Genomic DNA, 62,616 nt, shown 5'->3' with positions numbered 1-62,616 from the left:
CTGGACAATTAACCTCTGATATGCAAATAGAACAAACATGTATCTGTCTGAAAAACTTGTGATTGCTGTCCATTTTGGGTATAGTCTCTGCAAGACCCCTGCACTGCCCAAGGTGTACCTTGTGAAGGCCTTTAATAAATACCTGCCTTTATCCTTTAACTCTGTCTAGCCTCTGTTCTAGGTAGTATCTCCAGGCATCAGCAGGAGTGAAGAGGTCACCAAGGCAGCTGCTGAGGAACCTGTGAAAATGTTCCTACACTTCAACTGTTCTAGCTGAGTGGTGGCCAGATTCAGCTCAAGCTGAAGTAATCTAAAATATATATGGATTTTGGTACACATTACCTGATTTTCCACAGATTAAGAGTTGGAAAGTTATTTGACTTTCAGGTAAACTACCTTGAGGATGAAAAATGCTTCATAAATGATAGTGAGAATTATATGATTAGTGAATAAATAAAATTTAAGATTTTAAAGTTTAACCTCCTGAAACCTGTTTTCAAAGAGCAGAGATATTCACACCTTCAGTAGTAATAGTAGATGTAGTTCTTCAGTGTTCACAGTGTTCCATACATTACCATGTCTTACAGCTGCAAAGAAAACACAGCTCTGCACACCAGAATTTTTATGAGGATGCTATAAGAAACTTTATTTCAGATTCCATTATTACTAATCCCACTGTAAAGCTGCAAACCTACCTGGAGCTTCTTTACAGCTATAGTGAAGTCATTGATGGTAAAATTTTCTCTCTAAGCATTTGTGATGTCTGGTTTGCAATAATAGGTGATGTCTGTATCTTCTCTTTCGACATCTTTGGTTCTGCTCTGTACATGACTTGAATATTTTTTATCATATGTGTGTCAAATGAAATCCAAAGGATGTCTCAGTCTGTCTTATTCCAAATTTCACTCAGCATTGACCTCTTTATTTTACCCTTGCAGTGATTTCCACCTCTTGACTTTTATTTGATCCCGGTAGGTCTCTCCATGCAACCTGGGACAACCTGCAAACTCCAGTGTTGACTCCTCTGCTGTTTCTGTACTCATGGTGAATTGAAGTGCACTATTAGCACCAGGTGAAGTGTTTATGACTTGTTAAACACTGCATTGTGCAGAGAGGGTGAGAAAAATTTAACAAGGTGATGGAGTGATCTCAAAGTATTTGTAAAAAAATTAATAAGAGGAAATCTTTTCAGAACAGATAATTAAAATGTTCTGTTGCTGAGTGTGTGTGTGTGTGTGTGTGTGTGTGTGTGTGTGTGTTGAAAATGGATGCCCTATTTTTCTTATTTAAGAATTTTTACTAGATTTTTAAGTTGCATACAAACATTCAAAAGAATTGATATCTCCAGAAATGCGTAACGTAGTTTTATCATGTCATGTATTTAGTCATGTCTGATAAATATTGTTTGAAATTTGGTGAGTACATTTAAATGAGTAAACTTACATTTTCTCCTACCATATCTGACTTTTCAATTCAGATTAAAGTATATTTTTAGCATTTCTCTGGATATCTGCAGCATAGAACATAGCCCAGTCTAATGTAAAATGATTAACTGAATTCATACAAAAGAGTAAAGAACAGAGATACAGGTAAACATCATACAGCTTCTAGGAAAGTGCATTTCTGAAGTGAGAGAAATTCTAGTGGAGCCCATGTACAGTGATTATGAATCCTGCCACTGGAAACTTTTTCTTGGTTTCTTTATTTGTACACCACAAATTCTATTTCTTGAAAATGTTTCTAAAGAATGAATTTGTGATTATTTATTTCAGTCATCTCTCATGTTTTATATTTCTTTCTCCATCCTGCAGTCAAATGCCTATGTCCTAATAACCCAGAAATACATTTGAGGATACTTCAAATATTTTTATTTTGAGAGAAAATATGTACTGTAAGATATGAAGTGTTTTTCAACCCAGTCCTTTGATAGTCTGATGTACCATAAATCTAAGTGTGTTAGCTATAAATATAACATGCAGTTTGACAGCTATATTTTATTTCACTTCCCTAAATGATTCTGAAGGAATAAAGACAATCCATTTAGACAGGAGCAAGAAACTCCAGCCTTTTATCTATCTCACTTTTGAGAATGTATGAATGAGAATTTTTGTGTTTATTAATGAACAACTATAGGAAAATCAGCAGACAACAGGAACCTTTCAATTCCTTAACAAAATTTTAGACGTCATTACGAAAATCCTTTCCTACTCCATTAGTCACAAATAAAATCCCAGGCTAAAAGGGCTCATTGCTCCCTGAAGGGTAGTTCAATTCTGGCTGATTTTTATTCTCCTCAGGTTTAGCTGAAACACTGAAGCTCAGAAACATTGACAAGGTCAGTGGTGTGTTTTAGCTGGGTACAGCTCAGTCATGCAATTTTATGTATATTCTACCAAGACAACTCAGAAGCTACTTGCAGCACTTGTTCTCTTAAGACATTTCAGAGGCAGTCAGCCCACGGGGTGAAATATTCTCTGAAGTCACTTAAAATGTGATGATCATATTAAATTAAATAAAAAACAAGCATCAGTAATCTTATCATCTGTAAGAACACAGGCATCTGACATTCAGAAGCATGAAGTCTAAAAACCAACTTCAGTACTCAGCCTTAGTATGGCTCCAGCTGGAGTCAAAGCAAATTGAATGGAAGCAAGATCAGCTAGGGAGTTTATTTTATGTAAAATATAAACATGTTAACAGGAGAAAATACTGTTTTCTTATGTTACAACCTGAATAAACAACATGATTTTTATCTTACAGTTCTGCAGGTGGTTCAATTACATGTACATGATGATTAAAAAGAGCAGATATTCATCTGTACACATACACTGATTATTGTACACTGTACTAGAAATCCAGTATCTGTATGTGTTCCCAATTGTGTGCCTCATAATTTTGCTACCTCTTATTCCATTTAAAAAACTAGCACAAAATTTAAGTAGTTTTATTATGATTGCATCATTTCAACAGGGTAGAGAGGGACTATATATTTACAAATAGATACACATATTCAAAGCCTGAAAAAAACCAACCCTTTCCATATTTCATCCTCTTCTCTTTCTTCTTCCCCCTACCCTACATTCATATCCATACAGGATGTCGTGACTTTACTCCTAAAGCATCATGGTAAGTTATGAATCTTGTTTCTGCTCTGTTTCGGTGAAAGTCACTGAGACTAGAAAAGGGTCTCCAGGAAAAGCACTGGCACCTGTCACATGGCGGCCCTGATGTTGCTCTTGCTGTTAGAATGAGAGTTGAGAGAGGACTGGGGAACAATTTAGGATGTGGCCCGAGTCTGGTGTGGAACATTTCAAACATGAACACCATTGCAAATACAAAGATGAGGTTTAAGCTCAGCCCCTTCAAGGAATGTATACCTATTAACGAGATTCAGGGAGTGAGGACAGAGACATGGCAAATACTCATTAATTATCTACTGCAGCAAGCAACATGTTTTGGTGAACTGCAAGACGTCTTCACAAAGGGTTTAGTCTTGCCACTTTGGAACCCTATGAGAAGGGTCAGGATTATCTAGAGAATGGAGGTTAGGAAGTTGCATGTCAGTCCAGCTTCTCCTAGACACCTACTGTGCTATCACAGAAAAGTTACTTTTTCATATTCTTACATATAGGGAAGTTGCCACCTGCAACAGCCTTCATCAGAAGCATTAGGCTGTTAAATTGACTGCTGTGAATAGCACACACAAGTTAATTTATTTTACATAGTACAATAGTCCCAGCCTTGATAACCAAATGAAACAGAATTTATTAAAGAATTATAGCAACTCTGAGACCATGAATAAAGGGAGTTATTTGCAGTTTCATATTAAATCAGTCAGGCAAAGCCAGCAAGCAAACCTCCTAGAGGGTTAAGAATCATGAGTATGTAAAATAGTGTGGCTTTAGCCAGATGGTCCCATCAGGTGGGCACATACCTCCTGATAGGTGTTATTTGACCCTATATGCAAAAGAACTGTGTTATCTGAATAAATCTAGTAGGCAGGTCCAAGCAATCTCTTTGAAGTAATGCATATTATCTGGAAAGAAATTAAATGGGTGTCTATCAAGGCTTGCCAATGGCTATTTACATATTAAGGGCCACGTTAAATTGAGAAGAAACACCTCAGTATCAGAACAGATGCAACAGGAAAAAGTTCTGGTCTTTTCATCGATCAAAGAAAATACAATATCTGAAGCACTAGGAATAACCCTTGCATTAACAACACAGAAAGTCAGTGACTTTCTGATATGGACACCACAGATGCTGTCCTCTAAAACCATCATTTTACACAAGCATTCACCTTAACTCATTATCTCTTTTCTTTTGCTTTATGTTGGCCCAAGCAAAGAGAAGAAAGATGCAAAAGTTTGCTTTCCTTGCCAGCAAGCACACAGTAGCCAAGAATAATTGTGTCTTGTCAGATTATTCACAATTGAAACTGAACAGAGCGCTGATAAAATGGCAAAGAGAGCAATACCTGTATTATCAGCTGATTGACAGCTTACTCTGTGTCTGGTAAAAAAGAATTTTCCTGTAAGAATTGGAACTTTTCTAAATTCTAGTCATGGATAACTGTGTCACAGATTGAAGTATTACAGTCATCCTCAGATGGGTTAGCAGGCAGAGAGCAAAAGAGGCTGTGAAATGTGCAGAGTGCAGCTCGTCAGGTACACACTGATGTGTGTAGCAGACACATAGTAAACACTCCCTCCTTTTTATGCATGAACAAATATGTATGAAAATACTTGGGCTTTCCAATTTTACAACCCAGCTAGGACTACAAACCTTAAAATGGAAATTGAGTTGTAACTAGAGATATTGGATCACAAATAAGCAGCTGCAAAAGCAGTAAGACAAAGGCAAAACATTAAGCTGATTGGAATTTCACAAGATTGACATTGTTGCTTAAAGTGCTTGGGTTGATTACATTTTAAAAAAAACTAAGTACATAAAAAATAAAGCAAAGCAAATAGCATTAACCACATAAGTTATTATACAAATACAGTAACAGACCAACACAAGAAAAATAAATTAAAACAAATCCTTCTAAAAGATACTAACAAAGAACAGGTACACAGCCAAAATTTGTTTAAATTTCTAGTATTCATTCAGCTGTAAGACACTGCTCACAACTATCAGCCACATGCAGCAAAAAAAGAGATAAAACAAGAAGGGTCTGCTGTTGAGAGGCATCAAATCACTGGCAGCTGCAAGCTGTCAGCTCAGGTGCCAACTACATGATGTTGGAACAGATGAGTGACTGAAATGTAATGTCTGAAGATAAAAGGCAGGTTGCAGTTGCACTTTAGGACCCATTGTGTAAGGTGAATTTCAGTTTAATTTTGCTAGGTCTTTAATAATTTATTAAACCTGATATGAAGGAAATTACTGCTGCTTTGTTTTCTTTACTCCAACTGCTAAAGACTTTTCATACATAATCTAGTACTTTGAGGTAACTAAATTGTTAAAATAGAATTAACAGGAGTAATTTTGGGACCTAATTTCAAAAAGGTGCTGTTTCATTGGTATGGCTTTTCCATCAATCCACTCTTCTGCCTCCCTCTGCTATGTTCCCAAATTAGAAATTCCATAAAATCCCAACAGCCTGTTCTTGGAAATATAAAAGCTGAGTTCTGAGCTTATCCTCTAAGGTAACTGATCCATCAGCACTGCAGTGCTGTGGAAACAGAGCACAAGACGAAAATGGGTTTTTTTTGTAAATAGAGAACATTGTAGTAGTATTTATAAATGGACAATGCATCTCAGCAACAGCATGGGAAACAATTGGAAAACTTCAATTGTTGTTAGACCTAATATACCTAGAACCTGACACCATAAAATATAGTAATTTTAGGGAAACACTGAATAGTATTAGAGATCTGTGTTAGTGCTTTGTTTTCTCACTGCTAGCTGAAAATCTTTTATTATCTTAGGTATTTTTCCATTCTTTCATAAGGGACTGGAAATCTATGCATAAGCATAAGAGAAAAGGGATTATGCTTTATTTAGTCAACTAAAATACTTTATACCATATGATTGTTCCTGTGGGGATCCCAATCCTGCAAAACTTGAGTGAATGTGCTTAATTTGACAAAGAAGAATTCCTCTGCCTAGACTGGCACTATTCATACAGCTGTGACAGACAGCTTTTGGACTGAAGTCAAGACATTCAGCACACTGCAGACTGGATCCAATTTATAGAATTGTGACTGCAACTTTGTTAATCAAAAGAAAATGCTCCCTAGTTTAGCTAGCGTTAATACGAAGTGTGTATTCCACAAAGTTGCAGAGCTGCTGTCAGACCCCTAATTCTGGACTGCTGTGATACTAGTGCTGTGATCTTTTCGTGGGCTAGCATGAATTAAAAATGCTTTTTCATACTTTCTGAAGCAGCTTATTCTAGTAATTTTACTCTCAATAACTTACTGCAATTAACTGTATGTTTTACAATCTAAAGCTGTCTTGCAGTGGAGAAAATCAGAGATTATTGTCCTGTAGTTTAGCATTTAAATATTACTTCAAACTATTAACATTTTAAAAACCAATTTTCACATAAGTCTGTTGAAATAAAGAAAATGTTTCCTAAAATTGAACTGATTTAAAAATTATTTTTATGAAAAATTACTTTTCATATAAACATGAGCCCTGAAGATTCAAATGATACCTTAATAATATCTGTTTTGTTTAATCTTTTAAAACTAAAGAATGCTGTAAGAATGTTCAGCAGTAAACTGCAAAATACAGACCTTTGGACCAGCACTAATTAATGCTGATATAGAAAGTGAATTCATTCACAGTGAGGAAACCTTATCCATTTTAAAAGGCCAGTAATTTTTATATTTTTCTATACAGAAATTCTGGATGTTTATGAATAAATCAATTAAAGAGGGATTTGCAGGTTTAGGCTTTCAGTGGAAAAGCTCCTGGGTCTCAGTGGGAGTTGAAGTCTGCTGTAAGATGTCTATCTTCGGTATTAGACAGAACATTTCATTCTAACATCAATAAAAGAAGAAGAGCTGCATCCTAATTATGCTTGTCTTGAGCCTGCATACCAGCCTTCATTCATGTGAGTGATCTCTGTAGACCACTACTATCATTCACTTAAGTCCTCTGAGGTTACATTCTACGTCTGTTTTCTTGCATCAGTATAATAACATGATAAATCACAAATAATCTTAGCTGAAAAGTCTATTTCTGCTTCTCATTCAGTGTAAAGTGCTACATTGCCTTAGTTTACAAAATGGCCATTGTTAAATCCAACTGAAATTTAGATGATGTTACAGTAGAAGCTACTTCATTTTCACCAATATTTTACGAAAGATATTTCACATTCACAGTAGAGTACAGCGAAAAACATTATTATCTTTTCTACAGAAGACTAAAATATGAGATGTAGCTGCACTTCAAAAGCCATTTCTTGAAATGGAGTGTTGGCCACAAAGTGTCAGGCAGGCTTCTTAAAGGAAAGGACAAAAAGCAACACTGTCTGATAAATACATAATAAGTAAATAAAATGTAACAGGTAGAAATAAATTTTGTGAGATGAGAATATTTCCTTATAAATACTATAACCCACTGTCAGTCCCCATGAAGACAAGAAGAGTGTTTTTGTTGTTGATGTCATTGGAATAGGACTTTGGCTACAGAAGTTCAAGAATTGTGTAATGGAGAAAAAGTGTCAAACTGAACAAGGTAGCTACCCAGCACTACCACTGCCTCAAGCCACTATCAATCCTTTCTCAAACCCTATTGATACTTTCTTCTACATTTATTCCTTGCCAAATTCAGGTGAATTCAGAAATTTTATTAGCCAGTGCCTGACAAGCCCCAGCCAAATTCACCCAGGAAAATCACAAACTAAGCTTTTTGTACTGATTTTGAAATCAAGCACTCCAGATCCCTATCTGTTTCTGTGGTGACAAAACTCTGTCAAATATGACCAAAAATGTTAAGGATGATATATAAATGATAGTGTGTGCACTAGTGGTTGTTATGTATTTTGTTTCTAAGAAATGGACTCTGTCTTGAGAAATGAAAATGGGACTTACAGATATTTAGAAAATTGCAGGATCAAGCTGTGTTTTATGTACAAACAATGCTTATTTCAATGGACTGGATAATTTCAGTCCTGATGGATATGTCACATGTGAGCAGTGTTGCAATAGTTGCAAACTCAATCAAAGTAAACAATGTATGATATCATTTTAACAAAAAGATCAATCTTTATAAAAGCAATTTATCTCTGTATCATATATGTGATCTTCCTCCCTTTATTCCAGTGCTCTGTAAGTTCTGAAATCTCACCTCATCTGTACTATCTCATGACAAAGTGACTGAACATACAGAATTACTTCATTCCAGTGTAATTTAAATCCCTCTATGTGAATTTTAGGTCTGTGGTTACACACCGAAAGCTTTTACAACCAAAAATGAAAGAATTTTGGAAGAATATCTTTTCTGCAGCAGGGTAACCCGAGATCTTTTCTGCAGCAGAGTAACAGAGTAATGTAAAAAAATCCCCAATACAACCACAATTCAATTCATCATGAAATCCATTTTTTTCCTTACACTTAAAAGGGGTAAGTATATGTCAGGATGTATTTAAAGGAATGCTTTGTAAATCAACACACTCCAAAACCATCTAGAAAGTTTTAAATAATTTTTCCCTAAATGTAATGAACACTTTCATATAAAATACTACTTGAGTTGGATTGGGTTTAACAGTTGACATCCAAATCTTATTATCTGCAAATGTTAGTCCATATAAATTCCACTAAAATCTGACTTCAATAAGCTCTTCAATCAGTCTTAAAAACTACAAACAACCACCCCTCTCTAAAATAAAGTTCTGAATGCCAAAACTGGACTGCTATAGTCAACATCACGTAGACCATGGAACAGGAGACAGTGTATTGTTGTTCAACCATCCGAGATGTGGTCTGGGTAAAAGTCAGTTCAGGGGAGCCATCACCTTCTTTTGCTTGCAGCATTCTTGTGCGAAATTATCACAGTTTGCCAAGTCACTCTCTTGACTGATAGAATAAAATATAGCCAGACTCTGAATTTTTTGATATATCAGAGGTCAGACCATAGAATTCTTCAATAGCTTGAGCATCTATTTTCTGTAAAATAAAACATTTTTTAAATATGCTGTTAGGTAAAACAAATACCAAACACAGATGAAATGACTGTATGAACAGAAAAGACAAATTCAGTTATTTGTTTAGAGGTAGCAATTAGAAAATACTGCTTGCAACTGAAGCAGTTAAAGGGTAAAGACTGGGGGGCTGAGGCTTGCTGATCTCACTCATGAAAGTCATAGGCATGCTTCTGTCACTGAACCTAACTGAACTAGGCTTTTTCCAGTAACAGAGAGATTCCTTGGAATGCAGTAATAAGCATTTTTGTGTTAAGACACATAAATGTGACCATGTGATCCCATCTTTCTCAGATTTTCAGAAACCTTCTTCAAGACTTACCCTACCCACCATCCCAGTGCTCACTTTCCTTACCTCTTGGGAAATCAGACTTGAAACCTCAGTTTTGCCAGTGTGCCACAATGACATAAAGGGTTTGCATAAGAATGAGTTTCAGAATGCTTAGACAGAATCTGCTATAGCTGTGGGACAGATTCTACTCTAATCCACATTCAGACAATCCCAGAACAAGGTTCGGACTTTCTTGCAAGTTCCCTATTGAAAACTGAAAATTCTACAGCTGAGCTACCTAGTTCAGTTTTACCAAGTGAGAAGATTTTAATGAATTAAATTGATTTGATTAGATATAGAAAATATTGAAAATTAAATTCTTAAAGTCTGGTATTAAAAACATTTGATGGTGTTATGAAAAAAAAACCCCTCTGAAACTTACAGAGCACAAACTACAGGATTAATAATTTTGTTTACAATCTTTCTTCCTAATGGAGTTGAAATAAACATTACAACCAAACTGTGGTTTTGCAGACTGGCAATCTGAGTCTGGTAAACTGAGACTAACTAGTAAACCCAGTTCTGGATCAGAATTTTAACCCCAAGTAGGGAAGCAAACATTAAGACAAAAGTTGTGCTCATGACCTTCAGCATACTTACCTCTACAATGTCATCATCAAACAAGAGCCAAAATCCATGACTTTTCACAATAGTAATGTAATGGCCCCGATTCGGTCCACTAGAAAGCAAAACAAAACCCCAAAATATTAGAATATACTACTGAGTCTGCTCTGATAAGTTACATTTCTTTATGAATATAGAATTATATGTTATAATTAAAAGTTATGAAAAACATGGTAAATCCACCTGTGGTGGTACACTAGACATTTAGTCCTTTCACCTTTTTATTTTAACTTGTTGCAAAGCTAATCAACTGAAAGCTAAAGGTGTTGTTTTTATCTGTGCCAGGACCATTTAGGAAATTGTCCTAAGAGCACTAAACAAGTTTCTCTTGATAGGCATCAAATTATTTTAAAACTTTAAGAACTAAGCATAGGGGGGAAAATTGACCAAGGTGATCTGTTGTGGGGCCTACACGATGACAGCCTTTGGCCGTCACAGAGTCCTGGCTCCCAACTTCTTTAAGGAATCTTATGAGGAAGGAGGTAGTTTGATCAATTTAAACCAAACTTGTGACTTCAGGAGACCTGAGACATTATTTCTTAAATGAGTACTGGTTTACTATGAGGGAGGTTGGCCATATGATTCAGCCCAAGACCCATGCAGGTCTGTGCAGCAGCAGGCTGTGAGCCCTGTCTCCCATTCTCCCTGCATTTTGTCAGGGATAGCTCTGCCCTTGGCAAACACCTGGCAATAGCTTGTGATACACATGAAAGTACATCACCTTCCACAGTGGACAACAACAGCTACCAAGTCGTACATCCGATCTAAGTTGACAGCATCGCCAGATGTGTTGAAGAGACGCAACTCCAGAGGAAACACCACCCGGTAAGACAGCTTCGTATACCTGTGCAGTTGCTCCATGTACTTGAATCTCTTGAGGTGTAAGGCAAGAATCATTGGCAGTTTTTTAACTCTCATCCTGTGAAACCATAAAGAATGAATATGATAAACCCCTGGCCAGTTCAAAGCCATTCTCTCTTCCCCTAATAAGCAAATGTCTGCATTATAAAAGCACTTTGTAAGTAACAATAATCAACTAGAAGTAGCTTCTAGACTAAGACACATGCCTTTAAATCTGTCTGCAGGTTCTCTGGTCCACACAGAGAATGCATTTGGGATGTAAGAGAATAAATATCAAAGAGTAAGTTTGCCAGAGCCCAGGAGGGCCATGGTGAAACAGCCTGCTCTTTGCTTACCTCTTCTGTGCCTCTTGTTTACTGCAGCAAGTTTCACAGTAGTATTTCTGTTCACTACATAGTGTCTCTGTGTTACTGAAGTCTCTGCAAATAAATTCAACCATCAGTTATTTGGGGATATGAATACATTTGCCCCACTTGGGCTGATGACCTGAAGCAAATTCAAAAGACACGCAGGATGAAATCTTCACCCATTCCAGTTTTCTAAAGCATGTGAAGAGACTGTATTGGGGGCTGCAAATGGAATTAGGGTATCTGGCTGCTATGACAAATTATATTAGGAGCTGAGGCCCTCTATATGATACAAATGAAAGGTCAGGTGTCCCAAAATGGGACCTATATCTGGTCTCTCACATAAAGGGGCTGCCCAGACTTGGGTTTAATCATTCAATCCATTCTGTTTCTTTTTAAATTATTTGCAGATTGAAGCAACTTTAAGTGTACTTCTGCCATCCCCAAATATCTCACATTTTATGGTTTTCTTCCATAAGAGAGGTTTGAATCCTCTTACAAAGAAGAAATAAATTTAACTTAGTTTCCTGCATTCTCTAACCTTTTAAACAGTCATCTAGAAGTTTTTAGATTACACTTTTTCGTTTTCTAAAAAAGGAAAGAGGCAGCTGGTATAGAAAGTTTTGTAAATCTTGGTCAAGTAAATATACTTGGAGATATTTCTGGATTGAACTTTTAAAGAGATAAAGGCAGTGGAAGGCTGGTTTGATAACATCTTTCAGCTCACAGAAAAGATTTGCTGGAAGTCAGTGCTGATACGCTCTGGAGCAGAATTTTAGGTACCTAACACTACTTAACTGTAAAAAAAAAGTAACAGCAATTATTTTTGTCACCTCATGTGTTACATTGCAGCTGAGCAGATGTTTTGAGAACTGTGAATGCAGACATAAGCACCTATCTCCCATTTTAAACACATGGGTTTTCCTGTGACTTGGGGCCATAAGTAGATATATCAGAATTCCAGAACTGTCCTATTGAGTGCCCCTACCCTAACCTGACAGGCTTCTGAACTCCAGGCTAATTCAGACCCAAATAAATTCCCTTCTACCACTGCAATTCACCTTGATGGAAGCTGAATCCACACTGTCTCCAACTTCAGCTTGCTGTCACAGAAGGCAGCACCAGAACTCTCTTACAAGGCAAAGGGAGGATTCTGGATGATTATTTCTTCCTGACATCATCACTACAGGGGTAGGTGGAAGATATGAAGACTATATAGTTTGCTAGGGCATAGATCTTAGAAGTTAATTACATAACTTCATAAAAGTTTAAGGTTGACAGAGTGTGACAAGGAAGCACTTCATATGACTATATAATATTTTTAATAACTGAGAACACTTTCATTGATTTCTTTTCTTTATAAGGTCTTAACACCTTGGAGAAAGTGCTGAAATTTAGGAAAAAATACATATTTTGAAAGATAAGTTAGAGCTAAACTTTGATAATAAGTATTTTTTATCTAAAAGAAAATAAAGTATTATCACTGGGAAGGATTTGCTTCATTGTTAAACACTGATCTCAATACCTGATTTCACATTTGAATTTAAACACAAAATTAACTGAATTCAGCCAATTCCTCTGAAAAACATGGCAACCTTTCAGGGAACCACAAGCAAAGAGCTGAAAGAACATATTAAAGATGAGTTATATGTGCAGGGAACATAAGACTTCATAGAATGTGCCTGTGAAAGTTTCACGTTGTCTGTTATAGAAAGAGTCTGATGTTTATTTTCAAAGCCTACAGTCTGAAATTTTAAAAAAGCAAACAAATTTGGGGAATTTATTAGTTTTCTTCCTATCTCAAAGTGAGGCAAGGAAATAATGTTTTTCTAACATGAAGAAGCATGCAGATGGTAGAAATTTGATAGATACTGATTTGTTCTATGCCAATGCTCCCATGAAAGTTAATTAAACTCAAAGAGTTTCTGAATTCCTTTTAAAATGTACTAGTTATTCTGATGCTATTAATATCTATTATTAGTATTATTTATTATTAGTAGAAGTAGTATGTATTTATTTATTTATTAGCAGCATTATGGTATCTATTATTAGTAGTATTAGAAAAAAATGTTTCACTGAAAAAATGGTTAGGCATTGAGATAATTGCAACTTCAGTAACTCTTTCAGCAATTGAGAATTTTCAGCATGGCATTTCTAACAGGTGTTAAACAGTTCAAAACAACAGATCACTGACTGGAGATCACAAAGTCTGCATGTGCAAGAGCCACAGCCTTGCAGGACTCTTCTCTAGATCTGCAGAGCTAATTTCAAGATATGTCTAACTCTCTCCTATTCCATTAATAGTCCAATCTGCATTTTGCTTATATGTTATTTTAGAAAGAAAAGAAATTTTTAAATGCACCTGCTCAAGATGTACTAATTTATCACATTGACCTTGTGCTTCTACAGCCTCACTGCTACATTGTAAAAGATGCTTTCTATTGTTTATATGCATAAATAATATTAATTTTGTGTTTTAAGAGATAAAAGAATTATTAGTGTAATATTAATTACTATTACACAAGTCAGGATCAAACTGATGGGTAAACGTTGCAAATCCCAGTGGAAATAAAAACAATGGGTATATACTGTATTTGTTATTGTAATGGGTACATACTGTATTGTTATTTTTATTGCTTCAGACCCAGCTGTCTATCCTGTGGGCTTAGACTATGCCAGAGGCTTGTATTCTTTCTGTTCATTGGACATCTTCAGTACACAAAGACCTTTTACATTTTGAAAAACTACAGAAATAAAAGAATATTCATCTGTAGAAGATCCATTATACTTAAATGTTATCTTGGACAGCTTTTTTGTATTTTACCTTTTAAATGCAGCAGCCCTTAAAGCTATTAAGACACAGCAAAGTAGTCATTGAAAAGAAAACAGCAAAGATTCCAAAAAGAATAATAACTTGGATGTTCCTATTGAAAGAAACTACAAAAGCACTTTTATTTTGTGTAATAATGCACAATACCAGACAGCAATGAGAGGAAGTCCATATTCTAACTGAATATATGTTTTCTAAACATAGGTAGAAATGTTGCTAACAAAGCATAGTCAGAATAGATGAGAGGTGATAACTCTCCTCCTGTTCAATCTGTAAATAGTGGCCTATACCTCCCACACGAAGAAAAGGAAAATTGAGATTTTGCTTTCCTTTATTTCCAAAGGGAGCAATGGGTAAACTTCAAAATGCATGTTATGGTGTTGTAAAGTAAAGGCAGTGCCTGAGTAAAGGCACTACACTGGAATGCATAAAGAGACTTAGGGCATCCATTCTTCTCAGGATTGTATAGACCTCTGTTGGAATATTATGCCCTGCTCTAGACAGCAGCACTTCAAGAAAGAGTTCAAGAGAGAGGTCCAGTTGGAGAGAAGGTTGAAGAGTTATGAACATGTGTAGAGATCCAGAGAAGACAGCCTGAGAAGGAAAAGTTGAATGACCTCAGGCTGTTTAAATTAAAGTGATTACCTTCTTCTTGTAAGCAAAAGGCTACTGCTAAGGCAAATGAGGGTAACCCCTGGTTCATGTCTAGAGTACACAGGACGAGTAGGAATAAGCTTGAACTGAAACAACAAAGATTCATATTACACAGCAGGAAAAACTTATTGGTAGTGAAGGACAGGAAGGACTGGGATAGACAAGATAACACTGCTAAAAAGATCTTCTGGAACAGGTTGGATAAGCATCCTCTCTGACATAAAGGTAGGGGTTAACCTCTTTGGAGTCACTTTCAACTCCAGGATTCACTTGTTGGTTGCAATTGTGCAGATGCAGCTCTTCCATGTTTTAAGCTACAGCCAGGCTGTTCATCAGAGGAAATGCTATTGGTGTCTTTACTGAAATACTTACTCTGCCTTTAGATAAAACAGCCACTCCCAACAAAACATTTCCACAATAAAAATCAAGAGTGTAAATTAAAAACTGGAGAAAGCTGAAGAACAGATAGTAACTTCTATACAGCAGTGGTTTCTAACATGTTCACAAGACTCAGCTCTAAGAAAATCTCAGAGCTCAGTCTCCAGTACCACAGGACCAAATAACAGCTCGGATTAGAAAGGACCTCAGAAGGCACTGCAGCATCCTTACAGCTCACTGGGATTTCAAATTGACTTTGAACACCATAGGGAAAGGTAAGTAATACTGGCAAGTTCAGGGTAGTGGCTACAGTGAAAAACTGAAAAGTGTGCAAACAAAAGCCTATAGTACCAATAATGGTTCATCTACTGGTTACTATGAAGAGGCAAAGAGACTACAGGAAAAAGGAGAATACACCGCTTTCCAGAGCCTCCCTTAGGTTTGCTCACTTAGTAGAGAGAGGCTAGTTAATGCAGTGTGGACTACTTGAGGGCTAAGGACTACTATGGTATCCTATGGGAGACTGAATAGAAGCTGAGAGAGGAAAAAACTTTTTAATAGAAATTAGTACAGTTGTCATATTCACAGAGAAGTCACTGCTTTCTGATTCAGGAAATAGTTAATACCTCACATTCTTTCTGTAACTCTCACTTTGGGATGACACACCAGGAAGTCCCTCCTAGGTATTCCAGAATAACTGATAAATGCAATTTCAACCTAGATAGCAATTTTAGATTTTGAAGGAGTTTGACCGATTGAAAAATCATTACCTTGGAACAGCAACATATTGTCTTAGGTAGTTGTTTACTGTATCAATGTGAAAATTCTGGACATTTTAAATCTCTCAGAATAATCACCCATGTAAGACTGAAAATTTTTTGGATGTCTAGAGTTTTTAAGTTAAGAATATACTAGGAGGAGAACAGAAATTTAGAATAAAAGACTTCCCATAATTTTAGGATGAGACACAGAATAAGAATTTTCTGATAGTAAAATAGACTTTTGAAATATTTTGCCCTCTATGGACTCTAGCACTCATTGTGCAAAACACATACTTAACTTTTAATATGCATATAAATCGTAATCAACAAAGCACTTGTATAGAAGCTTAAAAATAAGCACATTTAAATCTCTTTGAAGCCAATTATTATTCTGCAGCAATTCTTCCAGACAACAATGCAATCAATTATATTCCCTGAAAGTTGATTTATTTTCCTCTTTCAAACACATACATTGAAAGAGAAGGTGAGTAAAGAAAAGTACATTAATGTGTATTTTTTCATTAGAGGAAATATCCAGTTTGAAGTATTTTTATCCTGCTTAGGGTAAGTCCAAATGTAAATGTTATTCTACTTTTCTATACCTCCTAGACCTGAAAAATCTAGCAGTTAGAACTGTCTGCCAAAAAGATGCATTTATTTACCTTAGACAGTGTGTAATGGATGTGTTCTGCTCCACATCAACAGAAAGGTCAAGAAAATCTTCATCTTTGCTACTAACCTGTTGCAAAAAACATACATGTAAAACAGAGATGCCATACATCTAAATGCTGTTTATATCTTTGGTAAATGCTAAAGATATTTATTTCTGTAGAAACTGCTCTTACATAAAAATAATTCATTTGAATGCTTTAATTTTTTTTTAGTTCAGTGTGACTAATGTTCAATGTGATATTTATTAGTAACTCTACCAATCCAGCGTTCATATAATTTAACTTCTGTCTATTCCACTTATCCAGTCCCACCAACCATGGGCCATTAATGACAGCCTACTGTTCAGTAAAGGTGAACCATCCTCCCCTATATTATCTGGGACTGATGCACCACATATGTTTCCTTGTTCTGTAACAGTCTACTTTCTTTTGTTATCAGAAATCTGTTTACCCTTTGTGTAACATATTACAATATGCATTCACATTTTATTCTTATGCAATTATTTCTACTGTTAAAGATGCAAAAAAGATAATTTCCAAATATATTTCTGTCAAAAAAGTCATATTTAACCATGTTATCCTTTCTCTCCGGTGAGTATTGAAAAGGATGGGTTTATACTTCTGGTTGACACAGCTACATTTCCTCATTGGATATTGTTCCTGGTCAATATTTTGATTAAAAAATTTAAAATATTAAAGGTAAAAATGGCTCAGTGATAATATTTTGCAAAATCATCTTGGTAATGCCAATGCTTTTTTTTTAGACAGAACAAGAGGAGAAAAATTATAATGAAGAGTTTTTATTAAAAAAATTTAACTCCAAATGTTTTCAGAATGACAGATCCTGATTTTTGCATTGAAAATTATTTTTCACTGAGTGTTTAATCTCAAAGGTGAAGTAATATTAACAAAAAAAATCATCCAAATGGCTAGTTCTTGTAATACATCAACTGAGTCAAAAGACAGCAAAATTACTTACTGTGTATGAATTCAGTCTTATTCATTACAAATTTTTAATGAAATATTTTGTGAACACCCCATGTTTTGCCTCCTATGACTGCATTTCCTTAAAACAACTAAATCAGATGGGAGAATAGTGAAGCCCAAATCAAGAACTTCTGTGAGGGGATGAATCCATTATTCAGGTAGAAGTTCCTCATGCTCAGATTTTTGCAATTCTGTGGATGTGATAGCTGTGTACCGCCTTGAGCTCATATTTGTGTTATGTCAGGGATCCTATAATCTTAGTGAATGCAGAGAAACACCTTTGGCTGGATTAATTTTGATATTATCAAAGATGTACAGAGGCATAATGCACGCCCAAATGAAATGAACAGTTCTTCAAACAAAAATCCTCTCTGAGACATGATTTGATCCACAGAGGACAGGAAATCACAAAATTGGCAGCAATCAGCTGCAGTATAAATATACAGCTAAAACTTGAGAGATAAAGCAACAAAGCTTCAGAGAACATTATGTCTCCACAGCTGGAACTAGAGTTCTGTCAGACACACTGAGTGCACTTGAAAAAGTCCTTGGTGAATACAGTGCTTCATCTGAATGCCTCAAAGAAGCTAGGAATGCTGTTCTTGATTTCTGCACATCAAATATTTACTGGAAGGGAAGATGAGCTAGAATTATTATTCTAGCTACTTAGAGCTAGAATAATACAGACTAAAACTAAAGTTAGCTGGAAAACCAGATTCAAACTACACTTTTTCGTAGGTGAGAATAAGAACTGCTGAAATCAGAATGATTCTTCATGTACTACTTATGAATATTTTAGCAAAGGAATAACTTTTAATCAGTTTTACTATTTTCTTAAGATTTTAAGTTACACTAGTCCAAGGAAAACATATTGGAAAAATATCCTGAATAGTATATGGTATTTCTGTATTCAGAGAAAGCTACAGACAAGCTAAATTTTCCATAAAGATTCATCACTTTGAATAAGAAGTAGGGAATTGTACAATTATCCTGTTACCCAAGGACACATCCTCACTTCACCACAGTTTTACTAAGTAAACACTAGATATTGATTTAGAATTAAGCCACAACTCTTAGGAGAAGCTTGTCAGTTAAAAAATAATTCTAACCTTTCACTTATTTTAACTTGCTATTACCTGAGGTTTATAATTGAAATAGATTAAATAATTAATTTTCAGTATGTCTCTCATACGTTCATTTATACAAGTGTGTTCCAAACTTGTTCCAACATCTTTTTTTGTGTTGGCTATCATTGTATCTCTTCTCCTCACCACGCTCCTCTGACCAAGTCCCTGGAAAAGCCATATATATTCTCTTGGAATACAGAGCTATTCTTTATGATTAGAAATATCAGACTATGTTCTTTTACAGATCTGGTAGGACCTGGGTAGAGTTTATCTCATCAAACTTCAGTTGTCTAAACCTCAGCTTGCTGTCTGAAGATACCTCCTCTGGGCACCTTCTCCTATCTTTACACAGCTAATCTAAAGCTGTGTTTTCTTTGGGGAAGCCCATAGTAGCAGCACTGATCTGAGTAAAAGTACATGGTTCTTAGATCAGTTTGTTGGCCCAGCTTTCAGCACTGCTGCACCAACAATGGCTTAGTAACACCATGCAGCCAGGACGAGCTGTAAGGAACAAAACACCAGATACTGCTAAAAAATTTGGTTCATGAAACAGCCTAGAAACAGATGGAGAGACTTTCCTGCAAAAGCTCCTTCATAATCTCCATCATCTGCAGGAGCTGAGAAAACTAGTTCATCCTTGACGCCTATCAACTTTGGTTTACCAAGCAAAGGTTAGGTAATGTTAATTCCAACCTTTATGGAAGGTCAGGGTCACTGTTCTCCCAAAAGGAGATTTTTTTTTTACTTTCTGTGTCACTCTTTCATGCAATGTCACAGGAGCAACTTGAAAAAAATATTTCTTTTCTCTTTCAATAGAAACATGTGCTTAAAAAAGACAGTAATCAATAGGAGACTTGCAATCAGGTTTCCCAACTAAAATTAATTTTTACTTATAGCTCAAATATAAAAGATTTTAAACTTTCCTCTAGAAAATATTAGGGAGATAAAAGAAAACGGTTTGTTAATGAACCCTCTGTATACCTGTCAGACTCCTAAGATGGAATTAACACAAACTCATCTCTATGTTTTACTTATTATATGAACATGATGTGAATACCTTCTCTCAAAGTTACAGTGATAAGGAAAGATATTGATTCACTAGCAAGGATTTTAACCGTAGAGATACATATTAGAACAGCAAAACCTGGCAGAGATTAGCCAAGTAATGCTTGGGAAAATAAACTTTTAGAAAAGAATATACTCACTTCAAGAAGTAAATTCTACAGGAATATCCACAATTCTCAGATGTCTGAAAAGATTAATGTATTTATATATACAAAATGTATCTATCTATTAACGGTCAACAACCAAAAAAAAAAAAAAATCTATCCCAATGCTTACGGTTTCACAGTTCAAACATCTAGTTTCGTTAGTCAGTGTTCCCTGAAAAATCTCATGCACCCAGGTGAGTTCCTGTTTATTGTTCTCTTCAGCTTCATTCATGTTGCCATTTTTCAGTTTCCCATTTTGCTTTTCCTGTTTCTTCTCCTCCTGCAAAATGTCTGCAATGGTGTTGAGCAGGTAATTTAAAAACTCATGTGCATCCTGCTGCATGTAGTTGTCAAAGAGATCTGTGAAGGAGAGAGTCAAGATTTGTACAGCTGAATATCCTTTCCTCCAAGAAAGAAAATTATTTTTTTCCCCGAAGACTTGTACTGGCCCTTGCTCAGCAAGGTATTTGGAATCATCCCAAAGAACAGTTTTGCAGCCAGTCACCATGGCTTCAATGAAGCCTCTTTGGGAGAAAGCTTCATCTCACCTAACTTTAGCTGTCTAGAGAGTTACACTCATTGGAGTTGGTTGTGTAGGTTCCCATTACAATCAATGAAGAAAGCAAGAGCATGACTCATCCTAAATTATTTCCTTACACTAGACACTTACTGCCTAACTTTAGTCAGCACTGACTTCCATCTATATATTCCAAGTCCCTCAGACATTTAGGAACATCAGAGTAAGCCACATGGCAGGGAAAATTGAAGCCATTGGATGCTGACACATACTTGTGTACAGTGTCTGGGGTGGAGTTCCCTTTCCTCACAGTGGCCAACACAGGATGCTGTGCTTTGTAGGTGTGGCTAAAATGGTGGTGATGATGTACCAGTGTTTCAGCTGATGCTGAGCAGCACTCACACAGCATCAAGGCCGTCCCTCCAACCCTCATCCTGCCCAAAGGCTGGTAGGCTGGACGTGAAAGAGGTTGGGAAGGGGACATAGGTGAGGCAGCTGACCCAAACTGGCCAGTCATACTCTATGCCATGTGACTTAATGTTCATCACTAAAATCTAAGAGAAAGATGGGCAGATTTTCTTTATTAAGATATATATCTTCCAAACAAACTTCTACATATGCCAAGACCCTTTGTCCCAGGTAGTAGCTAGCTGGAAATCATCTGTTGATGGGAGGTAGAGAATAAATCTCCTTTGGTTTTCCTTTGTTTCTGTATGTTATTTTCATTTATTTATTTATTTATTTATTTTTTCATTAAACTAATTTAATCTCAGCTCATGAGGTTTTTTCCTCTTCACCCCCTGCCCTGCTGAGATGAGGAGACAGGCTTGGTGGACACCTGGCAGCTAGTCAAGGTTAACTCATTTCAAGTAGTAACAGTGCCACCACCTAACAAAGCTCATTTTTCACACACAAGTCCGATGAGAAAAGACTTGTCCTGTTCAACACTAACTGCTTGCAGAAAGAGGGAAAAATATCCCAATGGTGATTTAGTACAGACTTCTCCAGTAAAGACTTAACTTGCCCATCATGTCAAAGAAAAAAGAATGTGTGTTCCCAGAAATGTGTATTTTTATCCCCCTGCTCCTGAAAAAGTTCACATGGATTTCCTCAGAAAATATTGTACAGAATCCTTGGCTTTGTAGTGTCTAGCCTGGACATAAAAGCAGGGTAATACACACTGACTCTGGCCCTAATTTAAAAAAGCTGAAAACATAAGGTCCAGTCTTTACAAATGATCCCAAACAGTGTGGGGGATTTATCACTAGATGACTCAGAGTTAACTTTTTCATGATTTCAAATGTTTGCCCTGAAATGAACAATCTGCCCATTTATATGCTGTCACCAGGAAGCAATTTCTTCCAGGTGTTTGGCTCATACTTGTCTTTTCATTCAAAGCCCCTCTGTTTCTAAGCATACCATCCACACTGATATGAATGCAGGCCAAAATATAGCTGTGACAGGCTTCTCTATCTCAAGATGTTCCTCATATCCCTTAGAAGATTAGGTATATTCTGTTGCCAACTTAATGGTCAAAAGGGGTCTGATGCTTTGCAAAGCAAGACTGTGTCCACCACTTCCATGAACCAGAACAGCAGCGGATGTGTAGTTGATTGACCACCCCCACATACCCAGCTCCTTATCCTCCAGGGTGTTCTGGAGTAGGTGGTGTCTGCAGCCTTCCTAGGGCACACATTTTCTATACTGTCAGCTGCCCTCAGTGTTTCTCTCTGCCATACTCCACAGAGAAAAACAATTAAAAAATTACAGCAGTGTAATTCCTATTCCCAGCCCTAGCTCACTCTACAGCAAGGTTTGCCCCACCGTGCAGTGAAAACATCACTAATTCACACACCTCTGGGAGCCTGTGAAATCTGCTATGGTTATTTCAAGCATAATAACATATACACAGATACTAAAATAATAATACACCCCACAAAGTACTAAAAGCAATTTACAAATCTGACCTGTATTTCTGATTAATATGATCACATTGTACAATATTTATTTATACTTTTTGGATCGATGCATGAATACCTTAGAGAACTTCAGTTTTACACTTACCATTCTCTTTTCGTAACCTTGATATGAACTTCTTTGGTGGAATAACTCCAACTTTTTTCTTCTGAGTAGCAATACTGTGGAAAAGATCTGCCAGGCATGTCAGGAGGTTTTCCTTCTTTTTCTGTTGGGCCTTGTATGATAATACATTTTCCCGAAATGGCCGGCAAAAATACAATGCCTGCAGCACGGAGTTACAGTAGCAGGTGTTCCCAAACTGCCATGCAAAATTAAAAACAAGCTTAATCTCTGTGCATCACAACAAAACTAGGTGTTCATTCAGATTCTGACTCCTGTCACTGTCACCCACCATAACACTTCATGGAAAAAACTATGGTGCTCTAAATTAACTAGGATACAAAGTAAAGGTTTCCACTTGTAAGAAAAATAATTATTATAGCGGATTTCATTAAGTTTATTTCCATATCAGGGCTCTATCTTACTGCTCAGTGGCAGAATGACTAATGTTTTCAATGGAAAAAATTAGTATATCTATATAATTTCTATGGTAACAAACAAGTGATTAAAACACTCCTCTCACTCATTTTCTCCTTGGTCAAATAAAAAAGCTCCTCCTAAGAGTCGCCAATGTAGAATGCTGTACCTAAACTTGTACATACTTTAATCACTTCCTCCCTCCTATTTCACAGCTAAAATAGACTTTTAATTTTATTTAAGTGTATGTTCTAATCCCTGGAAATATTAATATAAATGCTCTCTCTGGGGGTGTATGAAGCCATCTTCAAACATCTGATACAGTTTTGCAACCTACTTTGCCTAAAATTGCAACATGAGCAGCACTTAAGAAAAAAAAAAGACAATCCTGCATTAGAATAAAATTGATAAGAGTAGGGGAGAGAAAAGACAAAAAAAAAACCAAGGAGCAAAGCAAATTTCAAGTAACATCAAAATGGTACTTACATTGACCAATCCAAAGTAGTGTTCATTGATTGGAAACTGCTCTGGGCCAATATCTTTTTCCAGAGCAGAGGCATTGGTGCCCTATACAAACAAACAAACAAACAAACAAACAAACAAACAAACAAAAAGTCAAAACCCAACAAAAAAATAATAAAACAAACATACATTAAAAAGGAAGAAATTATTTAGAATATTTAGATTCTAAAGTAAAATTATGGACAGTGTCAAGACAGAAAAGAGTTCTTTCCTTCTAGTTACGATTAGCCAAGATAACCCTGTCTTACTGATAGGCAAAAACAACTATCTCATAAGCCACTAAAAATATTTGCAAATCCGGATAGTGGAGCTGGCCTGGCATGGAGCCTCTAGCAATAGATGACTAGAAGTGAATGGGTCAGAACAGTGGTTCTTCCCACACCCACCTCCCCCTATTTTTACTGTGTACATTGTAATCTGGATCCCATTACTCTCTTGTCTCATAAAGACAGTAGTTGATCTTAAGCACAACCCTAAAAACCAGTTCCTAGATGGAAGACAGGTTTTCTAAGCATTAAAGAAACTCCTCTGAATCCCTCCTAATTAGTCATCAGCCTGTAACAATACTTGGGCTTAAGATTGGCACCCAGTTCTAGTAACATCACTGATGCTAAAAGGAAGTGAAATATACCTGTTGTTTTACTATATTAAAATGCCCATTTTTGAACCAGCTAAAATTACTAAGCAAGTGAGGTAGATTGCTGCCAAAGCAAATGTCATCATTCCTATACACATTATAAGCTTGGCTCCATCCTCTGACACCCTTACTTCAGATACTTCTTCAGACACTTCAGATGAGTTCCCCTCTCAACTGTCTCTTCTCAATGCTGAACAGGCCCAGCTCCCTCAGCCTTTCCTCACAAGAGAGATGCTCCAATCCCTTAATCATCTTTGTCGCCCTCCATTGGATCTGCTCCAGGAGCTCCATGTCTCTCTTGCCCCGAGGAGCCCAGAACTGGACACTGCACTCCTGATGTGCCTCACCAGGGCTGAGTAGAGGACCAGGACCCCCTCCCTCAGCCTGCTGCCAGTGCCCTTCCCAATGCAGCCCAGGACACCACTGGCCTTCCCATCCACATGGGCACATCGCTGGCTCCTGTATGAGAGTTTGTTTTCAGCAGGACCCCGAGGTCCCTCCCTGTGCAGCTGCTTTCCAGCAGGTCAATCCCTGTGCTGGTGCCTGGGGTTACTCCTCCCCACGTGCAGAACCCTGCACTTGCCTTCACTGAATTTCCCTTCTGCCCATCTCTCCATCCTGTCAAGGCCCTTCTGAAGGGCTGCACATCACTCTGGGGTGTTGGCTGCTCCTCCCAGCTTTGTGTCATCAGCAAACTTGCTGAGGATGTCTCTGCCCCTTCATCCAAGTCATTGCTGAATAAGTTAAACAATTCCCAATATTGAATTGTGGGGGACACCACCAGTGTCAGGCCTCCAACCAGACCCCATGTCACTGACAGCGACTCTCTGGGGTCAGCCAGCTCCAAGTTCATCCCACCATCCACTTATCCAGACCACACTTCCCTATGAGGACATTGGGAGAGACAGTGTTGAAAGCCTTGGTGAAGTGAAGGTAGACATTTGCTCAGACTTCATCAGCTAAAATTTTCAAAGTAACTGGTAATCAGATTTAGAATTCTCATGTCCCTTCCCTATCTTCTCTCCAAGGCCTGATTTCTGTTTCCTCACTGCACTTACCATCACCACCGCTGGCCAAATTAGATTATTATGTCATGCCAATTCATTAAAAGAAGATTACGTCAACAGAATTAGCAGTGTGAAACTCAGCACAGGTGCTCTTTGAGAGTTTGCAAGCCTTGAAAGTAAAATATCTCCTTTTAGTTGCCAGGTTCCAGAAAAGCTCCAAAGATCTTGTATTTCACATCCCCTTCTCAGATCTTTTTCCATTTTCTCTCTTTCTCTCACATACACAGAGCTCATTGCTCAGACCAAGTGTATGTTACTTCCCAGAAAATCCCTTTGAGACTGAAGTACTTTACAAGCACAAGTCTTCATGAGCAGCTTCATAAGAGATGTGTGTTCTCACCAGACTCTGCTATGTCTTGGTGAGAAATTTGGAAACAAAGATTGATTGATACAAAGCAATTACTGGCTACAGTTCAACAGAGATGACAGTGTGATAATTATGCAAGTCTCATACGAAGATTAGTTTCATTGCTTGGAAAGTTAGCTTTGCCAAAGATGCACATATTCAGCAAAGCATTCCAAGAGGGAAGAAACTGATAAATATTTGCCTATCTGATATTAGCAGTGAAGCAAACAGCCACTGTTACCCTCAAAACCTTGTCTGATACAAGAGAAACAAGACTACAGAAGATTAATGCAACTTCTGAGGAAAAATATCAGATTAATAATCATTGTACAGCATTCAGATCAAAGCAAAGGTTTCTTTGAACACACTACTAACACTACAATCAAGTTCCCTAAAAGAAAAATGAAATGGGTCTTTTTCCAGTTTCGTAGGTAGTATTCTCCATACTGAAATAAATTCTCCCTCTACAGATCATGGAAAATACCATCTCTAAAAAGTAACCTCCTATTCTTTCATAAACTTTAGGTTAGTGTACTGTTAGACAAATACAAATACAAAGTAAGCACTCTGCTAACTAGTTGCTTCTACATTACTCATTTGCCTTTCCTCCACGGCCAGGGTTTCTTACTTCAGAGGCTGCCAGATGGTTGGACAAATCTTTTCTCATATTTAAATTTTCTTGTAAATATTGTGAGAAAGAGCAAGAATCAAGATTTACCAAACAAAATTATCACTAAAAACCAAACAAATACATGATGTATACTAACCAATCTTCATATAAAAACTCTACATTGCATGGAAATTTCCAAAGTACCTGCTGTTGAAAAACACATCTCACCATGGAGCGTTTTTACCTCTCCAAAACAAGGTCTTAGCTGTTGCAAATATAAAATAAGGTACAGTGTGCCAGTGACACAACAAAACTGTGAGACTAAATTCAGTCTTTGATTAAACTGACATAACCTGCTCAGACTTCATTAAGAGTAGAGCCTTCTTGTATCAAAGGCAATTTCAGTCTGATTTATTCTGAGGTCTCCCAAAAGATACTGTTAAATCCATTGAAAAAGAAGTGTAGGAACATGGGTAAGAAGCAGAGAGATCTGATGCTTCAAAGTATATATTCCTTATATGGAGAAAAAAATGTAGACAGTCTACTTAGTAAAACTCAAACCATGTCACATTGCATATAAATTACTTGTTTTGCATATGAAGTTTCCTCAATATGCAGTTGACATGAGGACATGAGAAGAAGGAAATTTTTCCAAGAAAGTATACCAGAAACTGTACACCCAATCCAGGTTTAAACTGGAAAAAATATATTATTAGGGTTGTGTTAAAGGTGGTTCAGAATTCAGTTTAAATCAATCATATCAAATGGAAAACATATTAGTTAGTCTACTGAGGTTGATCTACAGCAAACATCAACCATGACTATTTAACATGGTTTTCAGCATGTTTCACGGTGTTTGTGTTTGTTCTTACTCCTAGGAAGTGATTTTGATTACTTCTGCAGTGAAAATCTGCTCAGACATTTTAATGCAACCATTCTCTATGGTTTTATAAATGCTTCAGCTAGAAGTAATATCCTACCACAGCTGAATCTACTGTAGTTCCATAAAAATAAGCAGGAGCAGCAGTGTAGCTACGGAGCCTGAAATGAGGAGAGGCGGCATAAGTCAACGAAGTGGGATTTGGGAGTATTAAATAGTCATATCACAGTAAAGGAGACTGGCACTAGAACCTCACTTGCATTACCTGGTTGTTTTGTGCTTTGAGAAAACCGAGTTTACCAGCTATGACTGTAAAACTCCTTCTTGAAAGAATACACTAGTGAGGGAAACGCAGCGGAGTGACTGTGGTATCCAGACCTGATGAGTGAGAACTAGGTCAATGTGGAAACTCCTACAATGTATTCTGTGCTGTTGGAACCTTGGTTTGTCAGTTTTACTACTTAATTCAACAATCAGTATTCAGGCCTCGTAAAATGGCAAAGACATACAGCTGGAGACATAGCCAAGCACAGGTCAATTCAGGCCAAGGTTTTTGACACAGCATGGCTCCAAAAACATTCGGCCCATATGACCTATATTTTTTTCCTCGTGTAATTTTGCCCTAGATCTTCCAAAGAATAAGATTGCTGGTTTTCTTTTCAGTTGAAATTTCTGATAATGTTGCTAAGAGTTTCATTTGTGCTTTGCATCACATGAAACAGATTAGGTAAAAAACCCCTCTCCTGTTCCTTTACACTTTAGCACACATATATTAAAAAAACCTCAGAAGAAAAAAGAAGCCATCACATTAGTTCATTAAATCTCATGTAGCAAAGTAATCTAAATATTATTATTCAATGGAGAATGAGAAATGGACAAGAGCTAATATGAAAGATAATGTCAACAGAAGACAGCAAATCAGACTGAACTGTACTGTGACAGAGCTATAAAAATGGCACTAATTTTCTAGAAATATGCACGTGTTTAATTTAAATTAAATGAATACAGTAATTAGGACTTTCTCATAAGCCACCTATTAAGTGGGTATCACTAAATAAACAGAAACATGGTAGGAAAAACAAAATTAATTAAATTTTTATTTGTACAAAAAAGTATGCCTGTACAAAGACAAAGAAATCAGAAGAAATATCTTGTTCACAAGAAAATCTAAAAAATATAAGGGAAAAATACATAAAAACTGAATAAGTAAAACAGAAACTTAAATACACAAAGAGCAAGAGATCAGTTAAGGAAGATGGCTGGTCCATGACAAAGGGTTTTGGATCATATACATTTATAGATTACATTTCTTATTTTCTTAGCATTCAGGGAAAGTGAGAGCAACACAATAGTTTCCTGAAGGGAGAAACTGAAGACTTAAGACAAAATAACAGGGATGTTTGGGCTAGTAGAGGAGAAATTAGAGTAAAAATAGAAATGGCTTCAGGGCTAGGCAGCCTGAGTTTAAGGATTTTGGAAGGCACAGCACATGGAAGGGAAGGAAAAAAAAGATAAAGAAAGATGGGGAAGGCCTCCTGGCCAACAACTGGCAGTGATGGATAACTCAAAAGAGAGGAGGCAACTGTAAATAAAACCCATAATTAGCTTCCAGAAGCAACACAAAGAATCCAGAGTAAAAGGAGTGCTAGCAATAGCACAACATGCAGCACACATGCAGCTGCTTTCAACAGATGCATCGCCTGTTCCCCAGTGCTGGACTTTGGCTATCCTCAGGAACAATCTCAGCTTTCAGAGACATGATGAGTAACTGAAATAGCTGAACAAAAAACTTCCTAAAAACTCACAGATATTAAATGCCAAACTTGGAACATTTCTGTAAGTTTTTAAAGTGTAAGTCCCACAAGATGGTTGAATTTAACCATATTGGTTCTCTCTTCATTCTGCGAAGAAATGCTTTTTGTACCTCCAGCAAAGCTATTTTGGGGTTTTTTTGCCTCAAGAAGAAAGAGGAGAGACAATTCTATGAAAACACACAGGGGATCATAGTAAACAACAAAAGAACCTTGACTGACTGAAAAACCACTATGTATTCAAATTTTTTTAGGAAAGATGATTTATCAAAATATATCTAAATAAATTATTTTTGTGTTTTTTTCCAAAAAGTCTTCTGTTCATTAAGGCAAATTATAAGAGCTTGAGAGGAGAGGCCTAACCTTTTTCCTTGTTGGGTACATTAACTATCTCTATTTACAGATCTGAGTATTGCATATACTTCAAATAACTTCAGCCCTTTACTGTGTGGTTTCCAAGAAACGGATAAAAATTGCAAGATCTGAAATCCTGAATCTAAATCCTGAATTTAAAACCTTGGACAAAGTTTTTAAGGTGCTCAGTTTAGATGAGTTTTACAGTCATAGGTGGTAAACTCGGTTTTCTCAAAGCACAAAGCAACCAGGTGCTGCAAGTGAGGTTCTAGTGAAACATTGCAAGTCCAGTGTCTATATCCATAACTAATATTAAAAAAATATTGACCTTTAAACTTTCCAGGATTAGACAGCTTTTACCAAACTGCAACTCAATATTCTCTTGCTAGTCTGTCTGTATCCCCAGTTTAATCATTCTTGGATTAGTGGCATCCAGGCTTTTGCTGGAAAAAGTGGCAAAACCATTGGTTTTGGCCAGTTTCCTTCTTCAGAATGCTTAACATCAAGATTGTCTCATGAGTCAAAATGAAACTAAGATTTGCTTACAAACTATTAGCTTCTTCAGAAACATTTTTGTCTAGACTACCTAGACTGCATATGTGGTGCCTCAGAACATTTTAAAAGCAATGCGCCTTTTAACTTTATCACAGCTGCACCAGCTGGAATACTCTGATAACCTGGACACAGAAGTAGGAATATGTTTATTAAATCTCCATACAAGGTGAGTAATGAGGGCTACAGCTATGTTGCAGGACAGGTCTAGAATTAAAAATTCTTTTTGGACAGTTTTTCTTTTAGAGAATCCACTAAGGAGCTGTGATAAGTGCAAGATTCTTTGCATGAAGAGAAGAAACACCATGTACAAAATGGGAAACAGCTAAGGTAGTAGTGTTTCAGAAAAAAAAGAAATAAAAGGGAAGTCTCTGTGTTTGTTTAAAAAAATTCCCAAAACCACAACAACAAATGTTGACAACACAATGAATTCTTGCAGGTGGTATTCTACAAAGATCTTGGAGCAACTTTCTGTTTAACTTGTCAGAGGTAAGACATCTTACATCCAGGTTTGCGTGCCTGGTTTCAGGAAAGATAAAGGTAACTGAAAAGAATCCAAAAGGAACCAGTCAAAATGGAAGACTCAGCTCTAGAGAAAAGTGACCTATAAAAAAGGTTGAATGGGGTTGTGTTGCATAAGACAGAAAAGGCTGCATAATGCAGGAAAGAGCATGACAATATTTTCAAGTCTACAGTTTGTTACAGAAAGGAACTAGTCTGTTCTTGGTCTCAGCAATGGACAGGATAAGAAGTACCAAGCTCAAATTACTGTAATGTAGATTCCAGTAGGACATTAGGAAACATGATGTAGTTCCCATCATTGAAAATCTCCAACTTTGGCTGACCTACATCAGAAATAACACAGGTTTATCATATTCAGTGGAGAAGAAGTTGGAGATTTTATTGTCCTATGATACTTTATATACAGCTGTTATGAGGCCATTAATTGTGAAATCAAAAAATCCAATTTAATAATGAAAATACACAATATCCAGTAAAGTTTGAAACCCTCAGCACAATAGCCTTTTCTGCAAGAGCTGAGCATACCCAAGAACATGGTTACAGTGGAGTCCTGACAGTGGAGGTGTTTCCTCCCCGCAAGCACTGATACCCTGGGGCGTTAAGTACATAATGTACGTAAATATATGTAAGTGTATCTATAAAACAGCCAACCAAGGACAGTTCCTGACGCTAAAGGAAGGTCAGCAGAAGAGAATTGACTGACTGCTTCTCTGACTGGCCAGGACTTAAGACTCCATAGACTGTGGCTCTTCAAACCCATCAAACCCATCAGAACCACACCTTCTGTGTGGCGCTTGCCCACCGCACACAGTTAATCAGGGTCCAGAGGCTGCTTTTAACATCGTCTCTTCCACAATTCAGATTCACTGGGCCTTGCTGAGCTATGACTAAGAGGTTCCTTTGAGGTGTTTAGCATAACCACTGGTTTTACTCTTAATTCAGCAACATGAAGCCAGAGACTACATGCATCTAAAAGAAACACACTGTACACTACACATTGTATTCATGAAATGTCCTCTTGTGCTTACTTTCTAAACAGTGCATAAAATTTCTTTAGCCATTAAAGGGTATTCATGAGAGACAAGCTTCAGCCATTACTTGGGCTTATACTTTGGAAATGATATATTAGGATGTTTCTCATTCTGCATATGCTCCTCTATCCAATAAAAAATATCTTTTGTGGACTTCCATTCATCGTTTGATGGAATGCACACTTCCTGTCTGTTAGTCCAGTACCCATTTGTCAGCCATACTCTCAAGCTTCTCATTACTTCAGAAAGTTTTCCAATGGTTAAACTTCATATTCTCTGTACTTTTCATATTTTTGTTTCTGTATTTTTCTTTTTAGAAAAAAATATTATTATCTATTTAGAAAAAAATATCTATTTTTTTAGACTATGGTTCTAAAACTGCATTGCTTGAACTCTCTAATCTTATCAGATGTAAAAATTTATTTTCCTTATTAATGTAAATATGCCTTCAGATAACTTTTTTATTGTCTGGCATGAATTATTTTGCCTTTATTTGTATTTATGGGAAGATATATAAGATATGAAGTAATATACACTGCAGGTTGTCCAAATGAATAAAACCAGTTGAAAATCATAGTGATCAGTTCTGCAATTGAATAATATTCTTATTATTCCTGTATGAAACAGTATTTTAGTACTTTCACAGCATTAAAATTGTAGAGATTTTTTTTTGTCTAAAGCATTTTTCAAATCTGTTTGTAGTTTGAGTCTTCATTCTGCCAATGCCCTGTATTCAAAAAAATCCTGCAATGAGTCTCTAAAATCACGTTATTAAATAAACAAAAAAATCCAACATTTATTCTTATTTCCTGAATGTAGAGACTCCTAGGCTTGTATGTTTTTTCTCTACAACTAGTTTCTAGGATGGTTAGAAACTGTTTGTTTGTTTGCTTGTTTGTTTATTTTAAAATGAAAGCTGCAATTCACAGGTGTTCACATAATTCCTGATGAATTCTGTGAATGTTTTCATGCAGAAAACCAGCTATTTCCCTGAAACTCATAACTCTGAGACTATGAGAAGAAAGAGTAACATGAAGCTCCAATATTAATCCAAGGAACTGCAACTTTCTTCCCAAAGGATATCTATGCAACAACTACCAGGACTAACTGTGAAGTATCTCAGATGACAACTTGTATCAGAGAAATCTGAATGTGCTTAGATTATTCTGTTTATTAATGGCCAGAACAACATGAAGTTCTAGTTGGAATATTTGAAATACTATTACAAAATTATGAAAGGAGGGGAATTAATACCTGTTCTCAACAGAATTACAAAAGAGAAATATGGTCCACAGAGCTTGTTAGCCAGATCAGTATAAATGTATGTCAATACATTCTGAAATGGTTAAATGTCCTTCACTGCACATAACAGTAATATCCCTAGGCCACAGATGCAGCATGAGCTTAACTCAGAACTCAAGGCTGTACCTAAAGCAGAGAAACATACTACAGAGGATTTCAGTAAGCATAAAATGCCAGCATGACTATCTTTGAACCAGCATTTGGTACTTGAGTCATTGGGTTATTTCACAGAAACAATAACCAAAGAGAATTACAGCACTGTAGGGGCTACATCACATCCCTAGCTGGTGCCTGCAGTCTACAAGTGTTATGAGGCACTGCCTGTTGGTATTCCCTCAAATAGAGTTTTTTAATGTGTCTTATGCTTCTTCACATCTATTATACCTGTTCTACATAAAAGATGACAACTGTCTGGTGTATGTGTCCCTCAGTGGTGAACATGGTGTGCAGACAGTGTGAATGAGCTTTTACAGAGGTTGAAGGGCAGGTAAGTTGAACATCCTGGGGACTAGACCTCCCTTCTCAGGGAACATGGCCATCACACCCATGTAAGAATCCCACCAACTCCTTGAGGCACAGTTGCCTTCATCCCCTCCACCATTCAGAACAAGTTTTAGCTCTTAGTTCTCATTAAGCTAATCAGTGAATAATAACTAGAACTATTGCTATTATTGTAACTTAGAGGACAAAACTGGCAGAAGACAATAGAAGAATTTTGTTTAATTCTAGAAAGTTGTGCATTTAAATATTTACTACAAGTAAATGTGCCAAGTGGAAAATTCCCCTGCCAATATTTTTTTCTTACTGGCTAGCTCCTACTGTGTCTGTCTCAGCATGTGAGAGCTTATCCAGTGAATATATAGTACTAAGTATCTTTTGCAAGTGAGTTAAATACTGTTCCTGTCTTTCTTGCTTCACTACACTTGTTTTGATCCTTCCTGAAAAGACTAACAATCTTGACCATCTTTAGGAGATCAAAATTACAACTCAAGATACCAGATATCAGGCAGTAAACTTAATAGCAAACATACATCCAAAAATGCTGGCTAGCCAGATTTTTAAATTAATTCAGCTAAATTTCAGTAATTTTTTTCCCTTCAGGACATGAGAGCAAACATTGGATAAACACACACATAAAACTTTGTCAAGAAAAGGATTGCCATCAAAAGCATAATCTAAGTTGCATTCAGGGAGGAGCAAGTATTTCAGGACCAATTGCTGCCTCTGTCTCTCTTCCACTACTCCCCCTGCCACCCCTGAAAATCAATCAGACATCATTGTTTAGATTTTGGTGCATTTTTTTCAATAAACAAAAACCCTTTGTCAACACTCTCAAGTGCAATGGGAAAAAAATAAAAACCAGAACACCTCTTTTTTTTTTTTTAAATTACTGAGTCCAACCAGGTTAAAAAACTTAGATACCTACAGTTATGTAGCATTATATAGAAAAACATGTTATATTACCTATGAACTACACAGCTTTTTCTTGTTCCACATATTGTCAGTAGCTCAGTTTTCAAGCATTGTAGTAGAGGAACAAGGTCTGGGAATCAGCATCTCAGCATCCTTCTAGACAGATTTCTACAGATATCTTAAATCAAACTAGTGCTGCAAATATTTAGGTCTTAAAAAGGCAAAAGGTTTACTTTTATACCTCTAGCCCTCTGGAAGGTGGTCATAGATCCTATAGATCACTGAGTTCAAGTCCATCACCTCATCAGAGTGGGCACTTTTGCAGAAGAGCCATAACACGATATCGCCAACACTTGCAAGAACTTGTATTTCTCTTTCAGCCCCAAATTCCCATAGCTGTCTGAAAACTCCATTGTTTTTGCCTAAAAGAACTTCCAGTCCCTAAGGGTTATCCAGAAAAAATGAAATGTGACCAACACAACATAGCATCTCTAAAAGCTAAGTACACAGACCTCAAGGAATATGTAGCCTTAAAGCATCATTAACATTGAATTGACTGCACCTTCTGTCACAGTACCATGAGCTAGAATTCCCTTGAAGTATGAATCCTTGTATGCCTTTTCTGCTTGGGGCTCTCCTTCTTCCCTTCAGTCTCTCCATCTCTCAGATGCTACTTTTGCAGGATACACTGGCAATGACAGCTGAGCAGCACACCATTACAACCTCATCAGCTCTGCTGTGAATCTGCTCAGTCTTTGGGAGAAGCATGCTGCGCACAAGTGCATCTGTTTGAAGCACATAAAAAAATAAAGAGTTCCTAGTACTTTATGCCAAGGTCTTACATTCACCTATGACTCTCCAGATCCCCTTCATGTGGTGCTCTTTTATACAGTTTACAAGGCATCACAACCACCATTAATCAGCAGTAAAAACTGAAGCCTGCCTCAGAGAGAGGGTAAGTGCCCCTAGGTTTTCTCCTCAGTCCTATATCATTTCCTGAACCTCTCTTTGCAGTATTTATGGCTTACTGGACTGGAAATCATTAAGAACAATGAAAATTTCAAAAAACTAGTTAATGTTGGTGAAGAAAGGTGAGCACCCAGGTTATTATACCTAAAATCTGGACTCTGTATTAATTCTTTAAACCTCAGAACCAACTCACCCTCTCTGTATTTCAGAGTAGACATTTCAAAGGCAGGACTGAGGTTCAAATCAAAACTATGCATAGGATTTCCCAAGCATCTCATTTGCAACAAAAGAGCAATCCCACTTAAGTGGAAGTGTGGACACATGGAAGGGGAGAAGGCTTGCAATCTGCACTCCCTCACTCTGAGCCCACAGAAGCCAGGCCTCTGGGGCTGGGCCTGCTGCCTTACCCTAGAGACAGGCTCCATTCTCCAGGGCAGAGGAATAGTATGTGTGGCATCAGCAGCACAAGGCATGCTGGGGCACCACATGGAGGGAAGCTGGCAACTGTGTGTAGCTGCTCTTGAAGAACCTGGAAATAAGGGTGAAAAATACAGACAAAAACCCCCAAAATGAACAAAAATAAGATTCTCTTCTGTTTGTACGGAGATGCTTAGCATGCAACCATTTCTTTGGCAAGTTTGCTACTGCCTCACTGTATTAAAATCTTTTATGAAGTTTGAGCTTTTCCTCATCGCACCAAGAAGTTTCAAAAACCTAAACCAAATTAGGTGCTCCAAGTTTGTTAGAATTGAAATTAAACCCAAACACAATGCAGAAAACATCGTTCCAACTGTTCCATGGGGAGAAAAGTAGCAAATTGAACATAACAAACAAAAATATAAATGTTTCCTTATTCCCTCCTAATTGCCTAGTCTGGTTTAGAGAAAGCTAAGTGATTCAAGAGTACAAACACCAGTCCTCTTCGAGCAGCATGCAGTGCAAGTTAAACCCTGTAATCTCTAAAGCCAAGACTTCCTAGAACAGGCACCTAGCATCGGGATCCAAAAGTGTTATTAGGCATCTAAACATCCTCCTTTTCTGTGTAATCTGGGGAGCTCCTGGCCCTAGGAGACCACAGGGTGCCTGCCTGAAGGCGTTAAACAGGGTCACTGATTTAATGTGGATTCAGAACCCAACTTTGGTCCTTTCGCAGTATTATTATTAGGGCAGGAGGAAGGGCAGGCAGAGGAAGGGCGGGCCACAGCTCCGTCTGCTACGCGCTTCGGCCGGGGTCAGACGCGTTCCGGGGGGCCTCGCACCGGCTCTGCATCTCCGTCCCTCCCCGGCCCACGCCCCGGCTGCTCCAGGAAAACTCCTCGGGACATCGTCACTCTCAGTCGGCCAACTCCATCCCAGGCACTTCCCGGCGCAGCCCGCCCTGTTCCCCCGCCGCCGGGGCAAGGGACGGAGTGGCGCGGTTGTGCTGCGCCCCCGGGCAGCCCCCCAGCCGGCCCCCGCAGGGGCTGCCGTGCCGCCCGCCCCCCGTCAGCACTCACCATATTACAGATGGAGGCGATGTTTCTGACAGTCATTAGTCTAAAGGTTGCAGCGATCCCACACCGCCATCTTTATAAGGTGAAAACAGCCCCGCTCATGGTGGGAAGAGCGCAGGAAGGGATAGGGGGCGGCGGCGGCTCCTGCTCCGGGGCTGGGATAAAAGCGAGAGGAGGGGACTGCACAGGCACCCTTTGCGGCCGCAGAGCAGCGAGAAGGACGGACTTTCCCGGCCTCCCTCCTCCGGGCGGGTGACTGGGAGCTTCACCAGCGCGGGGAGAGCGGCCGCATCTCCGCTCCTTCCGCCTGTGCCTCTCGCACTGTCCGCAGGGCCCCGGCTCCCGCTGGAGCGCTCAGCCGCGCCTCTGCGCCAGCCGGCACCGCGCTAATCTCTCCCTTCCTCCTCCTCCTCCTCTTCCTCCTCTCCCGGCGGCTGCCGCTGCCGCTCGCCGCTCCATCGCAGCGCCGCGCCCGCTGATCTGCTGTGACAGCGCCGGGGAAGGGAAGGTCAGAGGCAGTGCCCGGCACGGGCACCCCAGCGGGCCCGGCGGGGCGGCCGCCGCCGCAGCCAATGCGCTGCGGGGCCGAGGGGGCGCGGGGGGGCTGCGCCCGTCGCCCCTCCGGACGGGCCCTCCGAGAGGGGCCGTGGTGCTTTAATCGCCGGGCCTGGAATGGCCACGGGGCTGAGAAAGCCGCCTCAGAGCGTACACAAGCATACCGGCAGGCAGCGGGGTGAAGGACAGGAAGGCAGAGTGCAGGCAGGAGGACGTGGATGTGTGGCAGTTTCGGCGGCACCGCGCTTTGGGACATGCTCACCCCACCCATTTAGAGGTACACGGGAGCCCAGGCGCTTGCAAAATCCAGAACAGTAGGCTGGAATGTCATTTACTGCCCACAGTTGGTGCTTTGCATTGCCGTGCATGCAGATTGCATTTATCTTCACAAATGTCGTTTTGGGACTGTGTCCACACCACGTGTGCAAGGGCTCACTCACAAATTCACAACATGTGATATTTACACAACACAGTTAATGTAATAATCACAGTTTCTCTTCAAACACAAGCAAGTTGAAGCCTATGTCTTTCTCCAAGGTAGAGCAGTGTGAGTATATTAAATTTACACACGTGATAATAGGCACAAAGTTGTTAAATAGCTAACTTGAGGTCACATAGTAAATCTCTGAGAGAAGCAAGAACAGAATTCAGCTAGGGCAAACCTCATTTTAGAATTCCCCTTTCCTTAGCAGATGTTGCTTTTTTTCAGCAGGAGCTTAAGGCCCGTTTATTGTTCTTCTGCTATGCTGAGGAAATCATTCAAATGAGGAGAGAGCTACTAACATTTCTACAGACACTTCTACTCCTAACAGCACCAGAAGTGTGGCATGCTCATGCTTGGCTATGCCTTTCATTTCATGAGGCTAGAATAAAATTGCAGCCTACAGAGCCTGGATCCACAGGCTTTATTTATTTATTTGTTTGTTTATTTTAAGTATATTATTTTTCATTATTATAATTTCAAAAGAAGATCTATGATTACTAGTAAAAATCTGGCATCAGCAGTAACGCCAGTAACATCTAAAGATAAATTCCTGCCCTGAGAATACTGTTAGGTAAGTGGCCTTAATCCAGCTCACTGTGGACAAGTGCCCACTTTATAAGAATGGTATCAAATTTGGCATTAGTTGGTATCTCCAGTTGACAGTTTCAGCAAAGAAACTCAAAATTGAGTTGTCACAGAGACAGAACTTTCTTCCCTCCCTAAGTTGGATTAGTTATATTAAATCATTGCAGACATTTAAAATACAGGATGGAGAAAGATTTTTGGACATAATGGAGTGAAGTCCTCTGGGCCATTAAACTGCTTCATAAATCCACAAATCACTATAACAAAGAGCCATCAAATAACATCACTGAGAAAAAAAAAATCTTTGGTATAATTCTATTAAGTTCATGGTCTTACATTATGTGTGAATTTGATCCCAAGTGTTTAATTTGCTTAAACTCAGAGGACTGGATTATACATAATATGACAGGTTTTCTCAACATAACCAGGGAAAATGGGAGTTAAGCTGACGTGTCAGGACTGAAGCAATCAAGGTCTGATTAGTTTCCAATGCATTTCTAAGTAGCCTGCAGAGACTGAACAGTACTGCACCGTACCTGGTTTTTAAACTCTGATGCCTGTCATTACACAAGCCTAATCATGTAGTCTTTGCTGCAGCCTGCTTATTCCAATTTACTGTGGAGAATCATACTTTCTATCAGTGAAAATGATGGAGCAAACAAATGGGTTTGAAAGGTGATTAAAATTTTAAATGAAACAAAATGCAGTATCTAAAAAAGCCATTTGCCTCTCATATATTTTAGTGTCAATAACATTATTTCCATAATACAAACCTCAGAGAAATTATAGAAATTGTGAAAATAAAATAGAAAAGATTAATATTTTCATAATTCTGTTTTTCTCAAATGCTAGTTGCTTGACTTCAGGGTAAGTTTTCGGTTGCTTCTGTTGTTAAACATTATTTTTTTTGGGCACAAAATTAAATTGTTCGCTACTGATTAACCACTTATTAGTTGCTCAAGGAAATATTTGTAAACATGCACACACATCATTCTGTGAATTCTGTATCATATTTGTTAATGATAATATAAATACTTTCATTTAAAGGTGGACACATTTTATGTCTTTTTTCTGAAGATTAATAATAAAAATAGGGAATAATATACAAGTGTCTATAATGTCAGTTTGACAGTAGTCTAGCACTGTCTTTTTTCCTCTTCAGATATATCAAAACAGGAAAAAAGAAAGGAACTTTCACGATGGAAATGGACTGTTTTTGTTTTCTTCAGCTGTAGTCATATTCAGGAATAGAAACTTTATTTCTGTAACTGTTTGAAGATAAAAAAGTGCTAAGCAATGCAACAAATACTAGTTACAAACTTTATAGGAATTGTATAAATAAAGAACAGTGCACAATTTTTTCCACTCTAAAACACTGCCCTATCTCCTTACAACAAACAACCAACCCTGTGTTTCTTCTGGGTGTTAGACAAAGAGAAGGAAAACAAAGGACTATTTATAACCTAAGAATGCTTATATAATTTCTGTTGAAAGGTCAAAAAATACCTCCTGCATTTAATTTTAGATCCGTCTTAGTCTCATCTGGTTTTACACTGGAACATTTCTATTTCATTGCATAAAATATGGACCTATTGTAAATATCCTCCTTGGCTAGCAGAGGCATGGACTTCCATAACATTTTCCATCTGACTTTTTCAGAGTACTCTTCAAGCATTCACTCAGAGTTGTCAAATTACTGGGTGGCAAGTTAATATTAGCTTCTTTTACAAAGCAAGAAAATTGCCAGCAGAAATTTAGTGACTTGTCCAAAGTTAAACAGAAGAGTTGGTAGCAAATCTGAGGCTAGAATATCTGCTCATTCTGTGCTACAAAGAGGATATTGCATTTCCTCTCCAGAAATCTTGGAAAATTCCACAGAGGGTTCATTATGTTTTTCTTGTAATAAACGTGGGTTCGGAAGTGGGTGATCATCAGTCAGTTTTGCTGAACAAATGTTTGAAACAGGTCAAATTTAGGATATATTTCCAACTAATTAAAAGGTCATTTTAATGGAAAAGGGAGTTAATACAATACTAAGGTTTTCTGGAAGCATGAAAAAGACATAAGAATTATAAGGAATTCAGATACCTGAAATACTTGCAGTGCTGACAATGTATGTTTAGAATTTTACAATTTTTTTAAAATATGTTTTGTATCTAATATGAAATTTTGTTCTACCAAAAAATAGCAAAACATCTTTAAGAAAATGGCAAATGTGTAGACACAGGAATGAGTAATCAGGATTTTCCATGAAACTTGGCCTTATTTCAGAACAGACTGGTGGCTTTAGTACAATGCCAAATGGCAGCTTGCAGCCTATGGATTGAATCTGTGGCACATGGCTCATAGCAGGTCCATGGAAACCACTCCATCTGCACCTGAAATTTTAATGGTAAGACTGAGTTGTAGTCCATAAAAAAATAATTAAAATCCATAGAAAATGTGGAGAGTCTAAAATCAAAAAATCAACTAAACTTTGGAATTACTATTCTTCTTTAAGACTATCATTTTTAAAGCAACCTCTACCCAACATTTTCAAATTATCTGAGAAATTATTTCTCTTGATTCAAAATTCTGTAAAACTTAATGTTTTGGTGATGGTATGACTTGTCAGGATTCCAAAAATAAAGCATGGAAAATAATGCTGCATTAAATCAATCCCCAAATCTTGCCTACCTTTTGCCAGTTTAAGCATCTTATAGTTGGCAAGTAGAGAATACCATCTCTTCATTTTTTTCAGAAATTGCTACTTTACAGAATAAAACAAAACACATTTACAGCATCTGACATCATCTCTTTTTTTGGCCAGACAACAGATCTGAAAGCCCAAAGACAGCAGAATAACACATTGATAACAAATACATTGATGCTGATGTACCAAAAAGCTGAGTAGATACAAGGGGTCTTGTAGTTCTCTAGTGAAAGCCACTAAATTCTATTCTATGAGGAGGCTGTTAAAGCCTCTGCAGTCAGTCCAATGTTGAGGATGGCCTAGAGCTGTGATTATCTCATAGTATCTTACTTCTGCTCTTTTCCTTCTGCTTGAATTTCAGATACACTGTTTTAAGAGCTTGGAACAGTGACAATAACAGAACTTCAGTGAATTGCTTCACCAATTTAAATAATACTAACCTTCCCCACACTCACTACTCAAGTAAAAATATTCCCACCTTTCCAGAAGTAAGAATCTTGAAGAATGGCCTCTTCATGAGGTATATTATTCAGCCAGGGAGCTCACTAGCAAACTTTACTGCCATTTTTCTTACCAATAAAAGATGTGCTTTCAGGTGGAAACGTACTATTTAAATTTTAATCATACATATTGGCTGGAAAGAGATAACCAAAAATTAAAAACCATGGAAGTAATTTATCAAACAAAAAGAGACTCACTAAGGAAAAATAACAGAAAACTGAAGTTTTTTACAGAAATATATCACTATTTCTGCCTCTGAAAAGGAAATAATGATTCTGGCTTGCCTTCCTCTTCTCCAAAGATTTAATTTGCTATTTTTATTGTACTTTACAGGCTCCAATTTTAACTCACAAATATTCTGAGGACAAAAAAAACCTCAAAGGACAGATAAGCTCTAAGTGGAATTTAGTCTGTTTTCAGCATGAATTTAAAATAGCCTTTACATTTTATTAAATTGTGCATAAATTAATTAAATTACACTTTTTTTTATATAATCCTCTCAAAGTTTTAACCAAATCATACACACATACCCATACACAAATATATACATACAAATCAAAGGCTATTACGTTCTAAGATTCCAAACCTGACAATTATTTAATGCTACTCAGTACTACTGAGTACTCAGTGTAATCCACCTGCAAAGACTGATGGTCACAATGAGGTTTTACTTGATTGATTTTCCTTCAGTGTGGAGAAAGATGGTAAAATTGAAGTGAAACATTTATGACAATTGCACATTGTGGTAAACTCATGATGTTGTTAAACAAGTTGTTTTCAAGAGTCTTCTGTGAGAAGAATCAAAGCAGTGACTTTGAGACTTAATTCTTGCATCTGACAAGGAGAGACTTGGCTAATTAGAGCACCACTCTTCAAGATTTGAGCAAGTTAGTTCATCTCATCCAACTCTTTGAAAAGCTGAACACTAATCTACAAAATAACCAAGACACCCTGCTGCCACTTAATAAATTTCAAAATGTCCCCACAATAACTGGATTTCCTACAAATTCTGCTCATGACAAGGGCTGTATTTCTCACAGTTAGTGATCCAGGGTAATTGCAAAATTAACCAGATCCACTGATATTTCCCTCAAGCCCCCAGAGTACCCAGGCTGTAGGCAGACTCAGTGTCCAGCTGACAAGTTCATTCAGATAAAAGTTACACCCACACGCATGGAAATAGCAGATCTGCCTGCAGCCTTGTAGGCAGCAACTTAATGGTTACAGCATTTTCCCAGGAAATGGGAGAACTAACCTGCAAGTAAAGAGGCTCAAATCCACATCTGACCCTTGCAGTAATTTATTAAAGGACAGTTATTTTTTTCCATAGGGAGGGTTTGGTAAAGGACAGTCAAGTCAGGTAGACTCTGCATTCCTTCTCTTGAAGTTGTGCCACTGTCAGACACAAAAGTTAGTTTCATGGAGACAGAAAGAAGACAAACAATGCAATCTTGTATGAGGAAAACAGAAGAACGCTTGTGAGGGGCAAGAAAAAGGTGTCGGATTATGCAAATGATTAAAATGCTCATCTGGGATGGATACTGATCACTGGTTTGCAGTGGTTTGCTGTTTTTCTGTGTAACAGAAATCCCAGTTTACATTCTATACTGGAACAGAAGAAACCAAACTTGATGTAAATCCCACTGGCACAAGTGCTAGAAATTTAAAGGTTGGATGCCACTTCATCTTTTTGACTACATTACAGAAAAGGACTGATCTTAGGTGTCTGACTGTAGAAAACAGTCATTGCAAAGGAGCCCACTTGAAATAACTTCAAACTACATGCCTCACAAATTTATCTCCAGAGACTGATTTACCCGGAGTCCTGAGACAGATTTTGAATCTTGTTGCACAGACAATTAACTGTTACAGGGTTAATCTGCAACAATGTTTTAAGTGTCAAGAATTAGACAGAAGAGGTAGCTAGAAGTGGTAGGAAACAATTTCTAGAGTCATCCCTTGATTGCAACTATGTGACTATATGTTTCAGGCTGCATCAGCTTGTTTCAACTCTGTTGAGAGTAATTTAAATGCAGTGTTCAGATTAGGCCAACTCGTTATTTTCCTTTCACACACTTTACAGGTGCTGTGCTGGTAGTAACTCGGCATGAGCCAAAACATACTGTTTCTTACTGGGACAAGAAGGTACAAATTTTCAGCAATATACACACCTATTTGAGAAGTAGGGACCTCTGAAATAGTTTCATAAAAATAGAAATAGACTTCAAAAGTTTGGACAATTCTCTCATCACAGGGTGTGATTCTTGGGGTGCCCTGTGCAGGGCCAAGGGTTGGACTCAAAGATCCTGATGGGTCCCTTCCAATTTGGTATATTCTATGTTATGTTGTGATTTCTACCTACTAGCTTTGCTAGACAACAAGTGTCTGTGCTTCAAACTACTAATTCCCTGTTTATACTAATCTGCTCGTACTCGCTCCAAAACCTCTTAGTAGCATCCCCAGACAGGCAGCCCATTTTATCTGGGGCAGGGCAGCAGCAGTGCTCTGTGCTGAGGGCTGGCTCGCAGGCCAGGCCTGCTGCCTCCGTGTCACCCCTGGCGCGCAGCCCAGCAGAGCTGTCCGTCAGGGCATTAGCGAAGCTCGGGGCTTTACCTCGCCATCCTCACAGACAGCTCCTAAGCCTCCTAAGCAGGGCTTAGACAGGAGTTTAGACAGAGATCAGCGGTATTTAGCGCCTCAAAACCGCAACAGAGCTGCTACTCCGCACTTTTGCTTCCCTGTGGTAAACACCTCCGAGCACCCAAAACTCGGCCTGGGCGGGAATGGACGAGCACATCCCCAAGAAAAGCCTTGATGTGACCCGTGGGGGCCGCGGCAGGAAGCACAGCTGAGCAACTGGGCCGAGCCCTCAATCCCGGCCGCGGCCCGGCTCTGGAGCAGCTCCAGCGCCCTCTGCCCCACGGGCCCCGCCCCGCGCGGGGTCACGCGCGCTGGCCTCGCCAATAGGCAGCGGTGGCTGGAGCGCGTGGGGTCTCGCGGGAGCGCGGGGCTCTATTTAATGCGCGGAGAGAGCCAGCCCGCCCTCTCTGTCCGCCGGCTGCTGGCCCGGTAAGCCGGCTGCGGCCGCTCTCAGGGGGCTTCTGGGCCTGGGGGGTGAAATCTACGTCGCTTTCCCTTCACATCTTGCCCTCTCGGAGCTTGGCGGTGCTCCGTGGAGTCAACACGGGGGGATAAAACAGCTCGTTCTCACTAAAACCCAGTGCGGAGCCCTCCTCTCCGCCCTGTATCCTGTCGTGAGACACAAATGGCCCGTCTCTCCTTTCCCCCCATCTCGGTCCCCTCCCTGCCCGGCTGATACCTCTCTCCTTCCGCAGTGTGTGCCGAGGCACCGGCGAGCTCTTCAGATGCTCCCGATGGGCAGGGGGAAGCGCTGGCGGTCTGCACTCCCGCCTTTGGACGCCTATGGCTGAGGGGCACAGCCAGCTCATCACTCCTCTTACAGCCTGGGGCCGGTAAGAAAAGGCTTCGGGCTTCAGAAGTGAAGGGCTTTGAATCCCGAGACTTTTTAAAGGCAAACATATGCGAGTGCTGCCCTGTGTCTCTGAGCAAAATGGCTACATTTGCGCGCTACTGTTCTTTAAATTGCAGCTATTGAGCAGCACAGACCTTAAATCTGAATCATTGCATAAATTTATTTTTTTATAGGCCACATCAAGAAAATCGCAATTATAACCTGCGATATTTTGGCTGTGGGCACTAGGGATTTGGCCTTAAATAGGCTTTTTCTAACTGTTCAAACAACAAAAAAACCCTCATGTCTTGGTCATTCCGTGCAATCTTCTAGTCTTGTAACAGTGTCTTTTGCCGTCTCGGTTGAGTGCTGTATAATTTGTAACGAGGTGTAATATCTATCTGCAAGTAGACAAGGTAGCAATGAATTGTCCGACAATGTTTCAGTCAAATCTACATGTTTATAGCTTCTCTCGGTAGCGTCAGCGCTAAAGGAATGTATGTATATAAATAAACTTCATGTATAAAATAAACTTTATGTATAAAAGTATATTTTAAAAATTGTTAAAAACATGTTATATGCAGTTTACCTGGGCTAATGAACATGCCTCTTCAACAGATGGAACCACCACCTTTTGCTCTAGGTTTTGATTTGATAATGAACTTGTAAATTATTTCTGCAACTCCATGGAAAATTACTTTCAAAATATTTAACAACATAGTAGCAACTCTGTAGACTATGGCTTTGAGAAGGTCTGTAGTTAAACATTATTAATTATAATTTTACGATTTTTTTGTGTGTTATTTAGAGGCCTCACATAGCAACCTCATGCCTGAAATGTTTTAGACATGGGTAATCGCACCTAAATGTGAAGCAATGCTCAGGATTTCTTAGGAATAAATAATGCCTTCTACTGGAAGGTAAGTGCTCTTGTCTAATGACAATTGCTGATGGCTTTTAATATTGCTCTTTAATAATTTACAAATTTCAAGCAGATTGTGGTATCTCTTGAGCAAATAGTAAGTTCAGATAATTTTAGTTGATAAGAAAACAATATACTAAAATATACTACTCCCCTTTTATGCTTTGCCCTCTTAAGTCTGGCAGTGTCTTAAGTGGCCAACACAGAGGGGTATAGAAGTTCTCTTGCAAACCCAGAGGTGAGGTTGAAACTCTTCTTTGGATCATGCTTAGGAGGAACATATTAATGTATTAATGCTGGACTTCAGGCTGCTGAATCAACTTTATTAGTAGCTTGTAGGAAGATTTTGAACTGTCATCTTGTTATGATATCTGAATCTTAATATCACAGGTTTCCCAAATCTCTGTGTTTCTGTGAACCTATGTGATTAATGTCTTGCATGAACAATTTCTTGTAAATTGTTTGATCTCCAGGTATGGAACTGTGAAAAAAATTATCAGATAATAGTTGGATGCATTGTTTCCTGTTCCTGAAGGAGTTTAATTTACTCCTTGCTGGAAAATGAAGAAAAGTAGCTTTGACTGGTAGAAACTTGTGTGGCAACTGTTAAACTTTATATAGATTTAGCCAAAAATTAATAGCAAAAAAATCAGAGAAAAGCCCATGATAGTTACTGGGCAAGTAATTTCTTTTGAGAAAAGACTCTGGCCTAAGGGTTAGTGTCATATAGAACGTTCATGTAGCTCAGCCTAAGAGCAGTTACCTGTTTTATGTGTGCATGATGCTGACTGCAAGTTAAATAAAACTTCTTTTACAGGGATGAAAACAACATGTGCCAGGAGCTGATGTTAAACAGCAGTTTATGACTTCCTGAGTGGGTGATTTCTGACTTGGTACGGGATGACTCCAGTTGTCACTTCTAAGTATTGTCTTGGAAGTAGAACTGGGACAAGTGATGGCTAAAACTGTCTTCGATGATCATGTTGAAACAGGCATCTCACTGTTTGTTGAAAAAGGTTTCCTAACAAAAACTGCTGTAATTTGATTGTGTTTGTGGATTGATTGAAATAAACTGAGTATTAATTGAAATAAAATGAGTATGCTACCAAAAGTTTGTGTTCTGAAGGTTTCTTGTTAAGGTACTTTCTGACTTTGACACTTCTGTGCTGTCACATAGAAACATTCTCTTGCCATGTCCAGACTTGATAAGTTTAAATTTACAGATCCATCAAAAAAGCCCTCATAGTCTTTTATTATTGGTATCTGAGTATTCTGAAGTATTTCACAATAGAAAAGCACTGAAATCAACCAGCTAACTCCAAATTTATTTCATTAGACTGTATGTATTTGCATATTCTCTAGAAAAGGATTGTCTCAAATTGTAAAGAGCAAGTTAGAAAGAATCCCTTTCCATACCTATTTTAAATTAACAAGGTAAGTGCTGGAATATTCCATGTAAAGCAGTATCAGTGGGAAGGTCCTGGAAGAGCAAGATCGTTGTTGAAATCTTGTGTGTATTTTTCAATAGCTTATGTCTTAAAACATTTTTCTTAATGATAGGTCTTAAAGTGGAGTAATTGTGCATCCTGTTACTGCCAATGCTTCCCTGGCATGCACAAGCAAGGATATAAAATAGGATGTATAGAAGTGGTGCTCTCCACTGCCTAGACAGTGAATTGGTGTGGATTTAGGAACAAAAATATATATATATTTACACATACATGGTCCTATTTAACCCCCATCTAACCAGGAAGTGCTGCTTTTCTCTTTTGCTTAAGCATACACTAAAAGGGATGAGTAGTGATCTACTTGTGGCCTAGGTTCACCTAAGTGCTTGTTTTAATAAGAGACAAAACTAAATTTGAAGAGTATACAGAAGTACTTTCTCTTAATGATATTAAACTTGACAAGTGTCCATTTCCTCTTGTGACAAACAATTTCTTGCAAGTCTTGTCAGTTCTATAGATCTTTGTCTTCTGTACCCATGCTTAAGGAAAAGTTTTAGTCCATTCAGTCTTGCATTGTGGGGTTGAGGTTTTATGTTTGCCCTGTACAAGATTTCTAATTTACCTCTCTCAGGTTCAATGTTAATTGATGATTTTCAAGACTTATTTCTGAATGTTTATTTCAGTTTTCTTTAACCAGTAAACTTGTTTACACTTGATAGTGTGGCATGATGTTCTCAGTGAGCTGTCTACACTTCCAGAATTTCACACAGAATCAAGGTATCTTGGAATTAGGGTTGGAGTTTTAATTCCAGATTCATTCATCATGCAATAAAAGGCATAAAATTCCACCCGCTGCTCTGTGTAAAATGATCTTGTCAGAATCAAGATCTTTTGGAGTCTGAAGCCAGTTCTGAGTATTCTGCCCTTATATTTTTTTGTGGTTTTTTTGCTGTCTACTTTCCACTTTTTTTTTTCCTTAAAGACCCATGTCTTAAGTTTCAAGAAGTTTAATATACAAATGTTCTAGCATCTACCTCTTTCTATTACTGGCACCTGAAGTACTGTTTTGTGTCAGTATAATGCAGAAGATTAAATTTTTCACATTAGTGGCTTACACAGTGTATTGGCACTATGGTGTAAAAGCTTCCCAATAGAAACACTCTGTTAGTGAAGTCACAATTTGCTGCTGCTTTTGATGAAATACCCACAGGCCACTAAGTGACAATGCTGCATGTTAGGTCCAGCCTTTGCTGTTCTCTTTTTATGAGACATCTGGTTAGAAAGGCTAATGAAAAGAGCCCATTCTAGACATGATCTACTACTCTGATTTCACACAGCATTAATGGAATAAGTTTAGTGGGTTTAGTACATTTGGAGAGAGATCAAGAATTAAATAAAGTCTACCTGAGACTACATGGTGAGCACTTAAAGTTTTACCCATCTTGTTCTTTGAATAACTAGGCAAGCTTAAGGCATTATTCTTTAAAAACTGATCTAGTTTAATGCAAAATCAAAGGAGAGATTGTATTTAAAACCAAAGAAGTATCAAATTATTTCACGTATTTATAAGCCTTACAACTTTTTACATTTAGTAATTTGTTTTCATTAAGTTGGGGCCATTGTTCTATGCTGAAAGCTCATTTTGAAGAAACACTGGTTGGAATGATAAGTCACTTGAGACTACTTTGTTCTTATGAATATTTATAAGAAATCTCAATTAACTTTGGCTTGCTCCTAGTCCACCTACAGGCTTTTTGGAATATAAATATGTCAGTTCAGGCATCACTCATCTAACTATATTTATGATATATCACGTTAAAGAAGTAGAAGCAAAACAAAGGGATCAGTAGTAGCCTAGGTATAGGGAGTGGGTCTAAATCCAGTAACTTCATGGGTATAAATGAGCTCATTCACCCCGACCACCACCCTGAGGTACTGTGTGCTTGGGGCTGTGCAGTTCCCCAAGAAACCTGGTTTGTTTGATGACTGCTATGCTCTAAAAGGAGAGATTGCATCACAATTCTCCCTTTTGTTACTCATTGGAAAAGTGAAGACTAATAGCCAGGTTTGCCTGAGAATAGTCAAGGGCTACTGAGTTGGGTTACAGCCTTGTTATAGGCTAAATGATGTGAAACCATACTCTGTTGTTTTATAAATTTTTATATATATGCTTTGTACAATAGAGATTATATGAGAAATTTGGGGAAAATAAAGAAGAGGGAAATATTTTAATTTAGTTTTTAATCTGTGCACTTCTCCTTATTCTGGCTAGTGATAGCAAATGTAGGAATACTGCTTTGGTTTTTCTTTGACTAAATCTGCAAGAAGGTTCTCTTCATCAAAATTGAAAACTATCAAACAGAAGGGGGAATATTTACACATCTGTGTATTTATTCCTCTTCTCACAGACAATTGAAAAGCATGATATTTCCTATTTCACTTCCTTTTGGTAAGTAGTTACAATTGATAAGACACAATGATCAAAGGAATGAAAAAAAAACCCAGACTCTGAAGAATATACTTATGGAACAGTATGCTTAGCCCTGGGCAGTTTTCTATACACGGGGCTACAAAAAGCAACATTTTGTTATATTCTGTGCAAGAGTCTGACAAAGCATAATATTTATATATATATATATATATATATATATATATATAAAATTGGTAAGAGTTGGGAGGCTACCTTGAAAGTCTGGTACTCTGCAAGAATTTTAGTTCTGAGGAGCTTGTCAATATCAGAGCTTGTGTGACTTCTGGTTTGTAAGAGAGATTTGTGATCTCAGGGGTTTGTAGTGCATTGTTTTTAATAACCTGAAGTTTGGATGCAGATATTAATTCATGGTAGCATAAGCTTTACGAATCTTTGTGGCCTTACATTAACAAATCAGCCTGATATTCAGCGGGAAGCTTGGAGGTCATACTCAAGTAATAATGGCTGCTTGTTGTCCTAGCTATTCCTTTGAGTTGATGGTTAGTTGACTGTATCTTCCTTACTTTTCTTCATGCTTTCTCATAGAGTTGCAGCTGTATCCAAGATCCTTCAGCTCATGCAAAGAGGATGAAAATGTCAGCTGAATGCACTTGAATCAAAGAAACAAAGTGCATGCATCCTGTGCGTTCTGGTTTGGATCAATGCGGGCAGACATTTCTTACCACACCAGAGTTTATGACATGGAAAAATCCTGTTTATGGTTGTTACATCTCAGATCTATATAAACTACATTTTCGTAAAATGCTGTACTTTTGGTTTCAGATGCAAGTCTCACTGGATTTTTCCACACATCAATACTTTTGCTTAACTCAGTAAAGGTGGCCTGACATTTGTTGCTGCAGAGAGGACTTTTTCTGTTCAGTGGACTTTGATGTAAATCTCAGAGATTTCCTCCTATGCTTTGATAATAAAATTCTACACTTTTGACTCAATGCATAAATAATGAGCACTCAGTAAAACTGAAAATACTCATACTTTTTCAATTTAGAAAAGTATAGAATCTGTCAACAATGACTTACCATCTTCAGATTGTACTGTATGTGTGTATTGTAAGACACAAAGTCATTTAATTGATCACATATTCTAATAAAGGTATTTCAACAAATATACTTTATTAAATGTACGAGCAGAAGTAACTGGAAATAGGCATAAGTCTAGAAAAAGCAGTGTGCATAAAATCAGGAAAGGAAAACTGCTATGAGTTCCTGTTTTTAGGACTGCCTGGGTTTGCAGACAATAGGTCATGCAGATCTCTAATTTATTTAACATGGTATCAAGTGAGGTAATTTTATTTCCTTCTCAGTGGTATATTGCACACTCAAGCAGAAATGGTGTGTGGCCTATGATTCAGCATGCTTTTCAGACTTTCTACTTCTAAAAGACTTTCTTCTAAGCGAGGACTCACAGAGTTTGGAAAATGAAAGAAAATCGATAGCTCTGCAGAAAAGAAATCTTAGCAAGCCACTCAAAAAGATTACCAACTGTAATGTTCTCAGGATTTTAGTAAAGGATCCTATTAGGCTCATCACTTAAGGATTTTATTCCTCTGAAGTATAAACATAAAATACGCACAACATACTTTACTGGTAAACTGATTAGAAGGAATAAAGCCAAGTACAGCACTGAGAAGGATGCAGTTTGTTTCCAGAAATAATCTATTTTCTTCTACATACCCAGACTGAAGGTACTGATTTCAGGTCAAGTATGGCACAAGCTTTTTAGAGCTCCTGGTATGCCCTGACATACCATGACTTTTTTTCCTCATACTTCTGTAATTCAGTTAGCTTATGCACTAAATACTGTGTAGTCCACAATTTTATAAACTCTTTTCTTGAACTTCTTGCTCATTTTCTTTTGAAATTGCTGGGGAATATAAAGCATGCCAAGAATTCATCACAAAACCTTGAGAATTTGAGTATGTGTATTTATGCTGTTAGAAAGGGGCTTATGGTCTTCCATTTTGGAAGGACCTATGGACTAGAATTATGACAACTGAATGCAGATTCAGTTATCAGATGAGATCTCTCTCTACATGCTTGGATATAGAGTTAAGTATGAAATAAAAAAGTGAAGAGAAATAGTGAATATATTATACACCCTCCTGAATGTACCACTCATCTCAAGCTGCTTCACAACACTCAATCATTGTGCTGCTGTCACTTCAGGAGCTGTAAGCAGAACCAGCAGTCATTATGAAGTTAGCAACAACTCCCATGTGACCCTTGGACAGGACCTGATTTATGAGGAAGAAAATATAGGTAGGGGACCACCACTGTTTAATGGTGTGGGGTTTTTAAGAAAATTGATGCATTTTCTTATTACATGAAGATGTTCCTTGTAAACTGTAGCATGATGGAAGAGCTGCTCTCTCAGCTCTCTCTGGCCTTAGGTCTATCAATTATAATTTGAAAAGGTTGCCAGAATCTAGCTTTAAATCTCCCAAAAAATAAGGTATGCACACTTGGTTGGAGGTCACTAGGACCTGTAAGAGAACTAACACAAATGTAGAGCAGATCTTCAGTCAGTTTCATCAAAATGCAGTTAAGTCTTGCTTGTTTACCTCAGCAAAGAGTCAGGCCACCTTTCCTCTCTACAAGCCCTAGCTATCGTTTTGAGGTTTTCATAACCTAATGTCTAAGAAGATTTGAGGTTCTGTCCTCAGACTTGCTTTTTTCTTATCTCAGTATCTCCCCTCACCAGTCCTGCTCAGTGCCGTGCTGCCAGGTGCCCAGGTCTGGGGTTATATAAAGTTGAGTTATTTATACCATTTCTCACTAATTTTCATGCTGTTAACCTGATCTCATTTTTGTTCTTGTTCAGCAGAGTCTCATAAGTTTCTAGCTTGACTCAGGCAGTTTCTCATGCATTAACTGCATTTAACTTTAAGAATTACAATCTTTACTCTTCCATGTAGTTGATCTGTCCTTCCATTATGACTTCTGCACTTCAACTGTGAATTATTTCCATTTCACTCATTTTTTGTTTTTGTTCAGGGTAATTGTATTATTAGTGAGCTTACCTTAAGAAGGTTGTTTAACATCTTGTATGTTTGTGTGAGCACAGAAAGAAAAAATGCCTTGCAATTTGTAATCAGATTCACAGAAGTAGTTATAGACTGTGATTTAAGTGTCTTTGTTTTTATTCAGTTGAATTTTTCCATAGTTGATATTTTTATTGCCTTGAGATTTGAGAACAAGTTGGACTGCTTGAGATGGTCTTGCATAAAATTCAGTAGTACAAAATGCTGTTGCCATTTTCTTGTGGAAAAATAAATGAGAATTGAATATTTCATGTATTGAAAAGGGGGTGGAGAGAAATTGTTTTTCCTTCCAAGTAAATTATTTTCAGTTGTCAGATTGCAAAGCTCCAAGTAAGAATATCATATGGATCATCTGTTTTCTTATATCCCCAGCTGCCTTTCAGATCCACACTGGCAGAATTTCTTGTGGTAGATTCTATAAATTGCATGTTTTGAAGGAATTCAAAATAAAGATTTTTAGGGTAGGGTTTTTCAGAAGTAGTCAGAACTGGACTCTTTCCAGTCTTTCTGAAGAGTTTTACTGTTGACATCAATAGAACAAAATTTGGCCTTTGCTGAATAGTTTGAAAAACCCACTGCTGGTTACTAAAATAAAAATCTTTGGTATTTCTTAATCTCTTCAAGTGGCAGGGTGTGTTTGCTTCAGCCAGGTAATTTGGATTGGCCACACACAAACTCTTGTAATGTAATTCTCTACTTATATCATGGAGCCAACAGGAAAAAACAACTTATTACGTTGTCTGCACAACGTAATATTTGAAGGAAATACAGAAAACACAGATGTGGTTGTAGCCTATCTTTTTAAAAGTGGTAGTTCATGCCCTAGGTACCATCAAATATATTAGCAAATATAAATGGTCTTGTAAATACGAACTATTTTAAAAGGCAGAATCTTGATTTGCGAAAATTTTGTTACTCACAATGCATCTCGTTATGAACCTGAGCTAATCCTGTGTAGTACTTAACTGCTTTATTGAATTTTGCTTCCTAAAATACAGTTCTAGAGGTAGAGTTCTTATTGACAGCTCACACCCGTGGTCTGTAAACACACTACAGTGCCAGTCTGTAAATTAAAGCATCCACAGAGATTAAGATTTCTAGGGGAAAAATAGATTCATACAGAGAATGGTATGGAAGACTCAATCTAGAACACGAGGACAGTCTCAGAGCGTAGTGTACATACTTCAGTGTCATCATGGGGGCATCACAGGGTAAAAGAAAATCCTACTTAAAAAATATGTAATTATTAATAATTAAGTAATTAATTGTAATTCAAAGCTAGATAGAACTCAGAGTTACAGTTATTAAAACAAATCTCCTTAGAATATGATGGTGGAGGAAACATCAAGAGATGAATGAAAAAGCATTTATAGCCATCCTATATAGCAGTGTTTAATTCCAGTTTTACTTTGAAACTGGAAAGCTACCACAAATTTCATTTAAGTTTTTTAGGCTCGGACTGAAGAAAGGTGTAGATATGGTTGCGTGAATGCTTCAAAAAAAAATCTGAAGGAGAAAGCAAAGATTCAGTGGTTTGTGTTCTGTATGTTGTTCAGGAACCTTGAGAGTTCGGTTTGGTTGCTCTGGTTTAGAATACTTCTATAAACACTATTAGCTGATTATCTCTTGGTATGGGAATTGTATTTTTTCAGTCTCTTAAAAGCATTAACTTGCTAAAGAGATGTTAAATATTTTTGTGACAACATACATTTAATGGTCTTTAATGGTTTAATAGTTAAAGTCACTTACAAAATCTAAGTTAAAATAAGAATTAGTGGTTCAAAGCTCATTTAGAGCTGATATAAATTAGGCAAAAACAGAACCGAACACAGAATAAAATGTAGACATTTTCTGAAACTGAGTTTGTTTAGTGTGTATAAAAGCTAAATTAATTTTTCTTCTTGCTTGATAGTTTATATAGCAAAACCAGAAATATTTTATGCACCTCTCACATTTCTGGTCTGTAACATTAGAAAGAGGTGAGATATTCAGTACAGGATTTTCGTTATCAGTATCTGTAGATTTGTTGTTTAGGAGTCTGAAATACACTTTGTTCACAATCATAATCTACTAAAATGATGTCTAAAACACAAGATGTATTATTAAGAATATTACATAAAAACACAGTAATGTTGATTTAAAAGTTCAATCTGGTATAATTTTCCCTACCTCCCCTGCCCCCCAAACTGTTTGCAGGCAGTTTGTCCAGAAAATGAGCTATTCATTTAGGTAATTGCTGTAATTCAGCTGAAAACCCCAAGCGTAATGTCACCCCTGCTTGTTAGAAAAGAAGTGTGCAAATTCAGCAAAATCATCTTTAAGTTTAAAAAAAAACAAACAAACTTGTTTATATTGGCTGTGTGGTTTCTGTGCATATCTAATTAGAAACAGAAGTTTGAGATCAGACACTCCTGGCTCCTTGTACAGCTATTGCTCTATTAACCCAGTGCTGGTGGGGTGGGTTACCCCATTTGCCTTCTGCTTTTGATTCCAAGCTCTTTGGAGCAGGTCTGTTTGTGTGAACAGACATATGGAAAGGATCTGGACTCAGAATGGCTGCCTGTTCAAGATGAATCTGAGCAAAGGGAGAGAATGTAGGTCTCAGCAGCTTCTAAGGGATATTATGTCTTCAGAGAAGAGTTAGGGAGTAAGAAGGGAACATAATGGGAATGGATGGGGCCTCACTGTAATGGTATACCTGTGACAGTATTCTCTCAGACATTTGTAGAACAGGAGAATGGTACAGTTTCCTCACCCAGGAGTTCATTTCCTGTTCTCTCCATGGAGCTGCAAATCTACAAAGGGATGTGATCAATGCAGTGTAGAAAAAACCTCCACTGTAATTTATAAAGAATCAGCTCTTGTTGTGGTAGCAGAGAGGAACGTGTTAAACAAAGCTGTAGGGAACACCATAAAACAGCAGCCTTCTTGCAGTATGCAAACATCTACTTAGACCTAATTTGGGGTGGGATTTTTGTGCCATAGAACCTGGATATATCATAAGGGACCTGGTTCTCTATAATGGTGGGCATTCAGCAGAACTGCAGGATGTATAGTATTAATTATTTTATCACAAAGGTAATTTTTATCTTCTGAAATTCTTTCACAGCTGGAATTATGTGTAAAACAATTGGAGAAAATATGTCTCCTTATAATTATACTTCTATAAATAACTGATTTTACTGCATTGAGAAAGTTAATTCCTTCTGGCATTATCCATTACCTCACTGTACCCTCTGTGCCACAGCCAAACACTTTGGCTACACAAGGACAAAAGTGTGGTTTTGTTTAAAGATGTGCCTGTGCCCCATTTTTTCAGGGCATTGTAATTATTAGGTTTACTGCACAAGGCAGCAGAGATGCTTTTCCCTGAGTGATAGTTTTTAGCAGCTTTACCCTAACTCACAGCAACTTGAAAGCTTTCCAAATTCCCAGAAATGGTAAATTCTAATGAAGTGTTACACATAGGGTTTTGAAACCTAATGAATTGTAACAGAAAGGCTTTTTGTCTTGTGAGAGAAATGTTAGTGTATCAAATCTAGGATATTTTGTATTAGGTCAAGACTTCGCCTTGGTCAATTTTTTTAAATTTTGAAAATCTCAAACTTACATGAAGCAAGTGAACAAGGGAAGAAAACTATCCAGAGGGTTGCATTAAGGTTTGCATGAGCCTGTGTAGGGTCCAGATCCACTGTTAAAACAACTAAAGTTAATAATCAACACTGAGGTAACGTGGAGTTGGTAAAATTGGATTGGAGGAAACAAAAACTGACTTTCTCCTCTTTGCCTTTATTTTGTAACTCAAAAAACCTGACAGCTGAGACATTTCCTAAATAGTTGCTGTAATAGTAATCTCATTGTAGAATAACAGCAGGTTTATACCAGAGCCTGGTGATTTTTTTCTTGTTGAGACAGGCAGCTGGTGCACAGTTTTGTACTCATCTAATTTCTCAGTATACTGGGAGCGAGCATACAGGTATATTTTGTTCTCAGAATAATTTTGGAAGAGGTTTAAAAATCATTTGGGTATAATCCTTCACCACTGGAGTTCACACTAGCCTACCCTCTATTTTTCTCTTTTCTACATATACAACATTTAGTAAGTAAACACAAAGAACTCTGCTGACCTTCCCTCCTTGTTCCAGCACCAGGGCAGGGAGCTCACCACTGCCACCATACTGTAACACTTAAGATAATTTTCAGCTGATATTGGAACACCAAGAGACAAAAATAACTGCATGTAAAATGTCATAAAATCATACCTCCAAGGCCTTTTGTTACTAGAAAATAGGTCAATTTGTGCTATTTTTAAGGATGCTTGTGACCTTTCTGGTAACTATCCTGTTGGCTTGGTGATATTCAAATTATGAGTCTATTTAAAAAATAACACCTGGGTGCATTTGCTGTTAGAATACGTAGATGGAAGACAAAAATCTTAATGAACCCCTTATTGAGTGAAATATGGCTGGCCTACATTTTTGTTCCTGCTGATCAGCTACTCTGGTTTAGCAGCTCCTACAGCTGCATACGAATTCAGGGTACCAGAGGCCCTTTTCAAGAATCCTGCCAATTCAGCTTGTCTGTCTAAAATTCTTGTACCTTTTCTATGTTTCTAATTTAAATTGGCAGTGCTTGTGAATGGTATCAGGTTGTTAGCACTAGGGAAAAGAACTGTTCCTTTTGTTCCTAGAACTAGTACAGTGTGAGCTTTCTCACCTGGTGACACAGGATGACTGCAATGAAGAGGAAGGAAATAGTCGCATCTTTCATAATTTTTTTTTTTTTTTTACATTTTCCCTCTGGCTTCTTATGCACCTGCTCACTGGCAGAAATGGGAAACTGGGAAGTTCTTGACTTAAAGTGCTGGTCAGTAGCAACAAAAATATCAGGGTGTTATTAACATGACTCTCATACTGAGTCCAAAACACAGCCCTGTACCTGTTGCTAAGAAGAAAATGAACCCTATCCCAGCCGAAACCAGGACAGTATCCACCCCTTATTGCATATCATTGACATCATCCTGGTTCCCACGCTTTCCAATGCACCATTAAATATCCTGTCTTTTGATAGGTGCATACACAACTGTCACTCCCTTAGTCTGTTGACAATGTCTATAAAAGTCCGAGTTAATTTAGGCTGTGACCTGGAGATCCTTCCATCATAGGAGTCTGTGGTGTGATGTTTTGGACTGTTGTATGTTAAAGCCAGTTCTGATTCTGTCACTGCAGCACTTACCTAGTTTTATTAAAGTTCATTCTTTATTAACATGATGGTCAAAAGGAAGTCAGGTTCTTACCCTCAGATCTGGAGTGATGGATACTGGCACCTGATGTGGTGATGGGCATAAATCCACCATGGAAATTATAATGTGCCACATTCTATAGCAAATAACATCATCCATTTTAATTCACTGATCATTATTGCCCAGAATCATATCCCCCTTGAGACATGTTCTGGGCTGCTCCATCCTCCTGCAGTACCCACCAAGTGCACACAGGTCCTTGAACACAAGCAGTCCTATGGAGAGGTTTGTCTTTGCCTAAGGCAGGAATAACCCAGACTGTTTTCCCCTGCATAATTTTAGTGTGCACTGCAGGAATTCTCTCCCCTTCTACAGTACATAACAGTCTCGTTTGAGCAGGGCCAGCCTGAATGGCAGATGTCCTAGTGTTGACTAAGGAGGTGGCCTTTGCTAAATGTGTATCCCTGTGTTTGAAGGTCCCACCACCCACAGCTCTCATGGAGTGTTTGACAGTCCATTGTATTCTTCAGTCTTCCTAGAGGCTGGCTTGCGGTAGGGAATGTGATGTACCCACTCAGTGCTGCACTCTTTGGCTGTTTCAGAACCGAGTCCCAGTGTCTGACCATTCTCTCTGTGCTATCATGTCTCCTTAAGGATGGCCTTTCAAGGCCCAGGAGAGTATTCCAAGCAGTAGCATGGGACATGGGATATACTTCCAGACATCCAGTCACTTCTTCCACCATTGTAAGCACATGGTGGGTTTGTGAGAGTGTGATTCAGTCAATATGCTGGGCTTCCCCATATTTATATTTCAGCCATCATCCTCCTTACCAGAGAGACTTTAATCACTTGGCTTTCTTAATTGCAGAGCATGTTTCACATTCATAGATATGTATGTTTTACATACATAGATTCATAGATAATCTGTGTGCTAGTTCCCTTGGTTAAGTGCACCCATTGGTCATGGGCCCATCTATGTGTTGCATCTCTTGATGGCCCAGAGTGTCATGGTCCCACTGACCTAGAAACCATTCACTCTTATGTTGCCAGTGCAAATCCACCTGAGCCAGTTCAGTCTTAGCATCCTGATCCACCTGTTGGTTATTCTGTTGTTCTGCAGTGATCTGACCCTAGGGTACAGGAGCATCTATCTACACGATGTACCTTCACAACCAAGTTGTCCATCTGGGCCACAATACAGTAGCCCAGATGGCTTTACCTCTGCACTGATGGTTATTCTGCTTCCATTGCTGCTACCACCCCCAAAGGGCATCTGTGAATCAGTGTAGAGGAGAAGTATTGTCCATTTTTCTTGTTCAGCAATGTCTGGACCCAGCTAGATAGGTTTCACCTCTGCAAACTGACTTATCCTTCAGCAGTTTCCACATCTTGTCATAATGAATTTCATAGAGTTTTCTTCTATCTGTGACACTTTACTACAGCAGCACCCATGATTAAACAAGGCATATTGCTTCTCAGTTACCAGTTTAGAGCACAACATTTTATGGTGTAGCATATCCCTACGGCTAGTTTGGGTCAGCTGTCCTGGACGTACTCCATCATAGTTTCTTGTCCACCTGCTCACTGGCAAAGCATGTGAAACTGTAAAGTCCTTGAAATAGAGTATGCACTACTAGGCAACAAAATATCAGTGTATCATCAAAACACCGCCCTTCCCCAGCTACTGAGAAGAAAATGAATTACATCTCAGCTGAAACCAGGACACTTACCTAGAAGAGGGAGTGGTTTTGGCAACTGCTGCTGATGTAATTACTCTAATTCAGATCTAAAACATTGTTCATGTAAAGGAAACAAGTTTCCTGCACCTCCTCACATGAAACAAATTCTCTGTATAGCTTCTCCTTAGAAGGCAAGCACCCCACCTGTGCCCCCACATCTCCCTGCCCAGAGCTGCCTCTGAGTTTTCTCCCCCAGTCCTGGCCTTTTAAATTGATACTTCACCTCCATCTACACCTTCTCCAGCAAGCCTGCAGCAGAGAATGGAAGGCGAACAGCAGGTTGGGTTAAATTATTTTACCTCTAGAATGTTCATTTTGTGCATCTCACATGTCTTCTTCCTGCTACACATTGTTATCTCTCCACTTTGCCAGCTGAGTCTGGGAAATCCACAACCAATCTGCTCAAGGTACAAAACACTTAGAAAATAAGTGAGTAATATGGACCCATATAAATTTAAAAAACCCCATGTACCTAGTGCACTATTTACAAGCCAGTTGTAAATGATTTTATTATTTACTGATTCAATTGTGTGTTTTTTACATAGGTTCACTCAACAAATAAATGTTTCTGTTTAAATACTCAACAAAGAAATGTTTCTGTTTAAATCTATTGTCAAAGTGTAGCAAAAGCATGTATTGCAAAATCATTTCTGTTAACATTAGAAAATTACTTTTGCTGTTATTTGGATCAGAAATTCTCTGTGCTGTTTGTGTTCTCCAATGAACAATGCTGTGTAATTAGGCCCTAAAATGCATTAGAAAAATGCTCTCTAGCCTGCTGCCAGACCAGCACGCTCCCTGCTGCACCTGCACAAATCCTCCTGATAAGGCTGCTCCAATTGGCACCTGAAGGAATGTGGTGTAGATCAGCAGCAAGTCGCCAGTACAGTGGTTCCACTGTATCCTCAGTTAAGCTGTAACTGATATATAAACAGGAAAAAAAGCTGACTTTTTGTTTGCAACAAGCAGTGCATAGAGTTAGAAAGGATTAGATTTGTATTTTGAAAAGAGCAAATTTCAGTGCTTTCAAACACTTGGATTTGGTTCAGGTCCTGCAACAATGGAAAAGGTTTGCAAATCTAAGCCCAAGCAATCTTAGAATTACTAGATTTTTTTCTCTATAACCTTCATTTATTCTCATAGATAGGACCAAAAGAAGAGTTCCCACCTTTATTAAATATAAGTAACAATAATAACCATTCTTCCAAAAGTAATATATTTTTCCTAGCACTTTCTTTTAAGTATGGGTTGAAATTATTTGTCATACATTAACACTTAAACGATCAGTTAGGATCCAAGCCACATTTTGCTGAATGCTGCACACAGTTGTCATGCTCAGGCAGGCTGCATTTTGGTAAGCTATTGAAATAAAACCTACTAACAGGAGGAGGGAAATATTTTTGTACCCAAATCCAGGTAGAATCATACAGACCTATAGTTTGGCCAATAGCATTCAGAGGGTCTGAATCACTACCTTATGGCCTGCTGCTCCTCACACTCCCTGTTATATCCTGGATCCTCATCAAAAGTGACAGGTGATAAACCAGCACCTAAAAGGGTTATTGGTATCCATGGCTCCCTTCATTTAGACAATTGGCTGATCAAGACAGATATTAAAAGGAACACCAGATTAATCCTTGAGGTTATTTTTCTCAGATATCCCACGTACTTCTAGCTGAATTGTTATCAAGAAATCAGAAGATACTAAGGGCTAGAATGGGCATGGGTGACTGATTCTTCAGATTTTGGATGGTGTTAGCAAGTTGTGGGCCATGTAATGCTCATTTCTTCTATGACCTGAAGTGCTAGAAAATATGCAGAACAGACTGAGACATTGTATTGTCATGGCAAAACCCTATGCACAAGAGCCTTTATAAAACACAGCCTATAAATTGTTTTTTTCCCTTTCTAATACCTGAAAACCAGATAAGCTTTTACTGAAAAGCTTTCAAATATCTTTCTGCTTCAGCTCTCCAAACAACAGACCACCAGGACAGTGTTGCTGTGAATAGACCACATCTCTCAGTGACTTAAGAGTTTTCCTGACTATAGATGTTTCCCTGACTGAGACCTGTGATAATGCAGCCCCTTTTGGAGCCACTTTTACTGAGATATCTGAGTAGTTTTGAAGTTTTGACTCTATATATCTTCTCTGTGATAAAGTTACCCAGTTATGGCAGCAAGGCAGTCAGACTAGAATCTCAGAAATTAAAGATTACCAAAACATGCTTCAATTTCTTGATGTTTTACTAATGTAAAATGCATTTTTGCATTTTTTTTTGGCCAGGGGGCGGGGATGGGGAGTGGGGGGGAAGGTGGAGGCATGTTTTGTTTTGCTTGTATTTTGTTTTGCTTATGTCCCTATATATATAGATATCCTATAGATATCCTGATCTATCACACTTTGAGATTTAAAATCACAACCTGAGTTAAATCCCCCTCCATTTTTAGCTTTGTTGTTAGTACCTGAAATATCATTTCATGTGTTTTGCAATGATTTAATTATTATCCCTTCACCCAAGGTGAAGGAAGACAAAAGAACATAAAGTTTTCAGAATGTTATTTACAAGATTTTGTACGAGCCATCCTCTGATCCAGGCTGTGTCTCCACCTTGGCAGGATGCACTTTAGAGTGGGGGAACCTATAAAGGAGTCCCACTGTGACATGGTCTCAAGGTCACCATGGCTGTGATCTCAGAACACACAGCTCTGGATAAATTAGAGCCTTACAGACCTTTCATGTGGCATATACATCACTGCTGCAACAATGGGCTCCTAGTGATATCAGCACTGGAGGAGATGGCCATAAATGTGACATAACACGTGTGCTACATGCCATTTGTGGTGGCACCAGTACCCACCAGGGAGGCTGGGGAAAGTTTTAGGGTTCTTTTAAAAAGGTTAATGAGGAAAGGGAGACACAAGCATTGCAACTGAATTTCAGAATAACCCCTATCAGATTACTCATAGTTCTCTTACTGAGG

General features: G+C 38.1%; 1 protein-coding gene and 2 non-coding genes across 3 annotated transcripts; 2 read left to right on the top strand and 1 right to left on the bottom strand.

The window, feature by feature from the left end:
* Window positions 1-2,649: 2,649 nt before the first annotated feature.
* USP46 (ubiquitin specific peptidase 46) lies at window positions 2,650-36,818 on the bottom strand. The gene is made up of 9 exons (XM_015625067.2): window positions 36,465-36,818; window positions 23,439-23,519; window positions 22,521-22,734; window positions 20,070-20,299; window positions 16,606-16,682; window positions 11,309-11,392; window positions 10,834-11,031; window positions 10,089-10,167; window positions 2,650-9,122 (listed from the first exon to the last, which is right to left on the bottom strand). The coding sequence occupies exons 1-9, from the start codon at window positions 36,498-36,500 to the stop codon at window positions 9,021-9,023; spliced, it is 1,101 nt and encodes a 366-aa protein (XP_015480553.1). The 5' UTR covers window positions 36,501-36,818; the 3' UTR covers window positions 2,650-9,020.
* Window positions 36,819-44,422: 7,604 nt separating this feature from the next.
* On the top strand, window positions 44,423-44,545 carry LOC117244339. The gene has a single exon (XR_004497213.1). It is a non-coding gene; the product is annotated as a small nucleolar RNA SNORA26 (small nucleolar RNA).
* Window positions 44,546-45,836: 1,291 nt separating this feature from the next.
* Window positions 45,837-45,955, top strand: LOC117244338. Its single transcript, XR_004497212.1, has one exon. It is a non-coding gene; the product is annotated as a small nucleolar RNA SNORA26 (small nucleolar RNA).
* Window positions 45,956-62,616: the final 16,661 nt, after the last annotated feature.

This window comes from Parus major, chromosome 4 (assembly GCF_001522545.3).
Source record: "Parus major isolate Abel chromosome 4, Parus_major1.1, whole genome shotgun sequence".
NCBI lineage: Eukaryota > Metazoa > Chordata > Aves > Passeriformes > Paridae > Parus > Parus major.
Note: the sequence above shows the minus strand (reverse complement) of the source record. Positions and strands in the feature narration are given on the sequence as shown.

Bases quoted from the DNA above. Each gene is read 5' to 3' on its own strand.
- USP46 (XM_015625067.2), bottom strand. From the start codon at position 36,500: ATGACTGTCAGAAACATCGCCTCCATCTGTAATATG. The intron at 23,520-36,464 runs GTGAGTGCTGAC...TTGTTTGTATAG, and splicing joins TCGCCTCCATCTGTAATATG to GGCACCAATGCCTCTGCTCT. The intron at 11,032-11,308 runs GTAAGCAAAGAG...ATGGTTTCACAG, and splicing joins AAACAAGAGGCACAGAAGAG to GATGAGAGTTAAAAAACTGC.